General features: G+C 39.6%; 1 protein-coding gene across 1 annotated transcript; it reads right to left on the bottom strand.

The window, feature by feature from the left end:
* Nucleotides 1-20,636: 20,636 nt before the first annotated feature.
* Nucleotides 20,637-60,221, bottom strand: LOC120534850 (5-hydroxytryptamine receptor 3A-like). The gene is made up of 9 exons (XM_039762363.1): nucleotides 60,176-60,221; nucleotides 56,627-56,784; nucleotides 54,472-54,516; nucleotides 54,279-54,388; nucleotides 42,783-42,952; nucleotides 38,613-38,773; nucleotides 35,479-35,686; nucleotides 30,634-30,843; nucleotides 20,637-21,194 (listed from the first exon to the last, which is right to left on the bottom strand). The coding sequence occupies exons 1-9, from the start codon at nucleotides 60,219-60,221 to the stop codon at nucleotides 20,938-20,940; spliced, it is 1,365 nt and encodes a 454-aa protein (XP_039618297.1). The 3' UTR covers nucleotides 20,637-20,937.
* Between the last annotated feature and the right edge of the window lie 11,868 nt (nucleotides 60,222-72,089).

Raw genomic sequence — 72,089 nt, 5'->3', positions numbered from 1 at the left:
GGGGGCACACATAGTTTAAAGAGAATGGTCATTCATTTCATGGAGTGCATTTATCTTTTTATATGAGTCACACTTTAGGACATTTTTTTTATAGAATCTACAAATGACAGTTGCTTACACCTGTGTGTGAAATACAAAAAAGACATAATCTCATATCCATGTAAAAACATATTTTTGTAGCATTTAAAGGATAAACAAAATCATGAAAATGTAAACGCATGTCATCCGGTGCCACAAGTCCAGCCTGGAAATAAAGATTCTATTAATGGATATCCTACTCACATTTACAAGTTTTGTTTTGCTTCCCTGATCTTGTCTCAGAACAAACACTGTGGTGTTTTCTTTGTTTTTCTTTTCGTCCTCAGATTCAAATGTATTGTGACAATGACAAGGAAAAAAACTTTTTTTATACGGATAGATGAATTTTTAAATGTGTTTATGTTACAGTGGGATACGGGATGAACACCACAATTGCGCAGCAGGTAGTGCTGCTGCCTCACTGCACTGGACCTGAGTTCACTTCCCAGTGAGGATGCCTTCCTGTGTGGGGTCTGTATGTGCTTCCGATTTTTTTGCCGGTTTCCTCCTACTATTCAAAGATGTGTTTTTAGATCTACAGGCTACTCTAAATTGGGCTGCAATGGATTTTCCTGCATCTTATCTTTGCACGTCCACCATAACCTTTGCAATGAGTGTCCACTGTTAAAGTAGGCAAGGTAGTTTGTGCCAGCATTGGCAGACGAGACTTGCTAAAGGGGCTATTTAACAGGGCACATTAGAACATGGGCTACCACAAAGGTTGGCATGACAGCTGATGAAAAATAAAAATCAGACAATAGCAAAGGATGCAGTCAAATGGAGAACTGCAGAAAACCCATATAGGAAAGAGACCATAACCACAGGCGATAACCACCACGTCAAGGCTCCAGACTAGGAAGGAACTGAGTGCACACTAAGGTTAGAAATATGGAATTAATGAGGCAGATTCAATGACATTGAACTTCATGTAATAGCAGACCAACCAGTTAAAAAGTATGATTATGGGAGTGTCTTTGGGTGAAGCATGATAGATTATTACAAGTGGTAGGTCTAGGGTCAAATCCCTATCCTGATTCACCTTTGCCAATGCACTCTTAGTGATATAACCAAAGCCACCACTGATAATTAGCAGCCAACAGGCGTTCTTCATTCAATCCACATGATGGGCTTATGGCTGGCCATGATGAGCACAGATACTGCATTCAGACCCCTTTTACTTTTTTCAGACTTTGCAGTGTTGCAGCTTTATGCTAAAATCAGTCAAATTAATTTTACCCCCTCATCATCTCTCAATCATTCAAAAAAGTATAAGCAGGATTTTAGAAATCTATTAGAAATAAAAAACATAAATATCACATTGTCACAACTATTCTGACCCTTTTCTGTGACACTTGAAATTCAGGTCAAGTCCATCTCATTCTATTGATCATCTTTGCGATGTTTCAACACCTTTTTTGGAGTCCAGCTTTGGTCAATTCAAATGATTGAACAGGACCAGTAAAGGCACACAACCGTCTATAAAAGGTTTCGTATACTGTACGTTTAATATGTCACTGTGCTCTGTGCAAATAGATTTTACAAATCTGTCTTTTTCTACTCACGTGCACAGTTGACACAGAGCCAGATTTAACATTTAACAGGAGTTCAACATATAAGAACTGCTAGGCAAGCATTTTAAGACAAGACAAGTTAGGGACAACTGCAACATGGGCAGTTACACTGAGGACCATTGTATACTATTTCTGTGTGTCAAAGTCGGCATCAAACTGTATCCCCTTTTCCTTGTTTGGAATGGCATGATTAACTGAAGTGGGGGTCTACACATGAAGAAAGAGTATAAAGCCTTGGAACATTGCCCGGCACACCTTTGAAGCCAACGGGTGGATGGGAGATAACGTCATCCGATCTGGAAAATCTTTCCAACGCAGAGATGAAAATGGCAGACTCTATACATCGGGCCTCCACTCCCGAACTGTTTGTTTGCCATTGGCTTCCTTCGTCTGTTATGCAGTGCAAGCCGTCAGTAAAGAAAGCTATGTTATTTCTCCTATGTGATTTCTTACCGCTGTATCACTAAGGGAGGGGTAGTGCCTTTTTATATTATACAGTGGAACCTCAGTTCACGGCCATAATTCGTTCCAAAACTCTGGTCGTAAACCGATTTGGTCGTGACCCGAAGTAATTTCCCCCATAGGATTGTATGTAAATACAATTAATCCGTTCCAGCTGTACGAACTGTATGTAAATATATATTTTAATTTAGTTTTTAAAGCACAAATATAGTTAATTATACCATAGAATGCATAAGGTAATAGTAAACTAAATGTAAAAACACTGAATAACACTGAGAAAACCTTGAACAATGGTGAATACTAACACTGCAATAGTTTGCACTATAGCGCTAAGAACCGCTCGCTAAAAACACTTTTTTTTAATGAGTTTTAAACACAGGGGAAAAATGAATATTTGAAAAATCTGTAATGTAATAAACGACCAAGAAAAGTAACATTGCAACAATGCACGCTACGAACCGATCGCTGTAAACAGAAATGAAAACAAAAACAAGCCCAGTGCATTCTTTAACTTCCTTCTCTACCTTATGCGTCCAGCTCTCTCTCTCTCTTGTGTGTGTGTCTCTCTCGCATGCCTGTGTGTGTGTCTCTCTCGCGTGCCTGTGTGTGTGTGTGTGTGTCTCTCTTGTGTGCCTGTGTGTGTGTGTCTCTCTCGCATGCCAGTGTGTGTGTGTGTGCCTCTCTCTTGCATGCCTGTGTGTGTGTGTCTCTCTTGCATGCCTGTGTGTCTCTCGTGCCTGTGTGTGTGTGTCTCTCTCGCGCCTGTGTGTGTGTGTCTCTCTCTCACGCACCTGTGTGTGTGTGTGTGTGGCGCTCTCTCTCACTCTCTCGCTGCACAGGAAATGCACAGGGAGAGACTGAACACATACAAACCGAAAGGGAAACTGGCTTATTAGTATACCGAGTGTGTGGTTGTGAACAGAGGCAAAAGTTTGGCGAACTTTTTGGTCGTAAACCGATTTGTACATGTACCGAGACGTTCGTGAACTGAGGTTCCACTGTATATATTTAGATTCAGGTCATGTAACACACAACAATAATAAAAGAACTCATTCCAAAAAGAGAGCTAACGCCCCCTGCTGGCTACAATGCCCCACAGCTGACAATGTGTATCAGAGGAAAAACCAAGCCATGAGGTTGAAGGAATTGTCAGCAGAGCTTAGAGACAGCATTGACAGTCCCCAAGAGCACAGTGGTTTCCATAATTCTTAAACATAAGAAGGTCTGTACAATCATGACTCTTCCTAGAGCTGGTCACTCTGCCAGACTAAGTAATAAGAGAGCTGACCAAGAATTTGTTGGTTAGTCTGGCTGAACTCGAGAGAAACTGTGTTGCAATGTCAGAATCTTCCAGAAAGACAACCAACACTTCAACACTCTATCATTCTCAACATTATGGCAGAAGGGCAAAGATAGAGCTTCTTTTCAGTATAAGACACATGAAAGCCCACTTTTGGTTTGCAAAATGGAACCTATAGTCTCTCGGACCATAAAAAAACAAAACGCCTTGGTCTGACGAAACTAAGATTGAACTGTTAGGTCTCAATTTTAAGTGTCATGTCTGGGAGAAACCAAGCATCGCTCATTATGTGCACAATACCCTTCCAACGGTGAAGTATGGTGGTGGTTGTGTCATGCATATTGTATTGTTTTTTATTGTCAGGAACTGGAAAATTAGTCAGACTTGAGGCAAAGCTGAATTTAGCAACGTACAGAGATATCCTCCATGAAAACATCTGGATATCGGACTGAGCCAAAGGATTAAATTCCAACATGACATTGTCCCTAAGGACAAAGCAAATACAACACAGGAGTGGCTTAGAAACAGTTCTTGAGTTTTCCATGCCAGGGCCCAGACTTGAACTCCATTGAACATGGCTGAAAATAACTGTCCACTGATGATCTCCATTTAACCTGAGAGAACTTGAGAGGATCTGCAGAGAAGAATGGCAGAACGTTTACAAATCCAAGTGTGTGAAGCTTGTCACATCAAACACAAGAAGACTCCAGGCTGGAAACACTGCCAAAGGAGCTTCAACTAAATTTTGAGTAAAGGGTCTGAGTCGTAAGTCAACGTGATATTTCAGTTTTGTACTTTTAATAAATTTGCAAAATTTTTCTAAATCATGTTTTTGCTTTGCCCTTCTGGGGTATTGAATGGTGTTTGTTAGGGGAAAAGGAATTTAAATCATTTTGCCATTAAGGCAGCAACATAAGAAAACGTTTTAAAAATGAAGGGGTCTGAATACTTTCTGAATACAATGTTTGCCGATATAAGCAGGCAAGTCGGAGCCGTCTACGAAGTTTCCCACAGGATGTGCCAAGGATGTGCACAGTGAGAGCTACAGGAAAAGATTCTGCAAAACATCAAAGCATCGTTTCAAAGTTGGCAGTGAGAGATCAACTACTTGCACCCTCATACCGTTCTTTTCAAGTTATAGCGTCTCCAGATTTTAAACAGCGGATTTTAAAAATCATCAAATGAAGAAGATACGTTAGCAGCGAATTTCAAAGATTTTTCACTTTAGACTGAATATGTGTTTTATATGATAAAAAAATATGAACAATAACCTTGTTGTACAATGGCACAATTCGATGCCGTGTAAAAGTCGAAAAAACAATGACAAACAGAGCCGAGGCAGCTAATCTCTCAAGTGGTGCAATGACAAAGTGTGGCTTGTTCAACCTGGTGGCTTGACTGTGAAACTCAGGAGGAAAGATGCGGTTAAGTCCCGAATGAATGGGTTTGCTTCCATGGTAAATCGCTCGTTCCTTGGAGAGGCCATGGTTCTGAGTTCACGCACACCTTGTCAAAGGGCATTTTTGTATACTACAAGATGGGAGCGGCTGAATGGCGCAGTTGTAGACTCAGCACCGAGATGGGTCTCGCTGTAGATATTGACTGTGTGGTCGCGTTCAATCAACAGAGTGTAACTACGAGTCTAGTCGTGTAATGCCCCAGCATCACAAAACGCCCTCAATGCCAGTCATATAACAGCCATCGTATTAGACTATGATTAACATTACGGCCCCGTTGCACTGTGGTTAAGATTTGGTTTGTAGGAGGGTTATCTGAGTCAAAGGCCGTTTTCTGACTGACGTTGTGGACATTGCCTGATCTATGTCATAGGTATTGCAAGCTGCAGCTATATACCCTTCTCCGTTCAGTCGGCTTCGTGGTTTACATTGGAGAAGTTCTTAAAGAGCAAAGGCTGCCAATGACAGACAAATTGCGTGTACAGTGCGTTTAAATTGTTCTTGTAATGCGCTTCACGGTGAATCAAGCAGAGGACACATTTTAAAAATCAACAAATCCATCGAAGAAATTTTCAGCCAGAGTTTCGTTGGATTTGACACGAATATTCAGTGATTTAAAAAAGAAAAACCCGGAGAAACACAAATAAATATGTAATAAAGTGATAAGTGAAACAATGCAAAATGCATTTGTCCAATTTTAGGCCGGCGCGTGGTGGAGTGGTTCAAATCCGTTATGACAGTGAGCTGATCTATCATGAATCTTGGAAAAAAAATCATTAAAACCAATAAATCAGGCAGCCGCGACCTAATAAACAAAAATGAATACCAGCTGCATTATGTCTTCAAATTCTTTACAGCGCGAGACGTTTGCGAATTGCCTAAAAACGCTTTGAGTAGTATTGACAAGCTTCTTTCCTTCATCTGCTTTTGCATTTCACAGAACATACTTTGCATGACTGAAAACTTAAAATTTAAAAATGCCTCACAGTATCAAATAATTAAGGGTAATTTTGTATTTAAAGTACCAGTCTGGCAGAAAAACATACAATTATGGTAGTTAAAAGTATAATTACATTTTTACTATGCAGTCCCCCAATCATAATCATAAAAATAATATTTAGTCATTTTAACGATCTGAATATCATAACATAAAGACTACATTTAATGAGATTGAGGTGTAATATTTATGGCTAAATATTTACCCATAATCCCTGTTCACGTGCCTTCGCTAGAGCATGCAAATGAGAAAATATCGTCATCCAATGAATGCTTTGCGTCAGTTTGTACAGCTTTTTTAGCGTGCCAGGAACTGGAGGAACAACCGTAAAGAGTATAATCCTCTAGTCATTGATGGTGTTGCACTACAGCAGGGGAGATTTGCGGAGATCTAACACAAGTATTAATGTAAGACCACCTGTACTTGGTAGGCCATTTTGTAAAATTGTGTTCATTTCTGGAATCTGTTTTAGCTGACTTTCCCAATGTCTGCTAAAAGCCTCATAGGTTCAATATTATCCCGCGTGTTTTGTTAAAAGGGCAGGCGCCTTTTAGCTTGCAGGACTATTTGAAACAGCCGAAGCAATTTGAGAAACGTGCAGCACAGTTTCGTTTCGCATTCAGTTTCATATTATACTTTCGTATTGTGTTTAAGGTGCATTTTGTGCTTATTGTTTTAAAGCAGATTTTAACGGATTCTATTTTTTGTCCGATATTCACAGAACACAGTGTACCGCTGAGCCTGTATAGAAGTGTGTATTACCAGTAACTGCGCACTGCATGATAACGTGGAGTGAATACACTTGACTTGAGCATTCCTAGTTTTCATGCTCTTTCTCTGTCTCTGTTTAGCATTCGTTTGCTCAGAGGTTGATGCGCTTGATGCTTCCTGAGCAGTTCGTCTTTTCTCCAACCTACGGCCCACTTCTTTTCTTTCATCGGCATCTTTTCGCTTTAAAACTGATTAAGTCAATGTTTGTCTTAAGTACATTTTCTTTAATTTTTCACTTAAGCTGGCACTTAAGTCTTCAATCTGCCTCAAGAATGATTTAGCATATGAAGAGGTAGGGGTAGTGATGGCGAAGGTGGTAGGGATGAGAACGGCGCTCGTATGCATGCACCGCATGGCCGCCCTGCTGGCTGCTGCCTAGAGTTGATTCTACAATAAAATGAAATTAAAATAGGAATAACATTGGAGGTCAATCATCATCAGGAAAGCGAATAGTTGACGTCACATAGTATATGTGTACCAAAAGGTCAGGTCAATAGTTCAAACGGTTTGCGAGCTACAGGTGATTTAAAATCCTGGACAGACAAATGGACAGCCACCATAGTGTATTATATAAGAAGATTATATGTATGAATTAAGTGTATAGTTTGATGCCCTCTGTTTTTATCTTGTTAGAGTAATATATATATATTGCTCTACTTTCCCCTATTGTATTATTAATATGTAGCCTTAGAATGCCTAATCTCACAGACTTACCACTGTTTATAAGGTATTTTCTATATAACTTATCCCCACCTTCCCTTCTATATCTATAACCTCAGGCAATAAGATGTAGTAAAAAGACAAGCAGGAGTTAAGTTACACATAAAATAATGTATTACTGATAATATTCATAAATAATAACAACATGCAAAGTACATTTGAATATTGGCAACCATATAACCTGATAAAATGGTGACGTGTAATTCAGGTGGCACACACTTAAAATGTCTCTGGTTAAGGCATCATTGGTGCTCAGCTTTTAGCCACATGTCTGTTCAAAATGACTGAAGCTGTCCTCTTCATTGTGTTGTGTTCAGTTCATGGTGTCATGGTCTTCATCAGTTGTTAACAAGAGAAAGATACTTCTACATCATCACAGGTTAGCAAGAGAAAGGTACTTCATCATATTTTGGTTAGAGAGAGAGAATGTGGTTGAGCAAGCAAATTTATAGGTTTTCTGTCCAACTCCTTACAGCCAATAGGATATCATGGTACTTAAAGGCCTCTGAGACAAGCCAATTCCAAACAGCCATACCTCAGACCAGTGGGTGAAATAGAACATCTTATCTCCTGCCCCCCCAATACCATATATTAAGCTAACCTGGCTTTGTGTAGGGGTTTAAGACACATCCCCCAAATCCTGTCGTAAAATCACAAAGAAAAGTCGTAAACGGGGCTGGCCAACACGAATGCCTCTCACCAAAGTAACACTAAATTACAGTGCCTCGCCTAAATTGCAAATAAAGACATACAAAACATTTATCAAGCTATATGCAAAATTTTACATCACAACACCCTCCAAAGATACGGTGCGGGTGTTGTGGGGGATAGGTAGTGCACTTTTTTGTGCCGGCACTGTCCTGTTTTGTCAAAAAATTTCTTTAAGCTTTCCAAATATTATATGATCACGTTAATATAATGAAATCACAAGCTCGTTAGAGGATAACACTGTGAAATACAAATCATTTTATAGCATCAATGTTCAGGTAAGACCTTTTAAATTATTTTGGAAAGTATGGCCAGTCATACTGTGCAATTAGATATTACGCTGAGGGTAAACTACCAGGCAGAAGGGACTTTCAAAGTTGGGTCTGACCCAGTGTTGCCTGCTAAAAGCACAATGTACAGGCGCTGAGCAGTTAATTAGGTATGCATGTACTCCTGCTTATCCATGCAAGTATCTAATCAGCCAATCATGTAGCAGCAGTTAATGTTCACATTGAGCATTAGAATGGGAAAAAGTGACCTCATTGCTTTCGGCCATAATATGATAGTTGCTGACAGACAGGCTGGTTTGAGTATTTCTGTACCTGCTGGTGTTTCCTGTGATTTCCAGCACAACAGTCCCAAGAGTTTACTAAGAATGGGGCAAAAAGCAAAACACATCTAGTAAGTGTCCATTCACCAAAACGCCTTCTTCACAGGACTGGTCTGAGGGGATTGGCCAGGCTGGTCTGAGCTGACAGGCTACGGTAACTCAGATAACCATCCGGCGCAACTGTGGTGGGCAAAAAAGCACCTGAGAAAGAATGTACAACACGTTGAATCTTGAGCAGGATGGGCTACAAAAACAGAAAACGATATCATGTTTTACTCCTGTCAGTCAAGAGCAGAAAGCTTAAGGCTGTAGCCTTACCAAAACTGGACAGTTGAAGGCTAGAAAATGGGAGCCTGGTCTGATGTATCTTGATTTCTGCTGAGGTACACATATATTAGGGTTAGAATTTGGCACCAACAACATTAATCTGTGTGTTGTGCCAAAAGTCCAGGCTGGTGTTGGTTGTGTAATGGTGTGGGGAATGTTGGCACACTTTGGGCCCATTAATACAAATCATTCACCACTTGAATGGCACAGCCAACGTGAGTATTCGTGCATCTCTTTAAGACCACAGTTTATCCATCTTCTAATGGCTACTTCTAGCAAGATAATGCACCATGTCACAAAGCAAAAGCCATCTCAAACTGGTTTCAAGAATATGACAATGAGTTTAGTGCTCTTCAGTGTTCTTTCCTGTCTGAATCCAATAAAACACTTCTGTGATGTGGTAAAGCTGGAGATTCACAGCATGGATGTGCAGCTGACAGATCTGCACAAATTGTGTGATGCAGTCATGCCAGAACAGAGCAGAATCTCAATCCAACATCTATGAAGAATTTAGGCAATAATCTGCTCAGTGAGTGTATGTTTTCACATAAAGGTATATTCTAATCATTTTGAAGTGTGTTATGCATCATTTTTAATTGTAACCAAAAGCACATCACGCCACTCACATTGGTACTGAAATACATAATTGTTTTAAGTGCTTGAAATCTGACATCCACAAACTAGCACATTTACAATTTAGGCAATTCGAAGGATTATTTTTTTCAATATGAACAATGCCATTAACATATAATTATGCAATGCACAAATTTGGAAACATAAGTTTAATTGACCTGCCATAGATTGCAACATAACCTTCTCTAGCTTTTTCGATAGTGGACACATTTCCTTTTTATGTTGTTATAGATCAAGTATTACTGTTTGATCAGATGCTGAAGAGACCACTGCTTTCTCTGTTATATGGTTTTCTATTGACAACCATTAACTCAATCCTGCTGGGGCCACAGTCGGAACTGCTGCCAGAAGAGGATCAAAGAACACCTGGAGCACTTCTGGGTGCACTATAAAGAAGGCCGCCTCACTCCGTTTAAGGAGCCAGAGTCCGGAGGTGGAGGACAAAGCTGGAGTGGAGTGGAGTGAAGTGGAGGAGGCAGAGGAGAGAAAAAGAGAGAGAAAGGACTGAGCATTATTTGTTGGTGATTTATGCAGTGTGTGCTGAAAAGGCAAGAAAAGGAATAAACCGTGTGGTTGTGTTACAGCCCTCGTTATTTCCACGATATATATATATATATATATATATATATATATATATATATATTTAAAATCCTGTTATAGCAAATACCAATACAACAAAATTTTCAGAATGATGAATACTTTTTGTTGGCTGAACAAACATTCATATGGCATCATGTTAAAGCAATTTCGCTGTAACGAAATGTAAATTTCAATATAACAAACTTGTTTTCACCCAAAAACGGCCACCAATGGGCAGTCTCGATGCAAGTGTAGGCGAGGCATCTTACCCCTAGCCGAATTCAGAGTGGTGCAATTGGTGGTGAGTGCAATTTTTGTTTACAAAAAAGGTATTGTGGTAGCAATAACTCTTTTATTTGAAATCTGGACTTGTTTCTGTGTGTTTATGTCTTGAGTTTGAGGTTCTGCAAAGCCCCCCCAAGGGCGAAATATATATAATGTAAAGATGCCTGACACACTCACTTGTCAATAAAACAATGATTTCTAATTTAGTTAAAAAGCTGATTTTTTAGCAGAGTGGTACATCTGAGGCAGTAGATATCCAATAAGAAGTGACATCTCGTTTTATCAGTATTTAGGGCAAAACCCACCTACAGTAGAAACATTTAGTACCCCAAAATCTCAAAAATACTTAGATTGATTTGTTTGAAATTTGATGACATTATGGAAAGAAGAAAATTATTTAATCCAAGTTTTTTATTTGTCAATATTTGTCAGTTTTAATGCTGCAGTGAGTGGGATATTCTTAAATAGCGCATCCTTTACTCACCTCTGCAATTGTGCATTTCATGTAAAAGAATGCCTTAAGCAAAAAAGTGCCACCGACCAAGCTTTTTGTATTTCAACCATGGTTTCTTCCCTGGCTGAGGTTCAAATGCTGTTTTTATGTCTATTTTATGATTGTTAACATTATTGATTATTTAGTTTCTTTATATTTAAACATCTTTGTTATGTGTCTTTTTGTTTTGTGGGTGCTTTCGTAAGATGAGCCCATCTCTGTCAGGTGACTGCCCTCAGCCCTGTATAGATGAGGACAACCCACAGTCCCCTGTGGTTCATTGTGAACATGCTCATGGTGTGGTGAGTTTCTACTGTGCTCTTTGATTATTTTGTGAATTTCTGGATTTTGACTATGTTCTTGGATTTGAGAATTGGGATTTGTTTGCCTTGGTTTGTCTCTGCCTCTTCAAGCATTCCCTGCTTTGCCTTTTGTGCCCATTGGAGCTTCACTGTTTAACAGAGCTTTTTTGAAAACAAATCTTTAATTTATAAAGACTCCATGTTGCCCTTAGTGTGACTGGGATTTTCAAGGTATTTTCCTCGCTAGTGAGCATTTTGAAAAATTTTAGGACTCTTCGTGCTTGGAGCCTCTTTAGGTCATAACAAAGCTGTAATTTTAATTTAAATGGGGCTGGCAGCAGGTGAAAAAAAGACATCTGATCTGCAACGAAAAAAGACAGGGTGGCAAGCTGCATGGAAAATCAGATGTGAAGTGGACAAAGCTCAAAGAAGACATGTTAACACAAATGACAAATGAAAAGAAACATGGCCGATATGTTGACATTTTAAGTTTTTTGTTTTGAGAAAAAATGTGCAGTGATATTTGAAACAAGGGAGAATGAGACATCTGAGGTGGAGGAAAATTAAGAAAAGCAAGCAGAGTTTGAGTTTGAAAGTACAAAAAATGATACAGGAGGTTCTTCATGAGATGTTTAAAATTTGTAAGATCACACTTCCTTTCCCTGTTAGCAGTGCAGCTTTTGAGCGTAGCTTTTCAGTTTTATTACTCATAAAGACTTGTATAAAAAATGGTGGCAAAATTTTGAGCATTATGTTTATGATCGTGTGCAACAGGGTGAGAGTATTCTGTGTGGATCTTTTGGATTCCAATTGAGATGATGTTTTTTTCAGTTTTTCTTCAACCAATTTAACATTAAAAGAAATGGAGAAAATTCTCATAAAAATTTTGATAGCTTCTCAAACAAAAGGACGTTCTCTAACCGAGACACAACTGGTTGAAATAAATTAATGTAATGTGGTTTTCAGTTTGGTGCATGCTACTAAATATGGTGGCATTTTGAAGCACACACATTATGGAAATGAAGCTTTATTATATTAGACCTATGATTAGAAACTGCTGTCAATCCAAGAGTAGCAGCAGGTAATGTGTATTTCAAATTTGTGAAACAGTGGTAGCTGTGCATTCTTGGCAAGTTGGCACTGCCCTGTCATTTCCCAGCAGATGGTGCTGTTGGGCAAAATTGAAATAGCAAACTCGCCTTAAAAACATATTGTGTTGCCAAAATGTTTATTGAAAACTCTACTTAGTCATTGTGCTGGAGAGAATCACAGTTTTGTGACTGCTGACATTTTTTTAAAAACTACAGTGAAGTGCGTTTTGCTGCAAGTTGCCCAGATAAGCTTCAGCAAACTGTGATTGAACTGTAAACTGTTTACCTACAGATTTGAGCCTTTACTTACACAAGTTTATTACTTGGAGCACTGACCATGGGACTCTGCATTATAGATTGATGCCTTATTTACATTTTGTCTGTTTAAATATATTTAGTCCCACTGCATAGCTTACATTATAATCCTAAATTAGATTTTCCAGTAAGAGTATAACTCAAACTGTATTTGGATACAGTAGAGACAAACAAGACAAGCTATGACAAGATAAGGTGGTTTGCACAAAGTTTTGTGATTAAAGCTTTTAGACCAAGCCATCTATCATCAGAGCCAACTATCGTTGGGTAAAACCACGAGGTCCGGAATCCCACGTTGGGAACACAGCATTAAGGACAGATCACCTGAGTCCATGTAAGAAGAAATGCTCATCCATCTGAATATCAGCCACACTGTTCATGCAGGCTGTGCAGATGTAATAGATGTAATTTTAGTCACTTAGAGCTTCACCAAATCCTAATAATATTTGTTATTAGCTCAGTTATTATATATACAGTAGTTTATACTGTACATATTATAAATACTTTAGATAGATAGATACTTTATTAATCCCAAGGAGAAATTCACATACTCCAGCAGCAACATACTGATAAAAAACAATATTAAATTAAAGAGTGATAAAAATGCAGGTAATATTAATAATATTAATATTACTTTATTAATATTATGTTTGAATAAACAGTGGGAGGTCTGAAAATTGATAGTACCCCTTATGAAAAGGACTTAGGAGCGCTACTGGACTTGCCACTATCACCTGCCAGACAGCGTTGTAGAAGCCATTAAGAAGGCTAACAGAATGTTAGAATATACAGTATATAGTGCCCACTGCAGGAATGTAAAGTTGCTTTTGCCAGGAGCTTTCCTTTGAAAATTGTGTTACTGTAAGTATTAAAAGAAGTTAAGTGTACTCTCTCTTCAGTGTTATTTTTCCTTACTTCATCTTACAATTACCGCTGTACCACTAGGGGAGGATATATTGCCAGGGGATTTCTGGCAAGAGTATCCAGAGACTTCAGTACATTCAGAACAGCGCTGCCAGGATCCTGATGAGGGTGCGAAAGCATAACCACATCACTCCAATCTTGAAAACCCTTCACTGGCTCCCTGTACCACTTAGAATTGAGTACAAGGTTTCCCTCCTTACCCATCAGTGCATTTATGGATCGGCTCCCCTGTATTTACAGGAACTCCTTATCCCTCATACTTCGTCACGCACCCTTCGCTCTGTGCATGCTAACACTCTTCAAGTTCCCAGAACTAAAATTAGCAGTATGGGTGATAGAGCCTTTTCTTCGGTGGCGCCGAGGCTCTGGAATTCCCTCCCCGACTACTTGAGAGCCCCACAGTCAATCGATGCCTTCAAACGAAACCTAAAAACTTATCTTTTTAGAAAGGCTTTTTGTTAAATAATTTCTATAGATTTTTTTGTTTGTTAATTTTATTCTTTTTGTAGCACTTTGAGATTGTTAAATATAAAGCGCGATATAAATAAAATCTATTATTATATTATTATTATTATATTTTATTTAATAATATAATATATACAGTGCATCCGGAAAGTATTCACAGTGCATCACGTTTTCCACATTTTGTTATGTTACAGCCTTATTCCAAAATGGATTAAATTAATTTTTTCCTCAGAATTCTACACACAACACCCCATAATGACAACATGAAAAAAGTTTACTTGAGGTTTTTGCAAATTTAGTAAAAATAAAAAAAAACTGAGAAATCACATGTACATAAGTATTCACAGCCTTTGCTCAATACTTTGTTGATGTACCTTTGGCAGCAATTACAGCCTCAAGTCTTTTTGAATATGATGCCACAAGCTTGGCACACCTATCCTTGGCCAGTTTCGCCCATTCCTCTTTGCAGCACCTCTCAAGCTCCATCAGGTTGGATGGGAAGCGTTGGTGCACAGCCATTTTAAGATCTCTCCAGAGATGTTCAAGTCTGGGCTCTGGTTGGGCCACTCAAGGACATTCACAGAGTTGTCCTGAAGCCACTCCTTTGATATCTTGGCTGTGTGCTTAGGGTCGTTGTCCTGCTGAAAGATGAACCGTCACCCCAGTCTGAGGTCAAGAGCGCTCTGGAGCAGGTTTTCATCCAGAATGTCTCTGTACATTGCTGCAGTCATCTTTCCCTTTATCCTGACTAGTCTCCCAGTTCCTGCCGCTGAAAAACATCCCCACAGCATGATGCTGCCACCACCATGCTTCACTGTAGGGATGGTATTGGCCTGGTGTTGAGCAGTGCCTGGTTTCCTCCAAACGTGATGCCTGGCATTCACACCAGAGTTCAATCTTTGTCTCATCAGACCAGAGAATTTTGTTTCTCATGGTCTGAGAGTCCTTCAGGTGCTTTTTTGTCAAACTCCAGGCGGGCTGCCATGTGCCTTTTACTAAGGAGTGGCTTCCGTCTGGCCACTCTACCATGCAGGCCTGATTGGTGGATTGCTGCAGAGATGGTTGTCCTTCTGGAAGGTTCTCCTCTCTCCACAGACCTTATATAGACAGGTGTGTGCCTTTCCAAATCATGTCCAATCAACTGAATTTACCACAGGTGGACTCCAATTAAGCTGCACAAACATCTCAAGGATGATCAGGGGAAACAGGATGCACCTGAGCTCAATTTGGAGCTTCATGGCAAAGGCTGTGAATACTTATGTACATGTGCTTTCTCAATTTTTTTATTTTTAATAAATTTGCAAAAAGCTCAAAACTTTTTTTATGTTGTCATTATGGGGTGTTGTGTGTAGAATTCTGAGGAAAAAAATGAATGTAATCCATTTTGGAATAAGGCTGTAACATAACAAAATTTGGAAAAAGTGATGCGCTGTGAATACTTTCCGGATACACTGTACATAAACGTTTGGTTTAGTAAAAACTGCAATCTTTAACAAACCTATTGCATGGGAGCATACACCCCCTGCTGGAAAAACAGCAAGCCACAATACAGAACTTCCAAAACGAGATTATTCTTCCACACCCAAAACAAATTACAGTTAAAGGCCATTTATTTCTCATGCTTTCTCCATTTGAGTTGCATCCACTCATGATCCACTAGCCTGTTCAGTGATTGACTCCTTTTACGTACTCTGTATATTTATTTCTAAATCATGGTGTGAGAAAAAATGTATTTCTTAATGGAAAATGCTACAGCATAATTTGCTAAAACTAAATGCTGGGTTGTTGTCAATTAGATACTAATAAAAAACATGCTTATGCAAGACTTTCAGCATAACATTAGGTATTGCTAGACTTCAGTATTTTTTGGTTGCAGTAACAATAAAACAGCACAAATCATTTGTTCCTAAATTGTGGATCGTGACCCCCTGGTGAGTTGCAATAAAGAGCTGGGGGATTGCGACAGGATTTATAAAATATAACAAAAAACTCCTCCCTATGTGTTAAAACTTTACTATAAAAGATGCATTGTGTTCAAGTATGAACCAGTGTCCTGTTTATTGATTTAATTTGACAGTCTTAAACTGGGGCAAGGCGAAGGACTGAACATTGGTGACCAGGATTTGCAAAATGGTTATGTTTCACTCTGAAAAGTGAGTTGAATTATTGTCCATCCATCCATTATCCAACCCGCTATATCCTAACTACAGGGTCACAGGGGTCTGCTGCAGCCAATCCCAGCCAACACAGGGCGCAAGACAGGAAACAAATCCTGGGCAGGGCGCCAGCCCACTGCAGGTTGAATTATTGTTCAAGATGGAAACATCGGCACACAAAAATTCAATTGCTGTGCTTAACCCGCTACACTGGGGATCAAGCTGGACAAGGTGGCTAATTGTTTGTGGACTGCAAAGGACTAATTTTAACAGATAATGTATTGGAAATGACAAAACAATGGAGAAGGCCATTACTTTTGCACCGTTTGGGTCCAGAAGTGCAGGAAGTATTTCTAATTTGGAAAATACCGGTGGGACGGCGGATTAAGGCAGTGCATTAGCTGTGTTAAATGCTTCCTTCATGCCCCGGGTGAACATGGCTTTTGCAAGGCAAGCTTTCTACCAGCTGACACAAAAACATGTTTGAATCGTATTATTGAAGAGAGGTGTTATTTTAAGCTTGTCCGCCCCTTTTTCACCAACCATTATTTGCATTATATCAATAACTATCCATACGTTTAGATTTTCAGCAATTGTATATGGATTACTGGCTTTTGCAGTGCAAAATGTAAATTGGTAACCTGCTAATAATGCTTTTTCATTATCAACGGTTGCCTAAGTAAAAATATCTTGCTCCTTGTGGAGGTAGTTTAGCTTTCTTTCAAATAATTCCATAGGCTTGTTTTTTTTGTCTGGATATTTGGTATTTAAATGTAGAAGTAGCTTTGACAGGTTCATTCTTTCTTTTGATAACACTTCTCTACAAACTACATGCTGGGGTTTATTTAAAATAACAATAAAACCATATTGGAGATGCTGTATTTGTCACTGTACATTCTGTTTGTATTTTTATTTTTGTCACTGCAAGACGTAGAAGGTTCCAATTATCTTTTTAAAATTGTATCCATCTTTAGAAAAATGGGTATAGCTTGTACTTATTGTTGAATATTCGATATTGTACTTGTCACTCAATAGCACAGCGCACAGCACACAGCATGGAAATGATGTCTCATTGCACTTTGCTGCTTATATTAATAAAGCTAAATTGAAATTTGCAGAAGACTCCAATGCCATAGAGCAACGATGCAGCGATTAAAAATAATTAGCACACTCTTTCGCAAACATGGTGCAGAGTCCAGAAAACATGAAGAACAGAGACAAACAAATAGCGCTACTGAGTAACACATGGCAGCAGTATTTCTATTATTTGATAACTACAGTATTTTACCACTACTTAGCTGCAGTTTATGTACGAATGGGGTTGACTACTTTACTGGGGGTCGCAAACAAAATTCTCACCCAAAAGTGGCTTGTACTTTAAAAAAGTTTGGGAATCACTAATCTAATCTAATCTAACCTAACCTAATAACTTGTTTTCCAAAACCCAGAAAAATGTAAGGCCGTATCATTAAATTAATGTTGATGGCCCTGAACATCATTTTTTATGCCAGCTACAGAAAATAACTTTTTTTTAGAGAAAAAGACTAAATTCATGCTATATCTGCGATATATAATTTATGACACTTCTATAAGTGGAACGAGGACTTCCAGTGTTGAAATGTTATACATTAATAATAAGCTCTGGGGCCTTTATTGTTCTGTTAGGCGTTTTTACTTTCTGGTATAAACTAAGTTCTTTATAGTTTGAAATAATTTTCATTGGATGGTCATGATTTACCTGCAGTCACACACTGATTATGCCATTCTTCAGCTTGTGGTGCATTTGTTTCCAGTGTGTCTATACTGTATTTGCAGTACCTTGTGAAAAATATTGTTGAATGCCATAAATGTAAAACTTTGTTTATGCTGCATGAACTACAAATCAGCCACTTCACAGATTATATAGTCTTTCATGTCAACAAATGATTTATTGATATTTTTAACAGTAGAGAACACATACTATATTTGTTTTGTAGCTTGCAATACAGACAGGGCATCTTGGCAGCCATACCACATGCACTTCAGAACACATCATCCACCTGAAGCTAAGCATGTTCAGGCCTGGCCAGTGCTTGGATTAGAGACCAACTTGGAAAAGCTTGTGTTGCTGCTGGCAGATGTATTAGTGAGGTCAGCAGGGCGTGCTTACCCTGTGGTCTGAAGGTGGATCCCAGTGCCTCAGTGTAGTGACTTTGACACTGTACTGTTCAGATGAGAAATACAATCAAGGTCCTGACTCTCTTTGGTCTCTGGCATCCATGATAAGGCGTAAGGTGTACAGTGATGTCTAGGCTAAATTTCCCAACATGGCATAGTTATTCCGGCCCCATAATCATCTCCTGTCTCTTCTTGGCTCCTTATCTCTCACCCCATACATCACCAAACATCTGATGTGAGGTGAACGTACTGGCACAAAATGGCAGCCATCGCAAACACATTTTAAGTGGTTGAAGTGGCTCCCCGCTCACTATGTTTAGCACTTTGAGTAGTGCGAAAAGTGCTATATAGATGTAAAGAATTATTTATTAGCATTAATTTTATAATCTACTGTCATATTTTTTTGAGATTCTGGAGAGTTCTGACAGCATCCTTCCATCTATTCATCTGTTTTCAATAACAGCTAATCCATTTCGGGGTTGTGGGAATTAGAGCTTCTCCATGGGACAAGGCAAGGACAACCCTTGGAGAGCTAGTCCATCACTGGCACAATAACAGTCACATCCATACTTCATAAGTTTTAGTTGTGTCAAACTGGGTTAAAATTCAAATGGAAATGGATAAAATGTATAATCCCCACACAGGCAGTAACTGGGCCCAGCCTTGAGTCTAGGACACTGGAGCTGTGATCAAATTTTAATGCGGCCAGCTCAGCTATCAAATGAAGAATTGACTGTAAAGCCATGACACAAATTTACAAAACTTTCAAAACCCACAAACCCAGAGTCTCTGCTCATGGCCTTAACCCACATTAAACTGTGACACCATTCCTCCCCTTCTATAAAGCTGATGCTGTGCTTTAGTTTGCTTTTATGGATCCTTCTCTCTGCAACTTTTATATCAGATCTTTTGAGGAGGCCACATCAAATGGATGTTTGAATGCCAGATAAACAACCATCTCTTCACTCCTGAATTCATACTGTGGAAAAGCCAGTCCCCGGACACAGACAGACACCACAGTGCCTTGTCACCAACAGTCTTGTCTCTTTCTCTTTCTCTTTGATCTCCACTCCACTCCTCACAAAGCTCCATCTCCTTCCTCCCATCTCTGGCTCGTCTAATGGAGGGAGGCGGCCCCTTTATTATAATGACCCGGATGGGCTCCACGTGGTCCGTCTGACGACACTTCTTGGTGTGGCGGAAGTATCAGGAGAGCACCCGGAAGCGCTCCGGTGCCCCTGGAATTTCTTCCGGCAGCACTTCCTGGTGTGGCAGAAGTGCTGCCATCCAGGGTTCCATAACCGTCTGGGTGCCCCCTGGCGGTGGCCACATCCTTCCACAGGGATGAGCTTCCCAGCTCCATTCCAGTGGCCCCCAAGCAGACCCAGGTGGCTGCCATCTCGTGGCCCAGGGGCGGTATCGTCCCTCTCGTGGACCATTCAGGTGTCCCGGCTGCGTAGGATCCCCAGCCGTCTGGCACAATACATTTGCAAATGAAAAAGTGAGTTCACTAAATTAATGGATTGATGAAGTGATGGATGGGTGGTGTCACATTATTCTTCAGTTTTATATAAAAACTGCTTACAGGAAATTACCATTTAATTAATAACACTGGAGTTTATGATTCATAGAAAAAGTATACAGCCCATGAGCAGTGGCATAGCTAGGGGCGGGCGAGGGGGCAGTCCACCTCGGGCAGCACATTTTTGGGGGTGGCATTATTGGCCAAAAGGTTCAGTTAAATTAGTGTGTAAGGAGCAGGGTTTGGAAAGATATCACTCATGAATGAAAAAAGAAATATTCTCTGATTTTTATTCACAAATGCTTCAAAAATATTTTTCAGACTGTCCTTCTGTGATGGCATCAGGCACAGCAGTTGAAATTAATGAGGCAATAACAAAAATAAACATAAACATTACACCGATAATAATTTCTAGGAAGATAAACAACTAATTTACAATTTATAATTTTGTTTTGTTATCAATCCGAATGCATTCTTGTTCTGCACAGAAAACATCCAAACCTATTACTTGTACACTACACTGGTTCTAGTTTTCGCAGCGTAATTATATTAAACTAATAATTACAACATGACTTATCAGTGCATCTATACTATATTCTTGTCTAGTTGATGCTTATAAATAATTCTATGTGAAAAATTATTTCTGTTTCTCTATATATGAATAAATCTATGCAAAATGTATCTTAATTTTTCTCTATACGTCATTTTAATTTTCTGTTTCAATAGGTTAACATATTCAGATATGTTGGAGGGCAGCAATTTGAAGCACCGCCACGCCCTGAGTGGCATGAACTCGAGCTACGCCACTGCCCACGAATTTGATTTTTGAAGTGTTTTCAACTTGAAATTGCTGAAATCTTCAGATTCCTTTCTAAAGTTATAGTGTGTTTTTAATTTGAATGCACAATTTCTAAAGATTGCTTTTCTATTAATAACATTTCTAGTAATAATCAGCACTATATACAGGTTATACATTGCCATGTGCGTGATTCCATTAGGCCAAGGTGCTCAGACTTAATTGCTTGCCCAGACGGCTGCCACAGCTGTCATACTGACCACAACTGTGAGCACGTAGAGGATGCACAGCAGTCGGTCTATGACAAGTGCTGCCATTAACCACTGAGCCTTGTTACTTTCTTCTTCACTGGCCTTCTCCAGATGGTTCCTGATTGCAGGGATTTGCAGGTGCAACATCTTCAGCAATCGCACTTCATGACTCTCCTGTTCAGTTTTCCACTCTTCTTTCACCTCATTCTGCGCCCTGCTGACATCTAAAAACAGAACAACCAACACAGGATAAAGAACAACAGGACAACAGTTGAGAAAACCATTCAAACAGTGCATTCTGCACAGCAAAACGTGAGAATATATGAATGTAACCATATTTTTAAGTATATTAGCATATAATGCATCTGTCTCTCTGTCCGTCTGTCTGCCTGCATGAAACACCTTGGTTCACAGGGACTGATTTTATTAAAATCTGGCAGAATTATTCTCCAAAGAAATTTTTTCCACTGAAATGTGCACATTTTCGAAATTTCAAAAGTAACACGAGCAGTACAACATAAAAAGATCCATCTGTTCATTTCATTAACATGCTGAATCCAAGGTTAAAGTCGGGATGAGACTAAAACCTATTCTAGCAGGATCAGTTTAAGTCCTTGTAAACTGCATGCACTCAAGAGATGTACATTTTAAAGTCACTCTAACATACACATCATTGAAATGTGGTGGAGAAATCCTGTAAAGTGCATTTAGGAGTTCATGGTCATGTGCACCCGGTAGTGTGTGCGATTGGCTGCAAGGAGTTGATGAGAGACTTGGTGGAGCCCATGTTCATGTGCAGACATGTGCAGTTCAGCCGATTTCCCCATTAGGGGTGTGTGATTAGGCACCTGCAACTACTGAAGTATAAAAGTAGCCTTAGTAGGAGAGAGAAGGACAAGAAGAGAAAAAATAACGAAACGAGAAGTTTGGAGGTTGAAGGAAGGAAATGAAAAGATAAAGGAAACAGGATTGTGGCAAAGCTGATGTGGCAGTGTGGGAGCAAGCAGTTGGCGTTCACAAGGCAGGGTAGCTCCTGCTAAGTACCCAAGGAAGCAAGTGGCCAGTTGCTCCGAATGGGCTCCTACTGAAGGCTGAGGGATGGCAGCAGGGAAAAGGAGCAGGGCTTGCAGGATTACCGACTGAAGGTTGAGGGATGACTGCGCTTGTTCCTGCTGAGAAGACTGAAAAAGAGTGAGCAGAGGCGATGTCAGTTTTAGAATGAAGTCCCAAAACTTGTATTTTTTTTAATGGATGGATTCTGACAATATTTTGACCTGGGATTTTAACCTATGTGTTGGATTAATTATTGTTGTTATTAACCTAAACTATGAACATTGTTTTTATTTTGGACCATTTATTTACCTAAGAAGAAAACTGCACTGCACTTTTGATTGGTTGAACATTGTTTGTATAATGATAGCACTTAGCACTTTTGATGCATCCACTTTTACTATGACATATGTCCTCGTTGCCCAGTCCTTCTCGATTTCATGACTATCAATATCCCGGCTGCAAGGGAGGTATGCCAGCATCAGGCTATCTGGGTCTGACAAGATCTGTTACATATAATGTGAGAAGCATCTATTGCAATAATCATAGCTGTCTGTCTGTCCACATGAAACAACTTGACCCACCATGTACTGATTTTATTGAGATGTGCAACACTTTATTCATCAAAGAAATACAGTATTTGAAGAATGCTCAGTTTTTATTGATAAGTCTCAATGAAAGTACAGGTTGCACTGTACAAAGTTTCAAATTTGCAAAAAATCCCTTTGAAAAGCACTCATGAATTTGCAGACTTGTCTATCTTAAAACAGAGAGGCATTCTGTGTGACTCCAAATTGGTTTACTGTCTCAGTTTTACCTTGAGAGCAGTTACATCAGCCTTTATATTTTGTAGGTTTTCCTCCTTTACTCATCCAACAGTCACTCAGATGCCCAAAAAAGTGAGTGAGAAGCTGTTGAAGGCTTGCATACACAAGCAGCTCACCCAGCAGCACCCTTCACTTATGTAAGCATATATAAGACTGAATTGATTAACTAATACTATAAAACTAGTACACATTATTGTAAATAGCCAATGTTATGATCTTGTAGCTGAATGGTGTTCACAGTGATTAATTAAACGGGAACGTGAAGCTGCCCTAAGTGACCTAAACATCAGATGGGTTTAGAACTGGAACTGTGGTGGATCTACAAGTAGAAGATTGGAGCTGCTAAGCATGAATCTATCATGATCCTGTGCATTTTTGTAAATTATTTATTTATTTATTTCATGTTCTAGCTCTTGAATTGAGCCACACATTGTTATAAAGATATCTAACGCTGAGGAATCTGATGGAATCGTTTGCTTTTTGATCCACAGCTTAATTTTAAAATTCATTTTCAATTTGGGAAGTTTTCCACCGCCATTTTGTTTTTTGGTTTCAGCTGCGCTAGTCTGTCAGGGTTTGTCCAATAGGGGTGTGGCTTTAGAGGGCATGAGCCTGTCAATCATGATACAATAGAGTTAAAGGGTCACTCTAGGCTCATGTCCTTATTCTACTACTCGGATTGTAAAACCCATCATTGCTACTTATTTTCTTGAATTCATGATTGATTTTTATTATTGATTTTGAACTTTCTGACCTCGATCTGGTCTTGTGGTCTTGTTCTCCTGGTACGGCCCCTTGCTTTTTTTCCCTTTAGGTCTTTACTTCCAGTTATCCTATTTTTCACTTGCCCTTTGGGCAGAATATGGCAAAGACCACACTGGCTGCTAATATGGCAGTTTTCACTCTGCTGATTACTCGTATGACAGACAGAACTGGGTTTACTGTTTATCCATCCGTGAAGTGACTTGAGACTGAAATTAAAATCTTTAAGGTAAGTGTCACCTTTCATATTCCTATTATCTATACTAATAAAAGGCAAAGCCCTCACTGATTGACTGACTGACTGACTGACTCATCACTAATTCTCCAACTTCCCGTGTAGGTAGAAGGGTGAAATTTGGCAGACTCATTCCTTACAGCTTACTTACAAAAGTTAGGCAGGTTTCATTTCGAAATTCTATGTGTAACGGTCATAACTGGAACCTACTTACGTACATATATACGGCCATAGCCTACAGCTCAGTCGCCGTGTGAGGTGGAGTTGCGTCCCTCATCGTCACGCCTCCCACTTAATTGAGTGCCTGCCCATATAAGGCCGTCCGTCAGCAGCTATCCAATAGACATGCTGCCGTGAAATATTCACTGGTGAAGGACTGTGCTTATGCAAACGAAGATGAGATAGTCAGGGACAGAATAGTGTTTGGCACAAACTCAGCAAAAGTGCGAGAGAAAACTTTTAAGTGCCGGGTCTGAGCTAACATTAAATAAAGCTGTGGACATCGCAAGATCGCACGAGATAGCACAAGCACAGCTGAGAAGCTTCGATGCATGTACTCTGAGCGGCTCATGTGAACTGACTTTGCAGGACTGGGAAAGGTAAACCCGTGCATGCAGTGTGTGATGTCTCAGATAAAGAGGAAGACGAGCTGTTTATTGATGCAGTAAGAAAGGAACAACCCTCTGACGCTGAACAGGCCTTTGTAGACATATCAATAGGAAAGCAAGGTGTAAAGCTTAAGTTTAAATTAAGTTCATAGACATGCTGCCACTAAATATTCGCAGGTAAATCCACTTAACTTAATACCGGGAATGCCTGTTAAACATCTTAGATTCATGAGTACCGATTTGGGTAGTGAACACTTCGATTAATGAAACCTGTTATCTTTACAACGGTTGATAAACACGGAATGTAACTTGAACACAACACATCCTCCAAATATGAACCTGATTGAAAGAAATAATGATAATCAAATCCTTGATGACAGCAACACTCATAACAGTGACAAAACTATTACATTGACAATCATGTTACGTTATTTTAAAAATGTTTCCTTTTCTTTTTCATAACTTCTTTAACACACTACTTCTCCGCTGCGAAGCACGGGTATTTTGCTAGTACAATAAATATGTTCCTTTATAAGTGCTTACTTATACTTTTAATGGTTTACTGTGTTTTAAATAATTTTAATAGATTAAGGGGGAGTTTTTTTTCAGTTTCTTTTTTCCTTTCATTGGCTAGTATAATAGAATAAATTCACTCAGAAAACTCCACAAAGAGTTGGGGAATTGCCCCGTATAATGTCCGTCAGACATGGTGAAGATTTGAATAAGAATTGATCAAAAACCAAAGCATTTGACAAAGTACAGAGTTGAAATTAGGATTTACAGTAATCCCTCCTCGATCGCGGGGGTTGCGTTCCAGACCCGCCCCACGATAGTTGAAAATCCGCGAAGTAGAAACCATATGCTTGTATGGTTATTTTTATATATTTTAAGCCCTTATAAACTCTCCCACACTGTTTATAAATATTCCCCGCAGAGTTATACAGCATAAACCCTTTGTATTCTCTTAGATATTAGGTAAGATTCATTGAAATTATGTATGTAAGTACACTGTTTATATACAGTAAAACCTAAATATTATTTTAAAGATATTGAGTGTCTCCGATATCACATATGTTACAGCCATTACGATAGACAGGCCACCAGCAATAAATACGTACAATGCAAGAAAAACAGTATACAGTAAATGTGTGTCCAGTGACACTAAACGTACGTACATGTACTAAGTACTGTAAGTAGAAAATTAATTATGGTTACTCACCAACAATGACATGATGACTTGTCCGATAACAATGAGTTTAATTTTACTGCACAACAAAGGAGAGCGTTACAGCTCTTCTAAAGGAGCCTCTTCAGGCAATTGTGTAGCACTGCCATTGTTCTTCTTCTGGCAGTCTTCAATCCAAATCCCTAAAGCAGATTCCATCCAGGCTACTGCCTTATTACATCCACTTACAACTCGTTTTGCACCCTGGTTAAAAGGACACTGCAGTCATAGATATTCCTTTCCTACTTTTTAAATAAAAAGAATCGTAGCCTCATTGATGCTCTAATGGCATCCTACAGCGGTGTCAATTTTCCCTTCCTTCAACAAATGCAAAACGTTTACCTTTTCGGCAATCGTTAATATCTTCTGTTGGCGCTTGGGCACGGCCCCTGAAGCCATAATGAAGGGCTTGACTATGCACAAAGATAAACAGAAAAGAGCACAAAAGTTAACTCTTTACATAGCGAAACACGTTGATGCTGAATGAGTGAGACGAGACTTCCTGGTTAACACTGCATTCAGCACACAGGAACTTAACTGTGCGCTCTGATTGGTTAGCTTCTCAGTCAGGAGAACTTAACTGCGTGCTCTGATTGGTTAGCTTGTCAGTCATCCGCCAATAGCGTCCCTTGTATGAAATCAACTGGGCAAACCAACTGAGGAAGCATGTACATTGGCATCCTTCAACAGATGCTCTACCAGACGGTTGTGGCGAGTGCCCTCTTTTACGCGGTGGTGTGCTGGGGTGGCAACATAAAGATGAAAGACGCCTGGACAAACTTGTTAAGAAGGCAGGCTCTATTGTAGGAGTAAAGTTGGACAGTTTAACATCGGTGGCAGAGCGACGGGCACTAAGCAAACTCCTGTCAATCATGAATAATCCACTGCATCCACTGAACAGTGTCATCTCCAGGCAGAGGAGCAGCTTCAGCGACAGACTTTTGTCACTGTCCTGCTCCACTGATAGACTGAGCAGATCGTTCCTCCCCCACACTATGCAACTCTTCAATTCCACCCGTGGGGAGTAAATGCTAACATTACTCAAAGTTATTGTCTGCTTTTTTTATTTTTATTTTTTTTCATTTTTTCATTTTTATTACTATTTAATTTAATATTGTTTCTTTGTATCAGTATACTGCTGCTGGATTATGTGAATTTCCCCTTGGGATTAATAAAGTATCTATCTATCTATCTATCTATCTATCTATCTATCTATCTATCTATCTATCTATCTATCTACAGAAAGTAAAAAGACACATTGTCCGCAGAACCCGCGAAGCAGCGAAAAATCCGCGTTATATATTTAGTTATGCTTACATATAAAATCTGCGATAGAGTGAAGCCGCGAAAGTCGAAGCACGATATAGCGAGGGATTACTGTATATACAAAAATGGCGACAGGAAGTGAGTTGGCAGGAAATTACATCAATACAGAGAGACAGACGTGATGTCATCATGGTGGAAATGGAAGTGAGGTTATCAGTATGAAGCTGGAAGTGACGTCATCATGGTAGGTCCGGAAGTGACGTCATCCATGGGAGCCAGAAGTGACGTCATCATGGCAGAGTCGGAAAGTGACGTCATCATGAGTAGCTGGAAGTGACTTCATCCTTAGGAGCCGGCAGTAGGATTGTTGTGGAGTGGCCATTTTGTGAAACCAGAATTATTGAAGGTAAGTTTGTGAAATTGTTGTTTTTCTTCTTTTGCTCTTTTGGAAGAGAGAGAAGCATTTGTACCCAAAATCAACCCTTCATCTCGTGGTATATCACTCACCTTTGGGCTTGTTGGCTGCCTCCTAAGCGCACGTGTGCGACAGTAATATTGATTGTGAGTTTGGAGAATGTGTAATAATAGTTTTTTTCATTTTGCTAATTATTGGGAACTACTCTATTTCGTGTACATTCATTAATGTTATGTTATGTAATCACATCACTTGAAATTACAGTCTGCAGTGTATGAAAGCTACTGAACCATCACAAGCCCATTTGTTCTCCATTTTTAACTCCAATGTAAAGTGCTGTTTAAAAAATCCCATATTAAATGTGCTAGTGGGCCTGACACTGAAGTAACTGCCTGCTTCTGTGTCCACTCCACTCCATGTTTATTGTTCTTATTTTAGGATACAAGAGAACAAAGACCAGCAAGTGGAAAATTAATAACAAAAAAGTTAAGCATTTAAGGCAATGGCAAAAATACAAACATTTGTGAATCTGAATTAATATAAATAGAACTGTAAGCTGTTTGTATATCTGTTTGTTCACCGATCACATGAAAATGGCTGAAACAAATTTTACAAACTTTTGCATGTGCGTTACTGTTGATCCAATTAAAGATTTAGGTATATATTACATATTGGGGGGGGTTGCAATGAGGGGGCAACCCCAAAACCAGTAACGATACTGGGCTGCAGTTCCCATCAGGTAGGAGAGTGCTGGGGCTGATGGGAGGACACCGTTATGAGCACACACAAAGTACAACTAATTTGGATAAGAGTTTCATTGTCTCGCTGGATTACAGACTTTGTCTAAATGTACTGTACGTCCTTATACTGTTATCATGGGTTATGTTTAGCCATGTTGAATTTCCAAACTTTTCCATCTTCATTCTCTGTTTATTTACCTGAGCAACATACAGGCCTAAAAGAAGGGTACGAAATGCCAAAACCTTACGGAGCAATGTTCTTTTCCTTAAAATTTTTAGTGATTTATTTATGGGGTTGCAAAATTTATGAAATGAAGTTTAGTGTCAATTTTTGTGAAACTGTAGACAAATGAATACTCTCCTGTTTTGCTTGCTACTACCTATTTTATGTGATATTATAATATAGAAAATGGATGGATGATTATTATGCATAACCAAAGGCTCAGCTTTAAGGCCACCGACAGGGACAGTAGTGGCCTGCTATGTGTTAGTCGAACATGCAGATGGGAATTTCATTGCACTGTGTACATGTGGCAACAACTCTGAAATAACTGATGACACTGCGTTTTTATCAAAGCAAAACACAGTAATGTGTACAATGGTGTATTTTGGTGTATCTTTGTCTTTAAAAATATGCAGCATGTTTCATTTATTTAGAAAGGTACTGCACTAACCACAGTGAAGTGATTGAGGGACATAACTAAAAAGAGATTTTACTGGTCTGGCATGGATTATTAACATTAGGCAGCTGCAGAAAGCCACACAAGAACATTTGGATGTGTGCCCATGGCTTTAGAGAACAATGTCTTTTTTTAAACCCGTCCCCAAGAAAAAGAGTTTTGTGTTCTGCATCTGTTACATGCAGTAGCTGTGAAATGAAAAATTGAAAACTGCCTGATTTGTTCATTATTATAATATATGCCTAATATTATTTACTAGCTGTTGCCCACCGCACTGCCCGCGTAGTAGTGAAACAGAACAAATTTTAAAAATCAATAAATAAACAGGTATTGTTAGCTAAGCGGAGGAAAGAGATTCTCCAACGCGTGGCCGGGGTTAGAGTGATTCGAACGGAGGCTGGCATGTGAGTGACGAGGGCCCCGCCCTGCTCTCCACTCCTGACGTCACGCTTCCCCCTCCCCTCGGCCCGGAGTCTCTGTCTTGGATTAGCACGAATAAATCGCTCATGCAAGCGAATTATGATACTTAGCGCTATGACAGAAGTCGCAAAATCAACTGGAATGTTGAAGCAAATTATAGAAAAAAACCCGATCTAAATCCGTTAAGTAGTTCTCTCATGAAAAGACGTTGGATTTTATATATAGAGATAACTAGAAATAAAAAATCTTTGTGAGTAATTTGGAAGAATTCATTACTTCTTTTCTAAAACAAGAATGCCAGACCTTGCCACTCTTTCATTTTTCTTTAACAGTTTTAATATTTGCGAGGAAGTATTTTGTGCATTGGTAATGATTTCATTCATGGTAATTTTTTTCATGTTATTTTTTCATTGCAATGTATTTTACATATTATAAGGTTGCAATTTAAACTCTATGAACAAAAAATGGAAGATTGTCTGAAAAGCTTATATAAACTGAAAAGCTTACTTCTTTAAATATTGAAAGCTGGGTTATGAGGCTTGCCTAAGATCACAAAGTGAGCCTGTGATGAGATTTAAATCTCTTGCTACAGGACAATCTAGATGCTTCTGCCAAAATAGCAGGTCATATTTCCAATGTGAGTGACTGTGTGAGCATCACTTTTAAGGACAGGTTCCTGCTTTTTGACTACGGGTTTATTTTATTTTCTTTCTAATGTGGGCTTCCCATTCATGGTTGGTTAATAATGTCGGATTGTGCTCGGTTTCACCACAGCCCTGTAATGGAGTATAAGTAAGTGGGCGCAGAAAATCAAGGAGTGGATGAATGAATCGGGAGCGGACATATTACGTTGCCTTTGACTTGATGTGCATCCTGAGTGTCTGTTCTGATTACTTACTGTATAGGACAATTTGCTTTTGTAAACCTTTTTTATACTTGCATGTTGAAAAACATACATACATTATAAATCTTTTATATTTTTGGCATAACATTCTCAAATGAACATCTTTGAATTTGCATATTTAACTAGGTATCATGTGAATAGACTTAAGTATAATTCATGTAGGTTAAGTTTATTTACTCTGTGTATGCTCCATCTTCTTATCCATAATTTCTTCAGTCTGTATTCTTCGAGTCAATGTCATTAGCCAAAGTAACACAGAGTATCATGTTAACTGCATACATTGATCATTCATTTAAAGTTATAATAAGCAGAAAATAGAAATAGAAACACCTAAATAACAAATGTATAGTCCCAAGCATTTGGCACCTGGTCTTTTATACCCAATCATTTTTTAGCCTGGTGAATTACAGGATGGCTGGGCAGTGAAACACAGCAGCATGGCGTCACTGAACAGGGTGATGTGGCTGTGCGCATATCCAATGAATGATATCTCCATGTATTAGATACAGTAAACAAATGGCACTTCCTTACCAGTTAAGTCATTGCTGCATTGTCCAGTTTTCTTCTCAGATAAACAGTTGGTATCCACAGAAAGGAATTTTGCCAGATATTTAAATAGACATGTCTGTAGCCAGGATGGTATTTTTCGATGATTTGTGGACTGTTCTACCATATGCAAAACTGCTATTGTGCCTAAAATGCTGAGAATCATTATGAGCAAGCAGAGGGTGAAGAAGACACCTGCGAAAAAACACAAAACAGCAGACACTCAGAAGACAAGAAAATACATTTGGGTGTCAGAGGTGTGGCTGACTGCAGTGGTGGTGCTTGGCAAAAGTGGGCAGCTGAGAAAAAGAGAGCTTGGCTGACATCATTAGGAAGCATTCAGCTTGCAGTGTTTCCAGGCAGTCCCTGTGCACATAAAGGGCATAAAGGAGTTGCTTCTGATGATCTTTGTAATTTAGACATTGTGGGTCCTTTCATTGTGAATGGGAGGAATATAGTGGCAATGCTGCCCAAAATTGTTGGGGCTGGGTGAGAGAAAGCTCGGCTGATGTCACCGGGAAGTGTTCCACTTGCAGTGCTTAGAAGGAGTCTCTCATTGCACATGTCCTCCTGTTAGCTCCCGGCATAAAGGAGCAACTGCCAGTTACCAGAGTGAGACCGTGATGTGAGTCCACAACAAAACACTGACATAAAACTAGTGGAGTTCAATTTTTAAAGATACTCATGTTATTTTGTAAAATTGATCGCCTCGAACAACTCATCCATTAAAAGGACAGAATACTGTGATGATAATATTGCAAAATAATCAAGGTCAATTGTGATTAATTGTTAATTTAAAGACGAATACCTAAAATTTGCCTCAAATTTATGGAAACTATTGAGAGTGAAACCCAGAAGTTTCTTGTTCCTTTTGCGGATGACCTGTAGGGGACATAACAGTCACAGGTACAAATCCGGTGCTTTTATTTACAATAATCTGTACCTTTTACAAGCTCCCTCGCCTCAGTGTTGTAACTGCTCCCACACAAGACAGTATACTCTGGTAATTCCGTCAGTTGCTCCCGTTACTCCTTCCATTTTCTTCGACTTCTCCCACTCGAGTGTTGCCTGTCTCCTCTCCAGGCCCTGACTCTTTGGGCCAAGTGGAGAGCTCTCTTTTAACACCTGATTGGGTAGTACGTGTAGTGCTAAATCAGTTCCACTTTTGGATCAGACAGGACCACCCTAGTTCTTGTGCAGTCAGTATCTAGCAGGTTGACCTGGCAGCTTCTGCAGAACTTGATAGGGCAGCCCTATTTGACCACAACTCCCATACTACTCTGTGAGTGTCCATACTGGGGCCCGCCAGATGGGATACTGCCACCCAGTGTACGGAGGGGATGCTCAGCCCATGGCAGGCAGTCTTCCACTGTCCTGTCTTTCCAGTCACCCAAACCCATCCATGGCATCCCTCTTTCCAGTCACCCAAACCCATCCATGGCATCCCTCCATGGCTACTAGGAAGACAGCCCTGGCATGGTGGGGAATATCACAACTCCCCATTGTAAAGAAAGGCCAGGGAGGACCCTGCTCCCCTTTCTCTGCCAGTCTGTCCATCACATGCGACAGACTTTTACCCCTTTCATCGTAGGAAGGTAAAGTAAGAAGTGTGACTTGTGCTCCTAGGTTTTCTGATGTAGTTCTCTAAATTTGTCAAAAATGGACAGGTGCAGTTAAAGGCTATTTAAAATGGTAATAAGTGCCACTTCAGGGTTTTAATCTAAGGTTAGTATCACAATCCAGTGTCATGATGCTGTTAAAAACTATCCAGTATTCCGATATACGTGTCCATCTTGTGTAAGTTTTCAGATTCTGTTGTAAATTTGCTGCTGTTGGGAGTTGTTTTCAAATGCACATCTATTTTAACAAGTTCACTTGAGAAATAATAGCAGTTTGAATAAAGTCTTCTGATATTTATGGGGGCAGCACAGTGGGGGGCTGCACTCTTAGAGCTCACAAGTTAGAAATCAGTGTTTAACCTAACATGTACTTTTCATCTTTGAAATGTGAGAGAAAATTAGAGCAAATGGAGGAAATAATGATCTAAAATGAATACACAAGAAAGTTAATTTACAAAACCAAGCATTATTGCCAGGATTTAATGATTGCCTATCTTAGTGTGTAAAGCTTTGAATTTTAAACCACTTGGCTGCAAATTCACTCCATGCCATTGACTCACAGAACCACTTACTCTGCTTTTACTGTAATCAGAAACTTAAATGCAAGTATACTGTAGCTCTGTACTTGACCAGCACCATCAGGTAATATTTACTGTTTAACAGGTGAAATTCTTAGGATATCTATCTATCTATCTATCTATCTATCTATCTATCTATCTATCTATCTATCTATCTATCTATCTATCTATCATATAGTGCCTTTCATATCTATCTATCTATCTATCTATCTATCTATCTATCTATCTATCTATCTATCTATCTTCTTTGTTTAGGCGATTTATGGCACTCTGTTAAGTACAACTTACAGTGGATTCAGAGAGTGTTCACCCTTTTACTTTTTTCGCGTTTTTCTATGTTGCATCCTTGTGCTAAAATCATTTCAATTCATTTTTCCCCTCCTCAACCCAACACTCAATAACCCAAAAACAAAGTGAAAACAGGATTTTAGAGAAATAAAATAATTGTTGGACCAAATAATGAGAATTCAAATTTATTACAAATAAAAAACTGAACACTCCCATTGACACACATATTAGGACCCTTTGCTATAACACTTGAAATCTGGCTCAGGTGCATTTGTTTCATCAATTTTGAGATATTTTGACACCTTGTTTGAAGTCTACCTGTGGTCAGTTCAATTGATTGTTAATGCACAGACCTGTCTGTATAAAGTCCCGAAGCTGGTAATGTGTGTCAGAACAAAAGCCAAGCCATGAAGTCCAACGAATTACCTGCAGAGCTTAGACTCAGGATTGTGTTAAGTCACAGATCTGGCAAAGGCTACAAATCATTCTTATAACTTTGAAGGTTCCCAAGAGCACAGTGGCCTTCATAATTCTTAAGTGAAAGAAGTCTGGAACAACATAGACTCTTCATAGAGCAGGCCTCTCGGCCAAACAGAGCAATAATGCAAGAAGAGCTATGGTAAGAGAGGTGGCTAAGAACCCGATGATCATTCTGGCTGAACTCCAGAGAACCTGAGCAGAGATGGGAGAAACGTCCAGAAGAATGACCACCACTGCAATACTTCACTTGGGTTTTATGACAGAGTGGACAGACAGAAACCTCTCTCCAGTAAAAGGTACTTGAAAACCTGATTGGAGTTTGGAAAGAGGCACATCAAGGGCTTTCAGATGTCACCAGTGGTGAGGCATGGTGTTGACTGCGTCACTCTGTGGGGTTGTTTTTCAACTGTTGAGACAGGGAGACTAGACAGGGTCGAGGGAAAGCAGAACAGAGCAAACTACTGGATATACTTAATAAAAGCCTACTCCAGAGCTCTATAGACCTTACACTGGGCTGAAGGTTCACCTTCCAACAGGACGATGACTCTAAGCACAAAGCAAAGATAACAAAGGAAAAGCTTATGGACAGCTCTGGTAATGTCCGGAGCTCTAAGTTTAGCCCAGTTGAACATCTCTGGAGAGACCTGAAAATAGTTGTCCACCAACTGTCTCCATCCAAAATGACAGAGCTTGAGAGGTCATTCTGGGGTATTGAGTATTGCATGATGTGGAGAAAAATTCATTTAAATTATTTTAGCACAAGGCTGCAACACAGAAAAATGTGTAAACAGTGAAGACTTTGTGAAGCCATTGTATCTATTGGGGCTTTTCTACTGTTTCCAAATTGACTTTTCTTACTGTTATATTGTACCTGTTTAAGATGTACATAGAAAACTTTTATAATATGTTGAAAAAAATGTAGTTTGCTTAACTAGAAGTGCTAATATTTTACATTTTTAGTTAGTAAGGGTATGAACATCTATGTATCATTAATCCCTTTGTGTTCTAAGCCAACATACTCCAATACTGGGCCATAGGAGAGGTGGAAGGCAAAGCCTGTCCCAGCGGAATCAGCTAGTCAGGCTAACCAGAGTACATGGAGGAGACCTGAGCAAACTCAGGATGAGCGTACAGACTTCACGCAGACAGCAATTGGGCTGCAACTCGAGCACTGGCAGCCACGAGGCAGCATTGTACCACTGTCGCCCATATAATGAGACCTCTGTGTTGTCTGATTCAAAACTGTGGTAATTAATGCCTGTACTGTAACTCTAGAGGACTAACAATTGAGAACAAATGACTGAAGTTAGAACTGAATATCTTAAAAGACACAATCCTCAGTGTAAAGTAAACATTGCCAAATGTGCAGTAAATCTCCCATTCTCTGGCCCAGTCTCTGTCGGTATGAAGGCTCTACTGGTGTCTCGGCTTTTCCCAGAATGATGCATGCTGAGTTAATTTGCCTTGAATGAGTGAGTCCGTATATGTGTGACCATCCATGGTCAACTACGGCCCTGTTTCCACTGCTGCTGGGGTAGCCACCATCTCCCCAACATCCTGATTGATTGATGAGGGGATTAATGGAAATGTATACATTTCAGAATTGTGCAAGACTTCCTCGAAGTCTTCAACTTCAAAAGTAGACTTGCTAACTTCTGATTGGGAAAGGATAAACTGTAAGGTGACCTTATCAGCAGAATATCTACTAAAATCACAACTATTCCCTTGCTATATGGCAACACTTTCCCTTTTCAACATTATGAGCTATGCTATAAGTAACCCCCAAAATTAAACCAAAGAAATGACACTGCATTGAAATAGAATTGGAAGTAACCTAGTATTGTATGAAGATCTTAATCATTTACCAAGAATTGGAGTGCTGTTTGTACTTGGGACGAGATCATTGAGGATCAACAGCAATACTGAAAATCCCAGGACGATGGTGACCTTCACTCCCAGTCTTTCACCTGCAGTGATGGGAATGAACATGCTGCCAAAGTCCACCATGAGCAGGAAAATGGCAGGAGCAATTAGGTTGATGATATATAATGCTGAAGTTCGCTGTAAAGTTATCTGCAGAAGGGAAACACAGATTATTAGTGGCCTCTTTCATTTTTTTTTTATAAATTGTGCTAGATAATAAGAAAGGAATAAATACATCAAGATGAAGTTCAAAAAAGTGCCGAATATACATACTGTATATCTGACCATTTTCATATGTCGGTGAATGAAGAATATGTCTGACTGTCACCTTCATCCTAGGTGACTTACAACATTTGAGATACTCTTACTTGATAAGCAACAAGCCTTAGGGGAATTCATCACAAGAAGGGAATAAATGAACCTGGATTGTGACATGATATTTTATTACTTACTGCTCATTTTGTTTAAAGTTCCAGTAATGGATTTGCTCTCCTATGCTAAATCATTTGCTGCAAAATGTGCTGGTGGTATCCATTTGCCTGACAGCTTTGAAGGGTTTTCAGATCCATACAGGAGGGCTAAAGCTAGTGATGTCAAAGTGGCCACAGGTTATTTGATGAAACCAATTTCTTATTTTAAAAATATTCTTGTGGTTAAGGAAATGTGTTGTTGTTCTTGTTGGCATTTTTCAAAATCTGCAATTACTGGGCCCCATGCAGAGGTTGTTCCTCTTGTTGGTGCTGGGAATAGACACAGTAAACAGATTGAAAATATTTTTTGAAACAACTGTTGTAAATAATTTTTGTACAGAACCTTGGACAAAGCATTTGGCTACATAAATAATGATAATAGCCTGTTCCTGTTCCCATCTCTCAAGGGGGCTGTTAATCTCCCAACACACACAGTAACATTTGATTTGTTAGGTCAATTTACCTTCATAGTATTTGAAGCAGCAGAAGTAGCCAAAGTGTAAAAGGCTTCCTTACTTTTTCTCCAATAGCTGAGCTAGTGTGTCACTCATGGCATTTTTAGGGTCATTCAATAATAAAGCCTGGAATCTTATTAGATTCATATTAGAAGCGAAGAGCATGGTGACACAGTAATTAGGTGTGCTGCTTCACAAATCCTGTGGCATGGATTCCAAATCACAGTCCATACAGAGTTTGTATTTTCCCGATGTCTGCATGAGTTTCTCTAAGTACTCTGTTTTCTTTCCACCCTAATCGTTTTGCAGTTTAGGCTGAATGCAAACTATAAACTGGGTGTAAGAGAGTACCCTGAGTAGGACTAGTGCTACTTCCCCATTCAGACTGGCTCCTGTCTTAAAGTCTGGCGCTGCTGGAGTAGGCTCCAGTTCACAGCAATCCAGAAATGGAAAAAACAGTTAACAAAAATAGAGGGATGGATGGATGGTGTCAGATAACATATAACCAGCCAGGCTACACAGTAACTATGCTGGACACAGTTTCAGATTAATCCTTTTAAAAGAGGTCTGGAATGGACTGGGCATAATTGTTGGACCATATGAGGAGACATCTGAGGTAACTACACATAAGAAAAGCTGCAGGACCAGATGGAGTCAGTCCTTGAGCTCTTAAGGCCTATGCTGACCAACTTTGTGGTGTCCTTTGTCACCTGCTCAGTTTGTCCTCAAGGCTTCAGAAAGTGCCACTGCCTTGGAAAACATCCTGCATTGTTCCTGTTCCAAAGAAGGCAGGCACCTCTTCACTTAATGACTACAGACCAATGGCACTTACATCTCACATCGTGTAAACCTCTGAGAGCCGGGTTCTGGATTATCTGAGTCCTCTTGTGGTAGACCATCTGGACCCACTGCAGTTTGCCTATTGGACAAAGATTGGAGTGGAGGATGCAATTATCTACCTGCTCCACAAGATGTATTCTCACCTGGACAAAGCAGGCAGCACTGTGAGGGTTATGGTTTTTGAATTCTCCAGCAAGATCCAGCCATCACTGTTAAGAGACAATCTGAGAGATCTGCTTGTGGATGAGTCTGTGGTGCCTCCATAATGAACTATCTGTCAGACAGACCACAGTTTGTGAGACTCAATGACTGTGTGTCTGATGTTGTTGTGTGCAACACTGGATCACCACAAGGATCAGCCATGTCTCCTTATCTCTTCACTCTGTACACCTCAGACTACAAACATGACACCAGGTCATGTCACTTGCTGAAATTCTCAGATAATTCTGCACTTATGGGGTCTATTGATAAAGTGGATGAGACAGTGGATAAAAGTCAGGTGGAAAACTTTGGTACAGAAACAATGGTTTGCAATTTAATAGCAAAACCAAAAAACTGGTTATTGACTTTTGCCACATCAAAGATCGTCTATGTCCAGTCACTATTCAGGGAGTGGATGTAGAGGTGGTCCACTCCTACAAGCACTTGGGAGTTCACGTCAATGACAGGTTAGACTGATGTCAGACCCAGAGGAACTACATAAGGAAGGGCAGAGCAGACTCTTTTTCCTTAAGAGACTGTTCCTTAAATGTGGGAAGTGACTTCCTTCACATCTTTTACAACTCTGTGTTGGTCAGTGTGATATTCAACGCTGTGGTGTGCTGGGCTGGTAACACCAAGAGAAGCCCACCAAATCAACAAGGTACTTAAAAGGGCAAGCTGAGTTATAGGACTCGCTCTGGACCTCCAGGGTGTTGTAGCAAAGGAATGTATTAAAACAAAACTGTGAGTGCCATTATGAACAATGCTGCACATCCTCTGTTTGACACACTAACACTGAAGACTTTCCGCCAATGAGTTATTCAGAAGAAGTGTGTCAAGAAAAGAAAGGTTTAAGCAGAGCAAAGATCATGCCTCACACTCAACCCAAGAGTTTAAAATAGGATTATGTGAGTTCAGTAAGATGATTTCCATAGCTGAGAACGTGAGAGAGAGTGAGATGGCTCACCTCTGTGTTGATATCATCACATAAACATGTCAGAAAAAATCTGTGTTTCTGACAGCTGTGCCTGTATATTAATTATGTGTGGATTAAATCTAGGAGGCCAGAAAGCAAGGATTACTCATTAAGAAAAATGAAGTTGAACTTACCGTGTACTTCACTTTACTAAAGAGGTTTTTCCCAAAAGTGAGATTCTCATCCAAGACCTCAATATCCAAAAGTTCCCACTCTCCTCGATTGATGTAATGTGCAAGAGTTATCTCTTTCAGTTCATTGGCACTGAAGATTGATCTCATGACTACTTCTTCAACTTCGTCATTCAGGAAAAAGAAAATGAAAAATAAATTAAGACCGTGCAATGAGTAGGCTTTTCGGTAAAGCGGGAGGTCCATGTATGCATGTCATATTCTGTGTATATATATATATATATATATATATATATATATATATATACATACAGTGGTGTGAAAAACTATTTGCCCCTTCCTGATTTCTTATTCTTTTGCATGTTTGTCACACAAAATGTTTCTGATCATCAAACACATTTAACCATTAGTCAAATATAACACAAGTAAACACAAAATGCAGTTTTTAAATGATGGTTTTATTATTTAGGGAGAAAAAATCCAAACCTACATGGCCCTGTGTGAAAAGTAATTGCCCCTTGTTCAAAAATAACCTAACTGTGGTGTATCACACCTGAGTTCAATTTCCGTAGCCACCCCAGGCCTGATTACTGCCACACCTGTTTCAATCAAGAAATCACTTAAATAGGAGCTGCCTGACACAGAGAAGTAGACCAAAAGCACCTCAAAAGCTAGACATCATGCCAAGATCCAAAGAAATTCAGGAACAAATGAGAACAGAAGTAATTGAGATCTATCAGTCTGGTAAAGGTTATAAAGCCATTTCTAAAGCTTTGGGACTCCAGCGAACCACAGTGAGAGCCATTATCCACAAATGGCAAAAACATGGAACAGTGGTGAACCTTCCCAGGAGTGGCCGGCCGACCAAAATTACCCCAAGAGCGCAGAGACGACTCATCCGAGAGGTCACAAAGACCCCAGGACAACGTCTAAAGAACTGCAGGCCTCACTTGCCTCAATTAAGGTCAGTGTTCACGACTCCACCATAAGAAAGAGACTGGGCAAAAACGGTCTGCATGGCAGATTTCCAAGACGCAAACCACTGTTAAGTAAAAAGAACATTAGGGCTAGTCTCAATTTTGCTAAGAAACATCTCAATGATTGCCAAGACTTTTGGGAAAATACCTTGTGGACTGATGAGACAAAAGTTGAACTTTTTGGAAGGCAAATGTCCCGTTACATCTGGCGTAAAAGGAACACAGCATTTCAGAAAAAGAACATCATACCAACAGTAAAATATGGTGGTGGTAGTGTGATGGTCTGGGGTTGTTTTGCTGCTTCAGGACCTGGAAGGCTTGCTGTGATAGATGGAACCATGAATTCTACTGTCTACCAAAAAATCCTGAAGGAGAATGTCCGGCCATCTGTTCGTCAACTCAAGCTGAAGCGATCTTGGGTGCTGCAACAGGACAATGACCCAAAACACACCAGCAAATCCACCTCTGAATGGCTGAAGAAAAACAAAATGAAGACTTTGGAGTGGCCTAGTCAAAGTCCTGACCTGAATCCAATTGAGATGCTATGGCATGACCTTAAAAAGGCGGTTCATGCTAGAAAATCCTCAAATAAAGCTGAATTACAACAATTCTGCAAAGATGAGTGGGCCAAAATTCCTCCACAGCGCTGTAAAAGACTCATTGCAAGTTATCGCAAACGCTTGATTGCAGTTATTGCTGCTAAGGGTGGCCCAACCAGTTATTAGGTTCTGGGAGCAATTACTTTTTCACATGTAGGTTTGGATTTTTTTTTTCTCCTTAAATAATAAAAACCATCATTTAAAACTGCATTTTGTGTTTACTTGTGTTATATTTGACTAATGGTTAAATGTGTTTGATGATCAGAAACATTTTGTGTGACAAACATGCAAAAGAATAAGAAATCAGGAAGGGGGCAAATAGTTTTTCACACCACTGTATATGTGTGTGTGTATATATATATATATGTGTGTGTGTATGTATATACTGTATATGTATATGTATATATATATATATATATATATATATATATATATATATATAGGGCCGCACCTTCACTATATATTCAGGGGGAGCTGCCCTGGACAGTGCAATACCTCCCCCTGGACGCTGGATGACTGCCCCCCTTGGTTGGAGTGGTTGGTGCCTCAGCCTCCTGCAGGGCTCCATCGGGATGGAGTTCTCCACAGCCCTGTTGGGTTCCAGAGGCGCCACCAGGGAGTGCTGTAGCAGGAGCTGCTAGATCCTTCTGGACATTAGTTTCACCATGCCCGGAAGTACAGCCAGATGTCGGCAATCAAACACCTGGAGCACTTCCAAGTGGCCAATAAAAGGGGCCAACCACTCAACAGCCAGAGTCAGATGGGAGGAGGACAAAGCTTGGTGAGGAGTGGTGGTGGAAGAAGAGTGTGTTTTGTAGTGGTGCTTAGTGTACTGTGATTGGGACTGTGTTGTGGCTGGAGGAATTACGGGGAAGATGTGGCCTCCAGCTGAAGAAAAATAAAAGTTTATTTTTATATGTGCCTCCGTGTAAATCTGTGTCGGGTTCGGGCGCAATATGGTGCCTTTCTTACTATATATGTATGCATATATATATATATATATGTGTGTGTGTATGTATGTATCGCTATATATTGCCATTTTATTTATTTTATTTTGGAACAAATGGTATTCTATATATGCGGTGGGCTGGCGCCCTGCCTGGGGTTTGTTTCCTGCCTTGCGCCCTGTGTTGGCTGGGATTGGCTCCAGCAGACCCTCGTGACCCAGTGTTAGGATATAGCGGGGTGGATAATAGATGGATGGTATTCTATATACTTCAGCCTCAGACCCACTAATTAATGAATAATGAATTAAATAACCAAAACACCTGGAAAAGCAAAATAAAAATCAGGATAAAAATATTGTTAAAAAGTTGAAAAAAAACCTTGTTCATTATTTCCATATGACTGCTTAGTACATTTTAATAAAAATGTACCAGACTTAGTTTTTTAATTTTTACATTGACCTTAAAACACAGAAACTGGGAAATAACAGCTCATTTAATTAGGCTAGGGGTCCAATTAAAAACAGAGGTTGGTTGGAACAAAAACCTGCTGCCACAGCGGGTCCCCAGGACTGGTTTGGGAGCCCCTGATCTAATCCACTGTCTGATTGCACCCCATTTCTCAGATACATAATTCCACCTTTGTTATCTCCCTAATTCTTTACCTTTATAATGGCCTTCCTGCTTTACCCATTCATAAATACAAATTTAATATACTGCCAGTACTTCCTGAGCCCAAAATTAAGTTAATATGTCACTCCTCAACTGGGTTAACTGCATAGACATCCAGTCGAATATCAAGTCCTTTTTAACATTTCCTACTATAAGTTCTTACATCTATTAATCAAAATCAAAATCTTAAACCAGTAATCAAAACAGCACAGGCAAAACAACTCTTAAATTCTCTAAACATTCCTTGGCTAAAATACCCTGAAATTACTTAGTAGACTGAAACTGTATACTCTCAGGTTTATTATGCATTACCATTAAACAAGATACAGACAAGTTCTTGATGTGGAGGTTCCAGTTAAAGTGTGATGGCCACCATGATGTTTCATACAAATACATGCATGTGTGTTCAGGTTTTTATTCCCCACATTCCATGTAAGTGAATGTGTCTTCCCACAGCCTGGTTCAAAATTAATTCTCAGGATAGGCTTTGACTACCTTAACCCTGATTTGTTTAAAGCAGGTTAGGAAAAGGGTGGATGTGTCAGTGTGTGAGTGTGAAAGCTTGTCAGTACGTATCTGCACAGCTGCAATAGTGAACTCTCAGGCAGACTCTTCCTTTCCTGTGTTTATGACACAGATGTTCTGTTTCATTTCTTGCTCAGCATATGAGTATTTGGATTCCTGGATATTTAATTCCAATATTTGGAAAGATAAATCCAGCATACATTATGGTTAGATTTCAAGAGAAGAATAAAATGAAAATATTTCATTTTGAAAAGGCACTGAAATTTGCAATATTATCTGTGTCCTTCCAATGGCCGTTAATACAGATTAATCTTACAGAATAAATATTATTACAGGCTTAAAAACACAAGCTTGCATCCAGCTGTTTAGAGTCTTTTTGTAAACCCCTATGTCCGTTTGTTAGCAGATGTCAATGTGTATACTTTATTTTTCTCTGGTAAGTGAAACAAAACTTACTGTTGTGTACGTAAGGGCCAAAGGTTATGGAGCACTTCTGCGTGTCAAATGGGAATTTCCGTGCATTGAGCATGCAGGTGCTGACAATGCGCCATGGCTTGGACTGACTGATCGTTCCATCATAGGCCACATTTAAAAAGTTGATCTTGACAGACACATCCTCATTGATGCTATTGAGGAAAAAAGACAAAAAATGTAAATCTCATAAGATACAGAATAAAAAAGCAAAGTATGTGTCTAATATCTATCCATGCATTTTTCAAACATGCCTGGTTTCATTTAGTAACATGGGGGGAACTAGAGCCTATCCTGGCAGCATGGGGTACAAGATATGGGAAGCAGTCTGTCTGTCCTTTCATCCATCCATCCTTTCATTTTTCAATGAGTTTTTATAATAAATAACATTCCATGCTACTTCCATCTTTCTGGTTGACTGTTTTAACAGGCTAAATAGGACTATAGTAAATAGTTTTTTAGTGTAATTTACTTTATTTAATCCTTTAGCACTCTCTTGAGCTGTTTTCACATGAATTTCTTTAGAGTTAAAACACATTAGTGTACTTTGGACTTAAAAAATAATGAATATTCCATACATACACTTTTTGCATAAAAAATAACAGAAATGTTCACAAACTCTGCAAAATGCACTGAAGTCAATGAGGAAGGAGGAACTGCACTAGTCTTGAGTGGTTTATAATGGTTCAGTGGTCTTCTAAGTGTCCGGGTGATCCAGAGAAAAGTTATGCTGGACCGATTATTGCTGCCACATACAGTGGTGTGAAAAACTATTTGCCCCCTTCCTGATTTCTTATTCTTCTGCATGTTTGTCACACAAAATGTTTCTGATCATCAAACACATTTAACCATTAGTCAAATATAACACAAGTAAACACAAAATGCAGTTTTTAAATGATGGTTTTTATTATTTAGGGAGAAAAAAAAATCCAAACCTACATGGCCCTGTGTGAAAAGTAATTGCCCCCTGAACCTAATAACTGGTTGGGCCACCCTTAGCAGCAATAACTGCAATCAAGCGTTTGCGATAACTTGCAATGAGTCTTTTACAGCGCTCTGGAGGAATTTTGGCCCACTCATCTTTGCAGAATTGTTGTAATTCAGCTTTATTTGAGGGTTTTCTAGCATGAACCGCCTTTTTAAGGTCATGCCATAGCATCTCAATTGGATTCAGGTCAGGACTTTGACTTGGCCACTCCAAAGTCTTCATTTTGTTTTTCTTCAGCCATTCAGAGGTGGATTTGCTGGTGTGTTTTGGGTCATTGTCCTGTTGCAGCACCCAAGATCGCTTCAGCTTGAGTTGACAAACAGATGGCTGGACATTCTCCTTCAGGATTTTTTGGTAGACAGTAGAATTCATGGTTCCATCTATGATTTCTTGATTGAAACAGATGTGGCAGTAATCAGGCCTGGGGGTGGCTACAGAAATTGAACTCAGGTGTGATACACCACAGTTAGGTTATTTTTTAACAAGGGGGCAATTACTTTTTCACACAGGGCCATGTAGGTTTGGATTTTTTCTCCTAAATAATAAAACCATCATTTAAAACTGCATTTTGTGTTTACTTGTGTTATATTTGACTAATGGTTAAATGTGTTTGATGATCAGAAACATTTTGTGTGACAAACATGCAAAAGAATAAGAAATCAGGAAGGGGGCAAATAGTTTTTCACACCACTGTAGGTGATCTGAGCTATAAGGCAGCAGTGCTAACCACTGCACCACCATGCTTCAAACAACAAAAGTCGCAGATGGAATGAATACCACAAGCAAAATACAGCAAACACTCACAAACTAGTACAAAGTAAATAAAATACAGAGCTCACAGAGATCCGATCTTGGGGCACACGTTGGTCTTGCAACAAAGTGGCAACATTGGACTGGCACATTCCATTGTTTGAAGTGGCAACTCTGGGAACAGTAGGAATGTCATTTTTGTTTCACATGTATCTGTGCAGATGCTTTACACTTTTTTTTCTTCCATCAAAAAGAAAGAAACACCTTGGAAATAATAAAAAATCTTTTGTTTTTATTATTTTACATGTCCTGTGTTTTTGATGAGGGGAGGTGTAGGAAAAAGACTCCTTTAAGGTTTGCTTTAAGATGGTTGCTGGGCACATGGCTAATTTGCATGTATAATTAGCCATGTGGCGCTGCCAGGCTCAGGAGGATCAGTATTATGTATCTGGTGGTAGTACTTAATACTATAAGTTTTTTGTTTATTTTTTTTAATGCCTGCGTGTTTCTTAAACTCTGTGGCTTTGGGAATCTTTTTTTACTATTTTCGGTACACCAGCAATCCACATACAGCAGTGGAAGAGCCCTGGGTGTCGAAATGACTGCAAATTCAAGAAACAAGTGTGGTTAGGGATGGGAGAAATATCGCATGGCACTGTCAAGTCCTTTGGTGGATGGTTTCAGTGCATCTTAGTAGCTGAAATGGATTTTCTTTTTCCTTTATGTCCTTGGAACTCAGTCAGTGTTTCTTACAGTAGGCATACCTGAAAGTTGTGTGCATTTCTGCTACCGCTCTGTAATGTCACATTGACCTTGCAAAGTATCATGGGGTGCTTGGAAAAAAATGTTTGCCTAATCCGGCCACCTGGAAATTTTTCAGGAAAATATAAGACACACAAGATCTCTGGAACACAGAATATTCGCTGCGAAATACGCTTTGGGGAATTTCACCTATCAACACTAGTCTGGACGTATGAGGGGTGATAAAGTTTTGAGCTTAACCTGTTAAGAGAAATGCCAGTACAATCAAACAAGCATGTTTCCATATATATATATTTTTTTAATAATTCCCATGAACATTAATACGCTTATCATAATGTTCACTGAACTCTTCTGCCTGTCAAATTAAACTTGCTAGTGCCACTGTTCTCCTCAAACTGACGTGACATCTTCTTATTGGTGCAGAGTGCCCCCCAGAGGTACCCCTTCCGAATGGCAACCAGCTGCTAGGCACCCAGGACCAAGGATGAAGAATTTAATGGTGAGGCATCTTTTCAAAACAATAGTTTTGGAGAGAAACATTTGACTCCAAATGTGTGAGAAGGAACATTTTCCAGAAGAAGAATGAGAATGGTGGACCGCTTTCCTCGTAGGATTTCCTTAACTGAGTGTTGCAATTTCCAAAGTAAACCAAAGTCATATTCAATGGCTATGTGGGCTTTCTGAATAATGTAAGGAATATTGACAACACCCCAAACATTGTAAAAAATAAATTGTACCTATGATTTTGCCAGCACCGGCTTCAGTCTTGAATTTCACTGGGGCTGGAGAGTCGCTCTGCTTGTATTATTTTTTTTTTTTTTTTTTTGCTGCTTGGATTCTGGGTCTTTGTGATATATCCATGTTTTATCCCAAGTTATGAAATGCTTTTAAAATTTCTCCCAGTCTGAATCTATTACCTTAAATTCTTCTTGGAACTCTAGATTTTGACACTCTTAATGATTAGCCAAACAGTTTACACAAAGTTGAATTAGCAGCAAAACTCTGCAATTTGTTTTGCTTCAGCAAATTTACACAAGAAGAAAGACATTTAATTCCTGTCTGAAGAAAGACATTTAGTTCCTGTCTGAAAGATGTTTCATGCATTAATTCTGTATGTGTCTATGTCTGTTATTTAGTATTTAAGTAAAGATCTCTAATGAGAAGAAAAAAAATGGACTACGAAGGTTGGAAGAAGGGGTGTGGAAGTTGCGACTTCAGCGTAATGTTCATGAATGTGGGATTCAATGTGTCTCTGTGTAGAAAATATTCTGCATGTCACATTTTTAAAAGAACATACACACCTCCGCAGTGATGTGAATGAGAGGCATAACTTAAATTGATTTAATCAATGTAGAACGGCTTACATGCGTTACACAGGTCATGAAAAGAATACAGGTGGGAATGAAGCTTTAGGGAGCAATATTTTATGTTTCACAATTAAACTTTTAAAATTCTCAAAAAACTGTGAGCTTTCCATGTTGCAATTGCAAAATTGGCTGCTAGACAAGTTTTAGTGTTAGTGTGTGAATTCAAACTTGCCTGCTTTTCTCCCCACAAGCGGCGCCTCATTTCAGAGTTCAGTATTCCGAGCACTCAGCATGTCATAATTGTTCATGAAGAATGGATTCTACTTACAGTAACTAATCCCTGTTATATCAGCTATCTCATGCACTGTCATTTTTTAAACTTTCCATTATGATTTACTCCACGGGAAGAATTTTTTCTTTTATGACATCAATGTTGAAGGTAAGCCAGACCTTTTGTCATCTTTAAGAGATGTTTTGCCATAATAGAATTGTGTATTCAAACTCTAGACTGTGGAATCTGAAGTGGAGTGACATTGACTCGGTAAGAACATTCTGCAGTCTTTACTAATCTCTGGTTTTCTCTGTTTTCTCTTCTGGTTCTTCTGAGATGGTGTTTTCTACCACCATGGGCAGCCGTCCGTGATGTCTGTAATGAAGATGGACAAACTAGCTGTCAACGAGACTGACAACGTCCATAGACAAAGCCAGGAAACAATGAGGAATGATTTAAGCACATTTAGGTTAGGTAGAGTGCCCAGTGGAGACTGGGTGGTCTTTTGGCCTATCATCAGACTTCTCTTGCAAGACTTACATCTTGATATTGTATAAAAGGAAACTATTCTTTTGGTAATTATATATCTCCGTCTTGTGATCTGGTGGATTTTTTTTCCTTTATTACTTATTCTTATATTTGTTTTTTTTTCTTTCTTACAACTTTGTCTTTAATGTCTTGTAAAGCACTTTGAGCTACATTCTTTATATGAAAATGTGGAAGAGAAATTAATGTTGCTGCTGTAGCTAAAAAGCCTCAGCTTCCCTGACTGGACAAGTCTTTGCAATTCAGCCCCTGCAGCTTTGTCTGATAGGACGATTGATACCAGACCATGTAAAAGCCAAGAACTCCTCCATCAAAGGTGTGAACTGGACACTCAAGTTCTGAGCAAAGGACAATAAATCAAGGAAGACTAACATGGGTGGACAAAACTTTGCACCAGTGGTCAACCAAGAGGATGAACTTATGTGCACCCAAGAGGCCAATGACAAGATCTTTCTTTCTTTCTTTCTTTCTTTCTTTCTTTCTTTCTTTCTTTCTTTCTTTCTTTCTATAAAAACCCTTCTGACACCCTAACTAATTGCTCTTCTCTTCTCTCTAAGCTACAGCTCAACCTGGCCAACTCTGGCTGTCCGTAGCCAGAACTTATGACTGAAACGGTTTGGCCACAACAGAGGTTAAAGAAATCCCTTTACTCCTGGGTACAACTCTGCTGGTTTTCAAGGTGTGTAATACTTGTCTGTATTGGAGTTTGGTACCACCCGCAACCAAAAGGTACGACCAAAGGTGAAGAAAGAGACCTCCTGAAGAAAAAAAAGAAAGCACTCTGAAAATTCATTCACGTGTCTGAAGAATGGCGACCAGGAAAGGAACAAAGCATCTCTCACCTCAAACCATAAGTACAAATTCCTTTGATTCTGAGAACTATTAATTGTAATTTGATAGATAGGACAAAGCCAGTCTATGTCTTATGGTATTGGTGTAACTGTAACTAAAGATAATGACCTTGTAAAGGATAAGCTTTGTGAATGTGAGATAGAAAGAGGTTTGTGCTTTGTTGGTAAGCTAGAGTAAAGACTGCTGTGAACAAATGAATGCTACTTGCAGACAACAGAAGCGTCATAACCAGCCAAAGAACTTATCCATCTTAACCACATGAACTGATAAAACACAGTTCATAAGTTATGTGCCTTTTCCAATAAGAGAGAAAGTTCTCTCTAAGACAAGAGGTAGAATATGTTTACCTATGTATCTCTATATGCCTATCTAATGTCAGCAACAGAACAATGACTAATTCTGAACCGGCATCTAATGTCATGTTCCTTTTTTAGGCACAACAAGCTGGACCTGCTGTAATGCCTTCAAATGTACATTTGGACAGGTCTGATCATCGTACTGCCACCTATTTCCTTGTTATTGATTGCAGCAATTCTCCAGTATCCAAACCAGAAGTTCTTATGTGTGTTTAGGGGGTTGTTGTTTGTTTTATTATTTATACACAGCTGGAATCCCGTTGTAACAAAATTCATGTGACCATAAAAATATTTAGGTGTAACAAATATGAGGAAAATATGTATATAGTGACCGCTGGTGATTCACCATCTCTAACAGTAGTGGCACTAGGACATCTGCTGCTCTGCTACATCTGGTAAACAGTAAACCAAAGGCAAAGTAATTGGTTGTCCTCCTCAGGATCAGGCTTACCGCGAAACGTGCTAGTCACATGATGTTTAGAACATTTAACACCTGGTCTTCCTCACACTCTTCTGGTCTGCCACAGTGGTGATTGCGAGCCACTGGTGTTCTTCTAATCTGAAGATGGGAGCTAAGGTAGGATGATTGCATGTGTCACGGCTCCCATCTTGAGTTCTGATGTAACAGCTCCTATTTTGAACGAAGTCTTGAGACTGTACCTGCCTTCTCTATACAGTAATAAGCACATGTATTTTCCTTGGAAGCCTGGACTCACCTTCCTGTCTCTTGTGCAACTCTGTGACACAAGCTTCACAATACCTGTATAAAAAAATGCTTCTTAAACTGCAAAAAATATTTTATTTGAAAATGAGACATTAGATGTAACTTTTTTGTTTATAGAAATACAGGTATGAATACACAACAGTACAGTATCTGCACATAATACAACTACCCACGCAGACAGTTGTTGGAGCACTGACTTAGAATTCGGCTCTGTGTATGATTTCACGCCTACGCTCTTGTCGGGACTGCTCAAGACCGGAAATTTCTCATCAGACTATCACTTTCTTTTGGTCTAACAAGAAAGGGACAGCTTATTGCAGGGTTCCTGAGACTCGGTGCAAAGTGTAAGCGCACCATTTAGTATTTTTTGCATCACATTATTATCTCCGGTGGCCATTTTTGGTGGAAAAAATGTTCGTTATACTGAAATTTATGTTTCGTTAAAACAAAAACCGTTAAACATGTCTGTTTGGGCCTACAGAAAGTGTTCTTTATTCTGAAAATTTCATTACTTCAGCATTTGCCATAGTAAATTTTGACCTGTATATTATTTGTGTATTTCTCTTTCTCTCTCTCGAGCTTCTGTAACGTTCTAATTTCCGCTTGGAGACAAATAAAGAACATCTATCATTGCATATATTCATCTTCTATTATCCTTATATTTTAAATAAATTGTATTATTTTGTTTATTTCAACAAGCATGCCTGGGTTGTTTGTAAAAGAAAGTCTTCGGCCACATTTCAAACCACAACAGAGTAAGTGAAAGTGTTAAGGTAAACTTTTGACAATTTGTTAATCTTGTTCATAAATTGCACAGATCTCTGCATATTTTGGCATCCTGCCTAGAAGGTGAAACAGAAATCCTACACCCCATTACCTGCATTAATTTAATAAAGTTAAACCACTGTCACTCCTACACTGTGAATTGGATAGGAAACTAAAATGTCATTTAGTTTTCAAAGTGTGTTTCTTTGTACAGAATGGTACATGTAACAGTAGCCCCTTGCAGCAGCAAACGTAGTCAGATGAAGTGTTAGCAGGAAGTCCATGTGCGTGTTTTGTTTCATTTTGTTAGTTCTGCTATTTTGCATATTATGTTTGCTGTAAAAGAGACATTCCACAGTCATTTGAACAGCACATTTTGATTGTGTAGGGTTAAATGAAGTTTATGTGGAGATTTTTCATAACAGACCAGTGTGGCACAAAGGTCAAGTCAGCAGGTGCTCCATGATTTGCAGATTGCATATTCTTGCACCACCCAGTACTTGCGAAGTTAGCAGGATCAAATGTGCTGTCGAGAAACAATTGCCTGGGCACACAGCGGTTGCTATTTTCAGACATGGATTGCATGTTCTGATACCATTGTTTTTGGACACTGTGTGGAGCCATGCTTTGACCACTGGATTCATAGTGGATTTTTAAACTGTGTTAATCACAACAGCAATATAATGGGATAGCCTTTTGCTGTTATGTATCAAAAATCTGAAATGGTTTACTTGTAGAGATAGGTGATGGTAATACCATAAAAAAACCTCCTAAAAACCCACTTTTTATGGTGACATTTTCATAGTTCTGTTTTTTTTGTGCCAATTCAAATACTATTTACTGTATAACTACAATATCATATGCTTTATTGATTTACAATCATTGCCAACCATTCTTGGTTTTCTTTTCTGGTTTTCTGAGATGGCATTTTGTGCCACTGCCATCTGATCAAAGTACTTGGTACCAGTGATGTGGGAAGAAGGGTGGACACTCCTGTCTTCTAGGACAGTGCAACACAGCAGTAATGGACTACTTTGACACTTTTGAGTTAGGTGGACTGTCTTTCGGCCTTGGGACCCCACAGATTTATTTTCTCCACCATCTCACCAGCTGGGGTTTTTATTTTTCTTCCCACCCTGGCCACCTGATGTTAGCATCGGACTTAACAATTATAATTATTAGAGACTTTAAAGAATGAGTTCAGCAATTGACACTGTATTTCAGGAGTCTGGCATTTGTCACACTTACTTGTGTATCTGCATTATGCATGTTTGTATTTATTTATTTTATAATGATTTTGCTTATCTTTTTTGCTTTTTGTTTATTTATTCATTGTAATTTTTTTCTTAAATGCTTGCAAAGCACTTTGAGCTACTGTACATATCTTGTATGAAACTCTGCAAATTCTAAAATGTCAATGTGGATCTAATGTGTGATTGCATGAACTTTTATTATTTTTTATAAAAAAGTATGGCATTATCTACCAGGTAGTGCTAAGAAGTATTTTTTTTAAATATATAAATATTAAGCGCAATAAAAAAAAAGACAAATAATCCAAAATTAATGTTTTCTTAAAAGGTCCACTGCAGGCGGGTGGACTCAGAATTCGCCACCTCTTGTTGATTGTCATTTGCAGGTTTGTCCCACAATATGGTGAGGTTTGAATTTCAGTTAAGCTAGAAGTCTACTTCTTTGGGATGTTAAATAGAAAAAATGTCACAATTAAGATGGGATTGTCAAACTGTCACATATGCTTTATGGTGTAAATTACAAGCTTTTGAACACAGTATGTGTGTAAAGCTTTTGTTGTCCCCAGTTGACAAACACTCCTGTAGGTCTGAGTGTTGTGATATGAGTAATCCCAAACAAAGATACTGTGTTTGCTTAATTGTAACTTTAGGACAATGATCACATATCCATCCATTTTCTAACCCGCTGAATCCGAATACAGGGTCACGCTGGAGCTAATCCCAGCCAGCACAGGGCACAAGGCAGGAACCAATCCTGGGCAGGGTGCCAACACACCACAGGACACACACAAACACCAAGCACACACTAGGGCCAATTTAGAATCACCAATCCACCTAACCTGCATGTCTTTGGACTGCGGGAGGAAACCCACGCAGACACGGGGAGAACATGCAAACTCCACGCAGGGAGGACCCGGGAAGCGAACCTGGGTCTCCTAACTGCAAGGCAGCAGCGCTACCACTGCGCCTCCGTGCCGCCCTATGATCACATATACCTTATCAAATATTTTCCTGTTATTTAGTGTATGTAAAAAATCCATTTTATTAAATATTATCTAGTAACTCTAGTTGAAAGTCCATTTTAGACCTGCTTGATGCCAAATTACACTGTTTCAATGGAGGAGCGACAGACAGGAAAATTCGGAATATCAAAATGATATTTTGCAAAGCGTCATTCAATGACATTGTAGGATTTGCACATTTGCCTAAACCTGTGTTATTGGGCAGCACAATACAAATGGCATTAAGTCAAAGAATTAGGAATGAATGATCTGGTGTGGTGGGATTCACAGATTAACCTAACAAGAAAAGTAGAAAGCCAGAGTACTCGAAGGAAAACCAGCACTGAAATACACTGAATGTGCCAACTCTAAATATGGAGTAGAAGTTATCATATGGGGTGGCGCATTGGTAGCACTGCTGCCTCGCATTTAGGAGACCCGGGTTCGCTTCCCGGGTCCACTCTGTGTGGAGTTTGCATGTTCTCCCTGTGTCTGTGTGGGTTTCTTCTGGGTGCTCTGGTTTCCTCCCACAGTCCAAAGACATGCAAGTTAGGTGGACTGGTGATTCTAAATTGGCCCTAGTGTGGGTGGGTTTGTGTGTGTCCTGCAGTGGGTTGGTTCCTGTGTTGGCTGGGATTAACTCCAGGTGACCCTGTGTTTGGATTCAGCAGGTTGGAAAATGGATGGTTATCATAAGGATTTTGATTTTTGTGCTCATGTTGATAGTTAAGTGGTGAATCTTGCACTTGATTTGGGGGTTTTCTATGTCAAGAATTCTGTTCCTGTCATTATTTAATCAAATTTCCTAATAGTTTAGGACGGAGGTGCGAGGTGGCATTTCAGGAGGTGTGACAAAGAAGAAGGCTGTGTTGTGATTGACCAACATTGAATGAGGTGGGTCCAACTTTATCATAGTGCAATCAGTGTCTTGCATTTGTAGGTCATTTATTAGTTTTTGCTCCAGTCCTATATTATGATGAGAATCGAGTATTGTGGGCACAATTGTCACCTGTGAATGAACCTTGCAGGTGTCTTGCTGTGGGCAGCAATTGTCAATCTGTTTAAACCCAGGAAGCTCTCCTCACACTTGACTGCCGTCCTCTTTCTTCTCCTGCTGTGAGATGAGTAGGCAGACTCTGTTACTTCTGGCCTATTGAAAGCACCACTAGCTACCCAAGCTATCAGAAAATTCTACAGCTCGTCTTTTTTGTTGCTGTCTGCCCTTTCAAGGCATATTCACTGCAAGATTTCTTTCTTAAAACCTTTGTTAATAACACTGAGATTGACTGTAAATCTGTTAAATACTTTGAGGATGACATCAGTTCTTCCTAAGAATATCTTTGTTTTGTTCTGGATGTTTTCACAGAGCCTCGTGTGTGAAAGTGTGCAGCTGCTGAACTTTAACCAGGTAAGCTTTTTGAACGTTCTTTCATACACAGATACTTTCAGACCATTAACATTGCTTAAATGAAGCAACCCTCTGTTGATTTTACTAACTTTTGTTTAGCCGACAAAAGTATTTTATTTTTATTTGTGATTCTTTGACATGATTAACCTCATGACAAAGTGGTAGGTCTCCATTCTTGCGTATTTGTTCTCAATGATCCCTTAACATTAACAATGTGTGCTGACAAATGAGGAATTCATCAAATATCCACAACTTCTCCCCATATGCAAACACTTTTACCTCCTAACATTAATGTTTGGTTGAGGAGCACTACTTACAAACGTTAGAGCGCCATCGTGCTCAGTGTTGGGTGGTGTTTTTTTCATGCTACAAACAAAAGAATGTGGGGCCAAAATGGAAACGTTCATCTTGCTCTGTATGAACCATCTTTATCTGAAGAGGTCCGCATGCTTACTAGCGTGCAGTGATTTGTGAGCCACCACGTGAATGAAATGCACTTACTTCTCATAAACATACACTTCTGGTATCCAAATCGTGTCCAGTGGGATAGAAATATAACTTATTCCACAGAAGTCTTCAGGATTCCATGAAATAAAGCTGTTTTGCCATGCCTGAAAAAGTCAAATCTATGTTGTTGGACAGTAACATTAGAGTAGTATTATGACTACAAGTTTCGAAAAATGAGAATACTCACCATGTCAAACCAGACCATGCTCAGCATGCTTTGAGACTTTCCATCCTGGAATGAGTAAAAATGAGCTATCATTTAAAAATAAGTCAAGGCATATTTTGCCAGATCATGAAAAGGTTGAAACCTAAATCCTCTTTTAACAGAAAAAGTTGTTTTTCTTGCCCAAATATGATATGAGCTTTATGTACTGCACATTGCCCTTCTGGTTCTCAGGTTTGATAAATACGAACTGACAGGCTTGTTCTACATGTTGTAATTGTGTCTGTGAGTGTGAAGGTTAAGAGGGTGGCTCTGGTATTTAGCCTTCCTTTTAATCCAAGTAAATGAATATGCGCAAACTCTGTAATTGAACTTTGGATACATGAGATGCCTTTAACTCACTCACACCAACTTTATTGTATAGCGAAGTTCGATTTCTCGCCTGAAGTGGAATGAAATTCTCATTGACAAGGGAATGAAGGAAAACAGCAGTAAAAAAACATCAGAATAAATTCTGTATCAGTGTCCCCATTTAGGTCTGTTTTCTGAAACTGCTTTTTTATTCCAGACACACACCAAGTGTGAATGACATACAGAGGCTGGAAAAAAGAACAGAAACATCTCATGAAGTAGAAGTTTAACTTTGAAGTATCTGGACCAAAACTACAAACACATCTACAAAAGTGAATCATATTCTATTGATGGTCAGCCATCAGTATGTGTCAGCCATAACAGAGGTCTGACAGTTTGATATGTGATTTTTCAAAGAAACATCAAGCAACTTCCAGAGTTTCAAAGAGACCAAATAGTCAGTGCTGATACTGGAAGTGGGTTAGTACCGAAAACTGTAAAAACGTTACATGTGTCAAGGGGAACAGCCTCAAAAATAAACACAGTATATGCCAAACATGGACAAAGCGCATCTGCAAAGGGAAGCGGTCTAAACTCTTCGACAGGGATGGATGGACACTTCATAGAACAGTTTCTAAATGCTACAAAAGTACACAGTTAGCTTTAAATTGGCACCGCTGTGATTCAGTCACAATAAATAACATTGTAAGTACCATGGAGGACAGACGAGTATGCCGGCTGGACGAGGAAACGGCTTTTTGTCCAACTGGAGGCATATAAAGGAGGGACCAGCTGACGCCCCAGGCCAGGATCAGTTTCATTCCCCCATGCAACAGGTGGCAGTGGTCCTCTTGAGGTGTCCCAGTTTGGACAACTGCAGAGGTACATGTAAGTTGGAGCACTGAAAGTGCAGCCCTGTTGGGGTCCCTGGGTGCTGTTAGAGGGCACTGTCGGGGGAGGACCTCCCAACTTTTCCACATGACCTGGGAGACTTTCCAAGAGGACACACTGTGGCACCAGAAGAATTCATGGGTTCAATTTAAATGGTGTCCGCCACCTGACCTGGATGAATTCCCCAGTTACCACTGAATCTTTATGGAAAGCAGAGTATTAAATATTGCAGATTCTACCGCGTTCATCCCTCAAATAACTGGACACTTTTCTTAAAGGACATTGGTGTAATGCAGTATTCCAAAACTCACACTTCAGCAGTTGTATGACAGCATTCTGAAAGGGCTGAAGCTACTCTGAAGGCAAAGAGTTGCTTCCTCCTATTAGGCCAATAATATTAATCTGTTGTGAGGTGTTTCTGTTTCTTCGTTTACCCCTCTACCAATACAATACATCTTATTTTTGTGTAATGCTCTTCAACAAGTGCAGACAGGGGCAGAGCGCTGTAAACAATTCTCTGTTAAAATACAACTACAGGTAAACACAGAACTGGTATTCATATACAGTAAAGGCAGATTTATTAAAACACACAAATAACAAGGTAGATACTAATTAAAAATAAATGGAAACCAACAATATCTATCTTTTATTTAACTGATGAACTATAGAGAGTTGACAACGGAGGAGATTAAAATTGCAAAAGAGAAAATCCAAATCAAAGTCACAGTCCCGGAGTGACACCCTGGCAAAGACAGTCACATTCAGACAGCTTAGAGCTGTCTTTGTGATGGGAGATCTAATAAGCCTGTCTGTGAAAACGTCCAAAAGAAAATTACAAATCCCATATTTATACATTTTAGCATTCACCAACAACAGAGAAAAATAAAAATGTAAACTTGATTACAAGCAGTAGTGTTAAAAAACAAACGTTTCTTACCAGCTCCACTATGTTGTCCACTGTCATGGAAATGCCGACAACCAGGGGCTCGTCCCAGTTATTGACTGGACGTGCCCATAATAATGTTTTATTATCAATTATATCCAAGTGTTTTAGTAGTTTTGCAATGCTGCAGTTATTCTCAGCAAACAAAGTGCCTGTGAAATAAAGTGACATGTTTATATACATCTATACATACAATAAAAACTGTTTCTGATGGTGGAGAGATAACAGCATTCACATTTACACCTTTTTTATTTACTGTGTAACTCTTCGACCTGTGCGGTAAATCAGCACATCTTGGACAACAGTTCTAACTTTCTTTATGTTTCATAAAGTACACTGTTGTTGAAAATACTGTCTCTCGCTCGCTGCGCTCATAAATAGTAATAGTCTAGGCCTAGAACTCTTTTTAGGACTGTTAATAAACTCTTCCAACCCCCTCCTCCAGCATACCCCAATACAGCTGAACAGTGTCAGGCTTTCTTATATTTCTTTAATACCAAAATTGATCAAATCTATCACAGCTGTCCTTTTGTCTCACTGCCTTGTCTCTACAACGTTCTACTTTGTCGTCGTCTTTTTGCTTTTTATTTCCGGCCACTGGTGTGGTTAAATCTCTTGGCACAAAGTCTCGACTTGTGGGATACAAATTCTTGATATTTTTTAGTTTATAATTTAAAAACGGAAGAAGAACCTGAAAATTTAACAACATTACATTAAAGTTTGATAAATTCTGAAAAGAATGATACCAAACATATATATAGGTTTTAAAATAAGCCCAATTTAAAGCGTGACAAAAAAATGTGACATAAAATTGTAGCACTTTTAGGCTTAGGGCAGGTTAGGTGCATTGACGACTCTAAAAAAAAAAATTGTCCCTAGTGTGTTCTTGGTGTGTGCGTGTGCCCTGTGGTAGGCTGGCGCCCTGCCCAGGGTTTGTTTCCTGCCTTGCACCCTGTGTTGGCTGGGATTGGCTCCAGAAGACCCCCGTGACCCTGTAGTTAAGATATAGCGGGTTTGATAATTAATGGATGGATGGATTATATACAGTATATAGAGAGTAGATATATATTGTGGGGGCACTCCAGCTCCTCAAAAACCCGACACAAATCCTTGACAGAAGTATAAAAGCACAAAGAGCTTTTTCTTGTGGGAAACTCTTCCAATAAAAGTTTCCCACCACCAACACAAGTACAAAGCACAGTATAACACACGGCAATGTGGTACTCTGCAACTGTTTGTCTTTCTTTCTTCTCTGTCTCTGTCATTCTTTCTGCCTCCACTTCTCCGCACAAGTGTTCTCCTCCTTCCTCCCGACTCTGGCTGCCAGAGCTATGGCAGACAGCTGCTTTTATATTATCCCTGGAAGGACTTCTGGTGTTCCCAAAGCTTGGCCCTGAAGCACATCTAGGTGAGGTCATCACAGCACCATCTGGCAGCACCCATGGAACCCAACAGGGCAAAACCAAGTCCCATGATGCCATGTGGGAATCTGTGGTGAAGCCGCAACCCAAAGGGGCTCCTATCTAGCGCTTTGGGGAGACAAAGCCGTGTGCAAGTTGTCCCACCTGTCCTTTCATGCTGCAAGCATCCCAGCCAGGTAAGGTTCCTGGACAGAGCCCTTCAGGATATATATAATGCTTTACAGTCTTGAGCTGAACAGATGCTGTACTAGGATGTTATGCTGCCAGTGAGGACTCTACTGAGAAGCTCCTGAGAGCAGACAGAGGGTCTGAGGAGGTGGAGGCATTAAGGTGATATACGTGAATTTAACACCTTGACATTAAGAGACATAACCTAATGTTCTCAAGCCATCATGATACAATTCAGGGCCATGGAGGACTGGAGCCTATCTCAGCAGTACAGTACTGGACGTAAGGAAGGAAAGAGGGAAATGACCATGGATAGGACACCAGTCCAGTGCAAGGCACATTAACACATATGGAGTCTATTTACTGCCATCAATAAACCTAATGTGTGAGGAAACTGGCGTATCAGGGGAGAAAAAACAATGCAGACGGTGGAGGAACATGTAAAGTCCACATGGACGAAGGCCAGGCTTAGGATCCGAACACAACATCTGCCTGCATGTGTCTGTCTTATTTGGGTGTTTGGAGGCGTTTGAGGCAAGGTGATTACTGTTGATCTTATGTTGTATGTTTTTATTTGTATGAACCTCACTAAATGATCCATCCATTTTATTAACCAGCTTATCTGGAGCAGGGTGTCAGGGAAACTGGAGTCTATCCCAGCATGCATCAGTCAGAAGGCAGGAACAGTTGGCAGCTGATCTCTGAGTGAACACACAGGCACACATCAGGGCCAATTTAGCATCGTTAGTCCACCTAACCTGCACGTCTTTGGACTGTGAGAGGAAACCCACGTGACCACAGGGAACACCAGAGATGGGAACCCTTGCTGCAAGGCAGCATCACTACCACATCGCCACCGTGCCACCCTATCTCCTAAGTATGTAGCATGCAAAACGATATTATTATGGAAATAAAGCACTGAATTTACTTTACTGCATACCTTCAATGTTTTTGGTTTCTGTTTTTCTTTTTCAAAATTTAAGGTGGAAAAGACGCATTGCTTAAGGATTCCATTCACAAAGATAAGTACAATTATGTACAATGCCTTGGCAATAACAACAAAATGATTAAAACTAGGGCGGCACGGTTGCGCAGTGGGTAGCAGATTGCTTCCCGGGTCCTACCTGTGTGGAGTTTTCATGTTCTCCCCGTGTCTGCGTGGGTTTCCTCCGGGTGCTCCGGTTTCCTCCAACAGTCCAAAGACATGCAGGTTAGGTGCATTGGCGATTCTAAATTGTCCCTAGTGTGTGTGGGTGTGTGTTTGTGTGTCCTGCGGTGGGCTGGCGCCCTGCCCGGGGTTTGTTTACTGTCTTGCACCCTGTGTTGGCTGGGATTGGCTCCAGCAGACCCCCGTGATCCTGTAGTTAGGATTTAGCGGGTTGGATAATGGATGGATGGATGATTAAGACTACAGTACTTGCTAACAGATGCACAAATCATTAATGGATGAAACTAACAAACTAAGGTCCACCAGGAAACAATTGTGAGACCACCAGATTCTTATAACTGAACACACCAACTGGTTTGAGCTTAAATGTTTGCAAAGTCAAATTGATGACGAATAGATCTTTAATTAGGCGATGGCATTTTGTTGGTGCCATGCCACATAAAAAGAAATCTTGAAATAAAACACACATTCACAAATTGTACAAATAAAAGTGCTAATATTCCGTCTGAAAGAGTGCCTTTGTTTGTTACTCAGCAACAAAATCCCAAAACGTACAAATAATCCTGAACTAACTTTGAATAAAAAGAATGAAAAACACAATTTGTATTAAGACAATCCTGAATAAAAAAGGGTCTTCTGGAAATGCTGACTGTGTCCAACAAAATGATTTGTCGTTGGCAGATAAAACCACAATATGAAATGTTTGCTGAAATTAATAACCCATGAATGGATCCTTCTATAAGAATACCTACTAATATTTAAAGATTAAAGATAAAATGAACTTACCAGTGTTGGCAAATATGAGGAATATGTGAAAGAGCAAGATGGCCATGTCTCGCTCTTTAATACTATTATTTTTTTGTAGCTTTCACACGGCACACTTTGTGGTGGTTTAACCCAATCTCTTTAAGATTGGATGTAATTTTTGGGAGGGGCGTAATTCTAAACTCCTCGCAATTATATAGACAGAGTAACTTCAGCCATTAATGAGAAACTCTCAGCAACACAATCACACTGGAAACCTGAGAGCCAATCAGGCATCCGTTCAGTGCTCATATGAGGCATTGCACAGGTGTTTCACAAAAAAGGATCAAAGTGGAGGTCAAGTGAATGAGTGTGTTCAGGGAGAAGAAAGGAGTCCTGTCTGTGCTACACTTTCAGCTAAACACCGCAGTGTTTGCGAGGGCACTCTGTGACCTTTCAGTCTACTCCATTTCAGTTTAGCAGTGGTAGCAGATGGCCTTTGTTACTGTATGTTCCATGTGTTTTCTGGGTGGTCCCCCAAGAGGTGGGGCCTACCTGCCAATCACTATCAGGGACTTCCTTCCAGCCTATAAATCCAGAGGGTCTCCCACAGTTCTTGGTGGTTCATGTCAAACATGCTGAAGAGTTGACGGGTATACTTTTGCATATTGTGATATTTTTGGATCTCTGACTTTTTGCTCTGTTTTCTGACCCTGATCTTGGAACTTGTATGGCGACTTGTTTGATTTGGATTGACTTCTCGTTAGAGGCAAATTACATTTGACCCTTGTGCTCCGTGGAGCTTCATTGTGATTGGTGTCCTTTTTGAGAAGAACAAATCTTTCATTTGATAAAGATTCAGTGCTTGCTCTTATTACTTACTAGCCCACTTGTGGATATTAGTGGTTCGGAACTCTTTAGTGCAGTGGGACCCCTGGTTCACAAAAAGAAGTTTAAATTAGCACAGATTAACCTGGGTCAGTGTATTACCCTGTGAATGTAATTTTTCACAATTTCAGTACATTAGTTTTATGAGATGAATACAACTTTGTATATTTAGGGTAGGTTGAAATAGTGCACACAGGGTGTATTACAGAAATCGACAGCTTTAGTATGCTGAAATCATAATGTTTTTTCAGAGGGTTGCCAGTTTCTCTTTAAGTATTGAGTCATGCTGCTGAGACTCCTCCTGTCCTACCAGAGATTGTGTTTTATTAACTGAGACCACCTTCTGCCATGCAGCCAGATTTATCATTAACTTGTCTCAACTGAGAATCAAAATGTGTCTGTGTAGCTACAGCAGCTTGTATATTTCCAGTCTCAGAGGACTAGACGTGTTTTCCAGAGGCAGTTCATGGCTATTTTTAAAAGAATAATAGATGGTCTCACAAAAGCAATTTTGGTGGTATAGAATGTGCAGATAAGTAAATGAAAGAAAGAACAAAAACAGGTCAGACAAGTCACGGTTGGTGCACAGAAATGACAAAATGAAATCCTTTTGTGGTTAAGAGAGAGGAAACAAAGCTGTGTGAACAAAGCTTCTTTCCAAGAAGTGTTCTAAAATTGCTTTTTACTAGTTTTTTGTTTAATCGTTAAGCTCAGAAAGTAAATGTCAGTTGCTTTTGACGAGCCTTCTTCAATACTCTTGTATAGCAGGGAAGGTTATGTGTCTAAGCTTCCTGGACAGCCCGGGACAAACAATGAGTTAAACTATAATCTGTGAGACATGATTTTTGACTGGTCATCTCTAGTGGAGCCAGGGCTGGCTGTAGCTTTTTTGCGGCCCTATTTGAAAGTGAAAATGTTGCAACTGATCCACACAGTCTTGTAGGAAATTGCTGTACATACATTGCATGGAAGAGTTTGGAGGTTAAGTAACTGGCTGGGCAGATTTTCATTGTTCCAGAATGGTTGACAATTTACTATTCCAGCAAGTGTGGAAGATGTAAGATGAAATCAAAGAGTAGTCATCCCGCTTGGAATTTTGTGAAAATGTAGAGCGGGGGGTCCACAAAATGTTAATACAGAGAATTTTTGTGGTGTCCCCTAAACCCTTTTCTACCATAGATGAGCACCTAGTCAGCCTATATGGTAGAGCTGGCCCTGAGTGGAGTTATGTGCTACTGGAGAAATGTTTTCCACCCTTTTTTTTTTGTGGTGGCACACTTTCTGTAACCAAAAACATCCCAAGTCCCACTAACCACAAACTCATCATATCTAATACACATGCTCAACTGTCCAAAGGGGCGGACTACTGGAGAAGCCGGTAAAAAAGCAGCTCCAAGATCAGCATTCACAGACACAGCACATAGTGGGCACTTTCCCACCATTTCCCAGCTGCTTTGTCCCTTTACCTGCCATTATGTGCTTCAGAGATGCCCGTGTCCATTATCCACTGGGCCTGTGAGACGGCTGGCGACCAAACACCCAGGCGATGGACTCTAGCAGCCTGGGAACATGTCTGAAGTGCTCCAAGTTCTGTGTCTACAACAGAGTGATTGCGGAGGTGCTTTTATGCCAGCTTCTCCAGGTAGTCCTGTTCTCCACAGCGCTTGTCCCTGTCAGGTTCAGACTCAAGTGTGCCACACTATTATTTCCACAGCATGGTGCATACTGGCATAGAGTGCTCCAAAGGCTTTTACTTATGCTGTGTATATTGTGGGCATAACACCTTCCTTACTTTTATTCTTTACAAGTACAAGCCTAATATTTTTAGCATTTTTAACTATTACTGCACTTTTTTTTTTTGTTCTTTATTTCCACTTATACAATTTCTCGTATTAGGAATTTGTTAGTTTTCGCATACCTCTTGGGGTCAGAGCGCAGGGTCAGCCATTGTACTGCGCCCCTGGAGCAATTGAAGGTTAAGGGCTTTGCTCAAGGGCCCAGTAGAGTAGGATCTCTTTTTGGCAGGGGATTCAAACTGGCAACCTTTGGGATACCAGCACAGATCCTTAGCCTCAGAGCCACCACCCCGCCTACTTAGCCTGGAGGAAGAGAGCAGTATTTGATTACACACATTTAAAAGTCTTGTAGCTCAGCCTGTCCTATTTCACGTTTATATCACATGAAACTGAGATAATCCCAGGTCCGGGTAGGCTTTCTTCTGGTATTCCGGTTTCCTCCCACAATAAAAGAATGTGCATATTGTGGAGTTTAGTGTGTAAACCAAGGCTTTGGTTCACTTAGTTCAAGCTGTTCTTTCTGACACAGATTCAGATTTTGGGTTTGAGTGGCGATTAGATACACATACGTGGATGCTCCGTGAGACTTCTCTTTGAACAAACTCTAGTTCACTTGACTTATGACTTTGCCTGTCAGAGCTGACAAACATTTGTGGTTATACTTGTTATTCCGAGCACCTCTTTGTCTGGAGTTGTTGCATTTTCTTGATTCACACTGCTGTTGTCCAAAGAAATTTAGAAGGCAGTTTGAACAGCCGTTTGCAGAAGTTCCTTTGTTCTTCTTGGCAATTAACAAACAATTTACAAGTCATATGTGCTATCTGGAATTCAGACTGAAGAAAGAAGTAGGAAGAGGCGCAGGCAGCTGCACTATACAGAGGTCAGCTCGGCATCTGTAGCTTAAGTGTGTGTCCTCAGCAGCAAAATATTCATTTCATGTTGTCATTTTTTTTGTTAATTTGACACTCTCACTTTTTATTGTTAATTTCACTTTTTTACTTTCTCATATATGGAATTTTTGAAATCGTTCACAAATTTGATTTCGAGATTTTGATGAATCTCGACATTTTATACTTCCCTGAGCCTGATAATACCATCCATCCATTATCCAACCCACTATATCCTAACTACAGGGTCACGGGGGTCTGCTGGAGCCAATCCCAGTCAACACAGGGCGCAAGTCAGGAAACAAACCCTGGGCAGGGTGCCAGCCCACCGCAGGGCACACACACAGCACACAGCAGGGACAATTTAGGATCGCCAATTCACCTAACCTGCATGTCTTTGGACTGTGGGAGGAAACTGGAGTACCCGGAGGAAACCCACGCAGACACAGGGAGAACATGCAAACTGTACGCAGGCAGCAGCGCTACCCATTGCGCCACCGTGCCGCCCCGGATAATACCATTTTTGGAATTATGTCTCAGTGTGTGTGTGTGTGTGTAAACATGATAACTTGAGTACGCTTTCACTTAGGTCAATGAAATTTTAGATGTATTTTTATCAACTTTTGAGCTGTTTCTGATAACCAGAAGAGATACTTTTTTATTCATGCTGCTGCAGAGTCTTATTTATTTAAATTTACTTTTATAATAACTCTTCAATATATTATTAATTTGATTTGTTGTTGATGGTTCTTTAATTTACATAATATAAAAATATAATCATTGTCTTGTGGTTTACTCCTCAAATAACCATCCCCATATCTGAGTATATGAGGAAGTCTAGGGGAGACCACTCTCAATTTTTTTTTTTTCTTTCATATTTGGCATTTTGCCCTTCAGAGCCACCGTAGCAAAGTCCTTATGTGGCACTGAAAGACAAGCTTAAAGGGGAAATGCCCTCTTGGTCCTCCAAAGCCAGCCTGACAGTATCAGTACAAAGGCGATGGCAGCACCAGTTCATCAGAAGTACCTTCTATCATCCATCTGTCCATCAGTTGTACCAACTGTACCCAATGCAGGGCTGTGGAGGAGGACAGTTGGTGAAAGACAGCAAACAGACCTGGGGTCAGACTTGTAATGCTTTTGCACCTTTTGTGCATCAACAACAACAACAACATTTATTTATATAGCACATTTTCATACAAACAGTAGCTCAAAGTGCTTTACATATTAAAGAATAGAAAAATTCTGCATTCAACTGCGAGATACTCAAAGGACTTGAACTTACCAAAACTGACATCTTTACATTTTAATCGGCTCGATTAAATGTTAGCCAATCCGCCCCCCCCTTTTTCCCTGGCGGTTTGAATGAGTAAAACTGTAATCCGGAGGCGCAGATTCGATTAAAACTGACGCGGCATCTGAATTCAACCACGTTTCATTTAGTGCAATAAGATCTATTTTTTTATCACTAATAAGATCGTTGATAAAAAACATTTTGTTAGTTAAAGCTCTGACATTTAATAGTGCCATATTTAATGTTTTGGAGGTGCAGAGATGAGTACTATGTGCGTTATTGTTATTTGGAATAGGAACTAAATTATTATTATTAGCGCCGCTCTGTGTATATTTTTTGTTTAATCTGCGATCTGTTTTTATAGTACATTGTTCCTCTAAAATAGTGATTTTAATTAGATTATTGGAGTTTATGCCGTATTTCCTAGGTTTTCTACGTGCATTGAGATTGCTTATTACAGTATTAATGGTGTGAACTTTAACGGAAGACTCTATTAAACATTCATCATGTCCTGGCACAGCAGTATTATTTCGGAAGGGGTTAAGAGCAGAGATAGATAGTCAAGAAAAACGAATGTGCATGTGCAGCTTTCCACACAAATACTGGCATTTACAAGAAAATACTCGATAGGATAATGTATGTATATTTAGGGCATCTCTGACCATCCATATGCAACATTTCAGAGAAAATGGGAAATAACGATACCCTCGATCAAGTAGGGAAATGTGGCCAAACCAGCTAAATGACGACTGGAGCACATAATAATTAATACATGTCACCAAACTGTAATTAGAAGTGTGCTGATTTGACAAACATATTGTACCTCAAAAATGATAATAATGAAGTACAGACTGCATTTTAGTTGCCTTTTAAGAGGGTCAATGCTGCATATTTGCACCGAAGAATGCTTTGGTTTTTCATCAGGTTATGTCGGCTACCTTTTGTTACTTCTCAGGACACTGGCTGACAGGTCAGGAATATCAGTCAAGCTTCACTCCATCATGCCTGCTGTGTTGGATGCCATTAACAGACCAACAGGATTCGATATCCAATTTTCATGTGTGAGTACATAAAACGGCAGTTTGCAGAGTGTTTGGTTCTCCTTATGTAATCGGAGCACTTTGCTGCACTAAGGGCACCTAGTGAGAATGGAGCTGCTTTTGTTAACCATAAGCAGTTACATTCTATTGATGCACAAGTCATCTGTGTTGCAGAGATAAGGCAAACATCATTGTTCGGTGGCCTGGGTAACCCATGATTCATTTATTGTAAGGCAAAGTAGGTTTGGCAGGCATGATGATAGCGAATGTCAATGTTGGCTAGTCAGTAAGGTAAATTGTTGAACCCTCAGTTTTTCAAATGGCCTTTACTCTCCATTGTAACACGTTATTACATGTGCCAGGTGAAAAAGGCTACCTGTGCAGATGCTGGTGCCGTGTGTAGAGGAGAGGCGCCATAGTGCTGCGTATGATCTTGCATGGTCAGTTGCATTGTTACTCTAGAATATGTCAGGATGGAGGCTGCTCTACCAGCCAGTGAAGTTCTGCACCATCGTACAGTAATTGCCTATGTATGAGGCTGATTAGCATAGTCCATGAATGGTTGTTTAAGGCCAACAAGCATGCAGTATTCACACACATGCACTTGGGTGTGGACTTCAGGGTTCATCTAATGGTAATTCCACCCCGAGTCGGGGGTTGGCGCTGTTAACTAATGTCTCTCCTCTCCTTTCTTCCGCAGACCTGATGACTGGCAACGAAAAGAATAGAGACACCACTTCCTGGTTCAGGTGCATTTAGCCCGCCTCTTAACTAACTTCTCTACCATCATGGAGTCAGCCTAGTCATAGACTCGAGTCTGTGAAGAGTTTATTTGAACCACACGTTAATTTTGTATTTATTACTTAAACAAATATGCTATCTCATCTCAGATTGTGACCTGGCTAAGGACTAGAACCTGGTCTTCTGGAGCTATATGGCAGCAATACTCACAATGGTGGCCACTATGAGCCAAAAAAAAATCCACAAAGACAGTGACCAGGCCGGGATTTAAAAGAAATAGTAAAAGAACAATGAAAGAGAAGGTCTTTATATTCAGAATGGGGGGGGAATAAAATCATAAACATTGAATTAGAAAATAATCTTAATTTTATATTTTATCTGAAGCTTTCACATGGGAAGAAATTAATAAGTTCCCACTAGAAACAGATACTATTATTCACTTACTGATTTGGAAATTCTAGAGAGAGAAGTTCTGACTGGAAGAAAAAGACTGAGGTGAACAAATCATTGAGTCCAGATAACAATTACCCTCCAGTGGTTGAGGAGGTTAGTAAGTACTTTCTCTATTCTGTTTGGTGTGTTGCATTTACCCCATTGTTTGACACCCATTGCACGTTTAACCTACCAGGAAGGGGTCTCTCTCTGAATTGCCCTTCCCAAGATTTATTTCATTTTTAGTAGTTTTTTTCTTGTCTTCTTAGAGAACTCCATTTTCTTTATATTGTGTTATATGTGTAATTTTAAATTGATAAATTAGCCTTTGTTGCCCATCAATCTCCTCTCAATAACCCTTAGTGATAAAATGAAGACATGTTTTCGGACGGGGTGGCACAGTGGTAGCGCTGCTGCCTCGCAGTTATGAGACCCGGGTTCGCTTCCCAGGTCCTCCCTGCGTGGAGTTTGCATGTTCTCCCCATGTCTGCGTGGGTTTCCTCACACAGTCCAAAGGCATGCAGATTAGGTGCACTGGTGATGCTAAATTGTCCCTAGTGTGTGTGTATGTGTGTGTGGGCTGGCGCCCTGCCCATGGTTTATTTTCCTGCCTTGCACCATGTGCTGGCTGGGATTGGCTCCAGCAGAACCCAGTGACTCTGTAGTAGGATATAGCGGGTTGGATAATGGATGGATGGGTGGATGGATGGATGTTTTTGGACAAGTTTATAAATTTATAAAAAGTCAGAAACTGAAATCTCTCATTCATATTGTAAGAGAATGACAAGACAATGATTTTTTTTAAAATTTTGATATACTTTGTTAGTCCCCAAGGGAAAACTGTGTTTTTGCATGACCTTTGGGGGTCAAAAACATTGGGATACACGCCTGGTCACCCTGTATAATTTCATTTGAAAAAATAAAAAAAACAAAGAAATAACTGCAGAGATGTCTTGACATGGGGAACTTACGGCTTTGAGCCCTTCCAGCAGGAAGAGGCGGGTGCAGGTGGATGGATACCAGAAGTGACATCGGTAGTGTGTATTATCGTAATGTTTCCCTCTACTTACCCTTTACCTGTTTTCTCAAGGGTAAATGTTCTCGTCAAGTTCGTTATCGGGTTGGTCTACTGTTGCACTTCAAGATGAACACACACACACATAGATAAACACACACACAGACCCTAACCACAGCAGTGCCCTATGAATGACACACACACGCTGATTATCCCTTAGCACTTTGAACCACACAAGTGCTATAGGAATAACAGCCTGTCATTTAGCACTTCAAGAGACTTACTTATTTTCGGCACGAACAACATACAATGTTTTAGTGATATCTCAGACCTAAATATTACTTTTGGTCTACAAGAATACATACAAAGACTCAGCACTCTTGACTATAGGCCATTTATCAGCCAAGAAAACCTTCTTTATCGTATTGTCCCTTCTATTGAGTAGCGCTCTCACTCTCAGCCTTATAAACCTCGCAGCACAGAAATAATGGCAAAAATCTGGCTGTCACCAGGTGCTCAAAGAAATCTAACTTATTACTTCAATCACTCTAGACATTAAGACAAAGCATTGAAAGTTAAAAGCAGCATGGCATTTATTACAAGAATAATAATACCACAAGAACAAAGAATACTAGAAAATTGGTACTGATAGGAAAGTCTAAATATATATAGTCTTTAGAAAAAGCTTACGAAAAAGTTACAGATGACAAGGATGAATGTCCCAGGGAGGCGTTTGATTTAGCAATCAATGTTCATGATGCCTTTCTGATGACCAATGCCATCTTCGTCCATTCCTCTTCTTCTTTTCCTTCTTCTTGTCTTCTTCCCTTTTCTCTTTGCTTCTCTCTATTTTGCTTTTCAAACCAAGGCATATTTATTATGAAATGTCAAGCCTTGGTTTCACAACACATGCACCTGATTGGCTGGCTGTCAAAATGATTGATGAATTAATTCACTGTCCATTTTCCCACACAACAAAACCTTTGATGTACTCTGAGGTATCAGTAGTTCTTCCTGTCCCAGGCTGTAAACCAAACTGTTGTTCCAGATGTCCATTCATAAAGTAATCAATAGCCCGAGGTATCAGCTCAGCATTCTTTCCCAGGCTGTAAACCAAATTAGCACTAAGCTATGAACAAAAAGTAAGGTGTAAGGGAAGAAAACCTGCTTTAATTTGTCTTAGTTCATTTGTTGTCTTGTCTTGAATAAAATATAATGGAAACCAAAATGTACAGATTTTATACACCATAACAGGTGTTATAGCTGTCAATTATCTGGGCAGCAGAGGAAGTAGGAAAGAGGCATTAGAACACAGTGCCAACCCCTGGAGTGGTCAGTAGAATTACACTCACTAGAGCCCTTAAGCCAGGGGTGGGCAATGTCGGCCTGGAGAGCTGCAGTGGCTGCAGGTTTTTGTTCCAGTTTCTTAATGAGAAGTCAATCATTGCTGATGAAGCACTTATTGGTTAAGTGACATTTTCCTGCTTCATTTTAGTGGTTTCACTTGGTAAGGTTCCCCACCCTTCATTGCTTATTTTAGTCTTAAATAGTCACATTTACAGTTTTTAATGGCTCCTTATTGGCAATGAGATGTAAATGACAAAGGAGCCAGAAGGTCTCCATTTAACTTGTTTCCATATCCACCTGTGTGGATACATCATGCACTATTTGCTTTAATAAAACACTTAAGAGAAAAATGTGAGAAATTATTCGTTTTAGGCTTCAAACCATATGAATGATTTTCTTGGAAAGGAAAAAATCTTTGGTATAAGAGCCTAACATCGCAGACTAACAAGCCATAAAATTAAATAAGGTGTGAGTTTGGCAAGGACTGGTTTCTAATTAAGCAATTAAGTTGGAATGCAAACCTGCAGCCACTGCGGCCCTCCAGGACTGACATTGCTCACCCCTGCGTTAAACTGTCCCCTGTGCGCATGTGTGTGACAATGTGAATATTCAGACCCATTGCTGAGGCACTCCAAATTGTGGTCAGGTGCATCCTGTTTGCTCTAATGCATGATGGGATGTGTCTAGAATCTGGTCGGAGTCCAGTTATGACAACCGCACAGCATTTAAAAGGTCACACATCTGTGTGTAGGAGATCCCACGATTCACAATGCATGACAACGTTTCCGTTTTTGATTTTTCTTAAATTTGCAAAAACTTCCTGCTTTCACTTTCTCATTCTGTGGTATTAAGTGTTCTTTGATGAGGAAAAAATGTATTTAAATTATTTAAAATAAGGCTGTAGCATTAAAAAATGTGAAAAAATGAAGAGGTCTGAACACTTTCTGACGGTGCCGTAGTGGAGGAATATTTTTATATCTACATGTTAGCATACATTATTTTTCCAGAATTAGTCCACTATATCTTTTTACTACCTAACTGTCTGGCTTAGGTGAAAACGGCTTTATGAACAAACTAACTATACAGCTAAAGCAAAAAAATTTGGACATTAGCATCAGTGGGCTTTGCGACCTAGGAACCAAGTTACTCAAACTATTCAATAACATTTCACTAATTATTTACCACTCTAATGCTGATCTTTCTGATCATAAAATAGGTTATTACAATAGAAATTGATGAGAATAATTCCTAATTAATTGCAGAATTACGGTCGTTCCTCTAAGGTGCTTCTTTCTCGTGCACGATTTGGCTCAAAAACTAATCAGCACATTGTCATCTCATAAAAGGTTGAAGTTTCGAGTTTGGTATTTTTCCGTTCTGCTGTTTTAGCTCTAAATTGTCCTCAAGAAACTGTGACACACAGACGCACACACATACAGAAAGACGTCCATCATTGAGATATCGATGTTTTCGGTATCAGGGGACCCTAAAAATTCGAGATCCTAAACCGGAGATAGAAATTTTTTGACAAATCTAAAGCTTTCACTCCTCCCCCATAGATGATAGGTTATGGTAGGGGAGGGTGCAAAGCAAAAATGTCCAGATTTATTTACTTATTTATTTATTTTACCAAGAACAGACTTTTTTTTATTTATTTTTACCAAGAGAGACTGCAAACCCTTTTGCAGTAAGGTGAGTACACACTTGCCAATCTGTGAGTGCTTGTCAGCTTTGTAAATTAAACTCGGAGCCAGCAGAACCCAGCATTGGCATTTCAAGCAGCACCACTACAAAAGGCAGAAGAGGGGCCTCTTTTCCAGTTCTTCTATTAGCCTTTTTGTGATGTATTAGTATCTTGTTTCGAGCCATTCCCTTGTTTCACATGCTTCTGCTGCCCTGCATACGTCAATGAAATTAGCAAGTCTGAATTATAATAATTATAATAATTCATTACATTTATATAGCGCTTTTTTATCAGTTACTCAAAGCGCTCAGCAATTGTAGGTTAAGGGCCTTGCTGAAGGGCCCAACAGAGCAGAGTCCCTTTTGGCATTTACGGGATTCAAACCGGCAACCTTCCGATTGCCAGTGCAGATCTCTAGCCTCAGAGCTAGTGAATAAATAATGAATGTGAATAGTGAATGAATAAGTATTTTAGTATCTTTTATTGGTTTTTAAATTACTGCAGATATTTTTTTATTTCCTCAGATATGCTCTTCAGTCACAAATTGTATCTGTTGCATTTAAGGAATTTTAATAGAACACTTTTCCTGCCAAACCAGTAAAACACGACAGTCCATACAAAATCATTACAAAAGCACGACCTTTTCTGCAAGTGATCTGTAAGAGATAGCTTGTCATTTTTTGGTGTCGTCTTACAATTCAGTAACTACAAAAAAACTGATTATTATTTTTTTAAATTGTACAGCCTAATATATCTTCAAAGCTGAGGTCAGGGATAATGCAGCGTCCAAAGCAGCATCGACATCATAGGCCATTAGGCTATCGCAGGGTAC

This window comes from Polypterus senegalus, chromosome 9 (assembly GCF_016835505.1).
Source record: "Polypterus senegalus isolate Bchr_013 chromosome 9, ASM1683550v1, whole genome shotgun sequence".
Lineage (NCBI taxonomy): Eukaryota > Metazoa > Chordata > Cladistia > Polypteriformes > Polypteridae > Polypterus > Polypterus senegalus.
Note: the sequence above shows the minus strand (reverse complement) of the source record. Positions and strands in the feature narration are given on the sequence as shown.

What these genes read in the sequence shown, in the direction of transcription:
- LOC120534850 (XM_039762363.1), bottom strand. Translation starts at nt 60,221, where the DNA reads ATGGCCATCTTGCTCTTTCACATATTCCTCATATTTGCCAACACTG. An exon ending in GAAGTGTATGTTTATGAGAA is followed by an intron (nt 42,953 to 54,278) that starts GTAAGTGCATTT and finishes TTTCCTCAATAG; the next exon opens with CATCAATGAGGATGTGTCTG. An exon ending in AAACAGCACTCCAATTCTTG is followed by an intron (nt 30,844 to 35,478) that starts GTAAATGATTAA and finishes GTTTTTTCGCAG; the next exon opens with GTGTCTTCTTCACCCTCTGC.